At 34.0% G+C, this 67,414-nt stretch overlaps 6 protein-coding genes and 1 long non-coding RNA gene across 15 annotated transcripts; 4 read left to right on the forward strand and 3 right to left on the reverse strand.

Annotated features, from left to right (window-relative positions):
* Positions 1-19,832: 19,832 nt before the first annotated feature.
* On the reverse strand, positions 19,833-24,220 carry LOC110873375. 3 transcript variants are annotated; one of them, XM_022122291.2, is made up of 7 exons: positions 23,981-24,220; positions 22,762-23,619; positions 22,549-22,686; positions 21,833-22,448; positions 20,371-21,760; positions 20,197-20,278; positions 19,833-20,116 (listed from the first exon to the last, which is right to left on the reverse strand). In XM_022122291.2, exons 2-6 carry the CDS (start codon positions 23,549-23,551, stop codon positions 20,249-20,251), a joined length of 2,964 nt encoding a protein of 987 aa, XP_021977983.1. In that variant the 5' UTR covers positions 23,552-23,619; positions 23,981-24,220; the 3' UTR covers positions 19,833-20,116; positions 20,197-20,248. The 3 variants fall into 3 exon arrangements, with proteins under 3 accessions (XP_021977983.1, XP_021977984.1, XP_021977985.1); XM_022122292.2 differs by having other exon boundaries at positions 22,762-23,581; positions 23,981-24,189; XM_022122293.2 differs by having other exon boundaries at positions 22,762-23,555; positions 23,981-24,186.
* A 1,971-nt stretch (positions 24,221-26,191) lies between these two features.
* LOC110873374 (transcription termination factor MTERF15, mitochondrial) lies at positions 26,192-28,401 on the reverse strand. Its single transcript, XM_022122290.2, has 2 exons — positions 26,988-28,401; positions 26,192-26,908 (listed from the first exon to the last, which is right to left on the reverse strand). Exon 1 carries the CDS (start codon positions 28,289-28,291, stop codon positions 26,990-26,992), a length of 1,302 nt encoding a protein of 433 aa, XP_021977982.1. The 5' UTR covers positions 28,292-28,401; the 3' UTR covers positions 26,192-26,908; positions 26,988-26,989.
* Positions 28,402-28,784: 383 nt separating this feature from the next.
* On the forward strand, positions 28,785-31,376 carry LOC110873372. Of its 7 annotated transcripts, none has more exons than XR_002555094.2 (4): positions 28,785-29,100; positions 29,466-29,729; positions 29,815-30,551; positions 31,187-31,376. It is a non-coding gene; the product is annotated as an uncharacterized LOC110873372 (long non-coding RNA). The 7 variants fall into 7 exon arrangements; XR_004893560.1 differs by lacking the exon at positions 31,187-31,376 and having other exon boundaries at positions 29,466-29,742; positions 29,815-29,931; positions 30,023-31,171; XR_004893559.1 differs by lacking the exon at positions 31,187-31,376 and having other exon boundaries at positions 29,815-30,060; positions 30,424-31,171.
* Positions 31,377-34,031: 2,655 nt separating this feature from the next.
* Positions 34,032-37,014, forward strand: LOC110871312 (RHOMBOID-like protein 12, mitochondrial). The gene is made up of 8 exons (XM_022120141.2): positions 34,032-34,108; positions 34,391-34,517; positions 34,838-34,957; positions 35,032-35,142; positions 35,210-35,254; positions 35,365-35,469; positions 36,069-36,104; positions 36,914-37,014. Exons 1-8 carry the CDS (start codon positions 34,032-34,034, stop codon positions 37,001-37,003), a joined length of 711 nt encoding a protein of 236 aa, XP_021975833.2. The 3' UTR covers positions 37,004-37,014.
* Positions 37,015-45,075: 8,061 nt separating this feature from the next.
* On the forward strand, positions 45,076-48,927 carry LOC110871311 (RHOMBOID-like protein 12, mitochondrial). Its single transcript, XM_022120140.1, has 8 exons — positions 45,076-45,381; positions 46,670-46,796; positions 46,878-46,997; positions 47,071-47,181; positions 47,245-47,289; positions 47,368-47,472; positions 48,489-48,527; positions 48,689-48,927. Exons 1-8 carry the CDS (start codon positions 45,128-45,130, stop codon positions 48,776-48,778), a joined length of 891 nt encoding a protein of 296 aa, XP_021975832.1. The 5' UTR covers positions 45,076-45,127; the 3' UTR covers positions 48,779-48,927.
* Positions 48,928-49,783: 856 nt separating this feature from the next.
* On the reverse strand, positions 49,784-52,218 carry LOC110871310 (putative receptor protein kinase ZmPK1). The gene has a single exon (XM_022120138.2). The coding sequence runs from the start codon at positions 52,216-52,218 to the stop codon at positions 49,834-49,836; it is 2,385 nt and encodes a 794-aa protein (XP_021975830.2). The 3' UTR covers positions 49,784-49,833.
* Positions 52,219-58,861: 6,643 nt separating this feature from the next.
* Positions 58,862-60,720, forward strand: LOC110871309 (uncharacterized hydrolase YugF). The gene is made up of 4 exons (XM_022120137.2): positions 58,862-59,609; positions 60,025-60,117; positions 60,293-60,360; positions 60,459-60,720. The coding sequence occupies exons 1-4, from the start codon at positions 58,983-58,985 to the stop codon at positions 60,610-60,612; spliced, it is 942 nt and encodes a 313-aa protein (XP_021975829.1). The 5' UTR covers positions 58,862-58,982; the 3' UTR covers positions 60,613-60,720.
* Positions 60,721-67,414: the final 6,694 nt, after the last annotated feature.

The following is a 67,414-nucleotide window of genomic DNA, read 5'->3' on the forward strand; positions in this document are numbered from 1 at the left end:
GTCTTCATTCTCAAGTTCTAACACTTGTAAATGCCCTTCCTTCCATAAACTCATGATATGAGAATTGAGCATACTATGGAAGTGTCCGCGACCGCTAAAATTGATGAGTACCTAGGTCACGAACTTGTGTATCAAAGTGGGGTAGGGTTGGGCATTTTATATCAATCATCCGCTATGCAAATCTAAGTTATGTCATATGCTCTAAGTCTCCGCTATAACTAAATATGCGTATATAATATGGTAAATGCACTCCTAGAGTGCCAAAAAAGACGACTCGCCACTATGGTTGGTGTAACGCCACTTGTGTTGCAATTACATGCTTATAGTATGACATGATTGGGTAGTAAGATACTAAAAGTGTTAGGTAGCTCGGTTACCTAGCATACCACTAAAAACCATGACGATGAAATAGATAATCGAATAAACTTGTAGGAAGCGAAAAGGCGCAAAGATAGGTTCTCACGTGTAAGTGGTAACAACCTCTGTTCAAATAAGTTTACACAAATAACTAATGTCGTTCTTAGAGATAATGAGAAGCAATAATGCCAATACTAATGTAAATGGCACATCAACATAGTCAAGCATCATATATGTGTAAGATTAACACTAAAAAGATACATGGATGCTATAATTAAATTTTAATAAGTATGTTACCTACATTGATTTGAGATAAATAGAAAATTACATGTTTTATGAAACTAATATATATAATTGAAATATACTAGTTTTAGAAAACATTTATATGTGTAATATCTATTTGAAATCTACTAGTATTAAAAAACAAAATAACAAGTTTCTTGTTTGTGATGAGCATACAAATATATTAGGTTGACACTTTTGTATTATTATTTAGTATTCTTTTTAATTTTCTGTGCATTAATCATAAGGACCACAAAAGAAGGAATACTAATATTTGGGGGTAATATTACAAGCAAATACAGCTAGACTACACAATTATTCACATTCTTATATTTATCGATTAATTGCATTTCTTGGTTAAACTATTCTTCAAGACGTCAACTATTATTATTACCTATCATTATATCTTTATGAATGATTATATTGGCAATGGCAACAAGACAATTTAGCAATGATCTTGATTGCATGATAGTATGATAATATTTTGTTTTAATTGTGTAATAATATGCAATATGCCATATTACATATAATTGTGTTCTTATATGTCGGGCATGTATACAAAATCAACGTTGTTTGAACATACACGAGGCTACTATATAACGATTTCCGCCCTCCTTCCATCATACTTCTCTTGAAGTTTGTATGTTGAGATATATAGCATAATAATTCACCACATGTATCAATGATCAATGGTGATAAGGTGTATACTTTTATTTAATTTGAACCATTGATCATGTTGATCAATGGTTGATAAAAGTTCCTAAATTTTCTCATTGTTAGAGTCGTCAAAAGAATATGTTGTTATCCGTAACGAATTTAATTCAAATACGCAATAGAGAGTCGTTCAATACAAAACTAGTTTAATTAGAAAATGGATAGAGTTGCATAAAAATATGTATATGGTGCTTTAATTTTGAGTAACATACATGAAAATATTTATACGGTTCTTACGGTTTACAACTTAACTAATTAAACTGATTTTCTATAATCAAAAAATGTAATAGAGAGTCATTCAATACAAAACTAGTTTAATTAGAAAATGGATAGAGTTGCATTAACATATGTATGTGGTGCTTTAACTTTGAGTAACATTACATGAAAATATTTATACGGTTCTGCGGTTTACAAGTTAAAACTAATTAAATTGATTTTCTATAATCCAACTTGCCTTTAGCTAATGAAATTAATTAAAATCCATATTTATTATTTTGTTATTGAATCTTAAATTCCGTCTAGTATGAAATTACCAATTCAAATGGCACAAGTTGAAGGAAAATAATTATTTTTTAATACACGCACATAACCAAGGTGACCAAAAAGTGGGTGGAAGTGGGTCCAAATTTTTTTTTAAAAAAAAAAATGTTTTATTAAGAACTATCATAGGGATTCGGGAAGCCTTAATTAGTAACAATATTGCTTCGATATTTTTTTGAAAGGCATGAATTATTCGTGAATGTCGGAAGGTTTCGTATACGTTGTTTTAATCGAGTTTGTGTTAGAGAGCCCCCTCACACAATAGATCCCCAATTTAAAACACTCAATGAGAAATTCCTATCACCCAAACTCGAATTTGAGACCTGGAAAGAAAAACTCACCCGAGCCCATCATAAGTGAAACTTAAATACCCGTGACCACCACTAGAGCACTAGTAATGGTTTGCTTCGATATGTTTGGAAATAGAGGGTGAGATGGTTGGAATATCTAAAACCATTATGGGTATTGTTAATGGGTAAAAAAGTAGATGTTTGGACATGATTCGCCACCTAGGAACATGAATGGAATGCTACACCATCCCCTTGCTTGATCCACCATGTTTTGCATGGATTAAATCATGGCAACCATGGTCCTCCTTTCCATTTTTCAAGAAATCATTTCTTCTTTCTTTAGACAAAGATAAATTAAAATAAATAAGGGGCTAGTGGTTTGGGTCATAAGCACACCCTTAGGCTGCTGGGTATGGTGACCGGGGGGGATGGGGTGACGGATCCGGCGCCGAGAAAAAAGAAGGGGGCCCACATGTTTTGGTCCGTCCTGGACGTCGAGAAACAGACGGAGAGGACGGTGACGGGATGAAGACGGGGGGGGGGGGGGGGGGGGGGCAGGATGGGGTGATGCCGGCGCAGGGGCTGAGGACGGGCCATACCGTCCAGCCTTAGGGTAGTGGTTTGGATGATGGATTAGAGGTGAATGACATGATACTGACATGGAAGATCATGGGGGTCATGACCACACCCTATAGCCTAAGAGAGGAAGGGTGTTCAATGAGAGTATTTTGGATTTCACTAATTTGATATTATCACCTTAATTTTATCCTAAATTATTTTAGAACGTCTTAGAGCATTCTCATCCAAACCATCAAAATATGTGAGGGGTAGTTTTTATATTATAAAGGGTATAAAAATGGTTGTGAGTGGAGGAGAGAGAAAATGTTACTGTTCATCTGTATATTTGGGGGGACACTGTTCACCCAGTATAATTTTTTTAATATATATTGAAAGTGATTGTGAGTGAAGGAGAGAGAAAAATGTAATGATAATATTATTTAATTGAAAAGGAGAGAGAAAAAGTATTTATTTTTAGTGAAAATATATTGATATAGGAGTTGTTTTTTAGTGGAATGTATGTATAATTTGATGGATTGGATAAGAATGCTCTTAATAGGTTGTAACATTACCCTAAAATTTGGACCCTCTATGTTTCTCTCTATTTCTCTCCTACCGACATACCTACCCAAATCTAAATCGATTACTACTACTCGGATTCACTACCCAATTTTGGGTACCCAAAGGTGGTGGCGGTGCACCCGATTTGAATACACTACCCAAAACCTCACACCCGAGAACACCCCTCCCTCCCTCCCTCCTAAAAGAAATGAATATGATAGGAAAACCATAAATATTTTGGATAAATTATTAAAATAAAATTGTAGGTAACTAGGTACATAATATTACGTTAAGATGGTATTAAAAGATTCTTATAAAAATAAACAAAAAATTTGCAAGGCCACTAAAAACCTACATCAAATTTAAAACTTGACTTCAAATTCAAAATTGTTAAGACTAGTTTATATTATATTGTAGTGTTTAGGGTTTAAAAGTTTTTTGGTATTTCATCTAATACAAATCAGTGAGAGTTTTCCAAGCATAGCACCCGATCATTAGCTATTTGTCATCAAATCTTGTTTACTTAGACCATAGGGTGTGGAAAGGAGAATACATCGGGGGAGCCTATGTGACACCCCATAGCCTTAAGTTCCATAAAACTTGAATTTGTGTGAATCTTTGCGGAAGACAAAGCGCTTCAAAGACAAATCTCGATTTAATTAGTCCTAGTTTTATTCTAGTTTATTTTGTCTAGTGAACGTCTCACCTAAGATGCTTAATATATATAAGGGTATTGTTAATTAAGGCACAATAGTAACAATTGTAACACCAACATTGTTAAATAACAAACAATCATCTTACTTAGTCACCTAACTTGCAATTAAACATTAAGACAACCACCATTCAACCTTGCGAGAAAGTATACTACATCAATAGACCTATGGTGATCGCAAATCATGTTTTCCAGTGCATTGCTACAGTAGGACGACAAGGAAATAGCAAGCAACAATGTTCATACATTCCTTTTCTTTCACAAACATTCATGTATAACAACTTTATTTTATACTGTTGCTACCACATTAGTTTCACATCTTTATATTAAAAGTCATGAATCCTATGTGCCACTTTATTTGGGTTCCACCAAATTGATGGACAATCTCGTATCCCATCAAATTCATAGACAATTTGTTGACACTTTTTTTTTTCACTGAAGTTCCACCTTATTCATGAACAACTTCTTATGAGTCCCACCATATATGTAATGCATGGCCCTATGTCTCAACATATTTATGGAAACCCGTTTAGAGGGTGTTTGGGATTGAGTTTGGAAATTTAAGTCAATAAGTCATTTGGAAAAGTTGTAAATCCTGGCATTTAGAAATGATTTATTGACTCATTAACTTTCAAAAAGCTAACAAGTCAGTAAGTCATTTCTAAACTCAATCCCAAACACCTTTTAGTGATTTCAACAATTTACTAAACAATCAACTTATAATTATGCTATAATTAGCACTTTTATCACAAAACATGTTTAACGGCTAATGTTATCTTTTTACACCATCCTAATTAATTCCCCCTTAACGAGGCTTGAACTTAGAGTGTAAGGGGTGTATGCCCATTAAGATTAGACAAACTTTCCTCTCATCCAATCATGTTGTGTCATGTAATTTACCTCTCATTCTTGCCTGTTGCCCAAAAAACATAAGGGGTGCATGCCTAAAATGAGATTAGGCAAACTATTTTTTTTAAACATGGGATTGGTTGAGAAGTAGTGGGCCCCATCTTTATCCCCTCTCTCACACTTCACCGCATGCGGCATACTCTCCCCGAAAAACCCACCCTGGTCGGCAAACTTGGTGATAACGGTGGACATGCCGTGTCGAAGGGGTTTGCCGAAGGCACCCCGCACACCCTTAAGGCATCCTCTTTAAAAAAATGCGTGCCTCTACCAAGTGTGCTAGCCTACAAAACATGTTTCTATCACAACAATTCACTTTATGCTATAATTAGCAAATACCACTAAAACATGTTTTATCATCACATAATCATTACTTTTAACTTGAACCGTTTTTACAACTAATTATCATTAAGTATGATCACATGCTCTACCATATCAACACGAAGTTTCACATGGTCATATTACTTACTTCTGCTTGATTAAAAACACAATTCTGATGTATACCTCATTTTAAAAATTCGCGTAATTATCTTCCTCAAATATGCATCTTACCCTCCTCAGACCTTACCTTAGCTTTGCTATTGATGGTATTTACTGAGTATGATGACAATGATGATATTTCACGTATAATACAAGTATACTTATTAACACACAATTTCTTGCATTTTGGCCTTATAATCGATTGTCCCGTTAACATGATCAATTCATCTTTATAACTATCTTCGAATAAACATAATTCATGTTGGTCATATTCCTTCTTATTTTGGGTGAGTTCGCAAACTAAATTTGCATCAATTAATTTGCATCCTTAAGTAACTTGTTTGTTACCAAAATCATCAAAGTATGTTTTACCACTTCCATCATCAATTTTTTAGAGAAAAAAAAAAAACATTTTTAGTGTCTTTTTGACATTTCCAAACCATTGTTGGTCATTTTTGTTACCCAACTTTCTCATAATTTCATTAAAGGTATTCTTTTTTACTAAAATCGGTCATATTAACTAGAATCAAATCCAACATTTCAAAACTTGTTTTAATCTTTAAAAACATTATAGTTAGTTTTCTATGTACTGTGTACATCGATTATCAATGTTTTAAACATGGATTTGTTCAAAACACATGTCAAGTTTGACCACTTTTAGCAAGTTTCTTTCACATACATCAATAATTTATATAAAAGTCGTTGTGTTTAGTCCATATTTTTTTACAATAAATATGTTGTGCACAGTGTACATAAACAACACAAGTGTTAAACTTCGACCTCGCAAATAATATCGGTAAATTTTCTTATATACCCTACAAACTTACAAAATATCATATATACTCAGTGGCGGACCCAGGAATTTTTTCATGGAGGTGCGGAACATTTTTTAAAAATTTTAGGCCCCTACGTATATAAGTAAAAAAAATCGGTTCGTATCGGGTCGGGTCAGGTCATGTAAAACAAACGAACATCAAACTAAATTTATATAATCATCAAAAACATGTCAAACCTTGTTACAAACATAATTAAAACATCGACGCCCGACGGGTTTTCATTTTCTGAAATCTATCCAAAACATCATCTAAAACTATTTTCTTAAGCAATTCTTTCTCTATATAACATAAGTTCATCGCTCCATAACATAATGTTTCAATTTTAATTTTAATTTTCAACTATTCAAGCCCTAAAAATCATAACGTAAATTATAATCACCCTAAAAATATATAAACAACATAATAACCCTAAAAATATATAAACAACATAATCACCCTAAAAATCATCTAAACAACCATAAACAACATCAAAACATACAAAATTTCAAACCTGTTTAACATCTTTATTACCCTTTTTTCTCCTATAATATCAACCAAAATCATCAAAATAACAAAGAAACTTACCCGTGTTCGGATTCCAGTTAGATTTGGTGTCAAACGATGGTGGTATGGTGGCTGATTACGGTGGTCGTAGGCTGCTGGACTGTTGTCGCTGGGTGATGTTGTTTGTTGGCAGTGCAGGGACGCAAGAGAGAGAGAGAGAGAGAGAGCGGGAGAGAATTTCTAAAGGTTTTGGGATTTAATTATTTTATTATAGTTTGAAATATTGTTGGGTTTGGTTAATGGCTAAGACTTAGTGGGCTAGCTAGTTAGGAATTATAAGTGGGTAAAGGTATGAGTATTTGGGTTTAGTTAGTTAGGTATTAAAAGTTATATAATTTAGGTAGTATTTTTTTTAAATAAGAGTTTACTAAAAAAAATTAAAATATAAATTGATAACACTTTTTACCTAAGGGTTGCGGACGAAAAATTCCAAGGGGTGCGGACGGGATTTTCGACGGAACTTAGCACTAAATTTTTTTCCCCCGGGGGTGCGCCCGCCCACTTTACAAAGTAGTTGAAATATCATATATACCCTTATTTTTCTAAAACTTTGAATCTCATATATGACCTTTAACTTCAAATATTATATTTACTCATTTCTAGCTTAATTTATTTAACTTAAATATTATATATGAAGAATACTATACTTTATGAAAAAAAATTAAAAAATGGGGTAAATGAATTTAAAATGTGTTATATAAAAATATGAACATAAAAGATAAGCATATATGAAAACTTGAAGTTAAAGAAATAAGGGTAAAATCTATCTACTATAATAAAAGAAACCAATTTTTGGACACGTGTCATCCATTGAAAGCATCCTTAAATCTATACTTATCTTATATAACTAAAAAATAAATAATAAATTAATATTAATTTTATCATACTTTAATAAAATATTATCCTCAAATCTAAATTATTAATTTAATATATTTTTAAAACAAATACCTCTCTTTCCTACTTTTCTTATATTAAATATATAAATAATAAATTAATATTAAATATTATTCTAATTTATTAAAAATATATTTTTTATTATTTGGTGTACAAAATTATATTTATACAACTCGTGCAAAACGCGTGGTTTTTTAAAATATAAATTTTTTTATTATTTACTAAATAAAGTTACATTTATATAACCTATGTAATACACGAATTTTTTAAAGATATAATTTTTTTATCATTTGCTATGTAAAATTAGATTTAAGGATATAATTTTTTTTTATTATTTGGTAGAAAGGGGTGTGCAGAATTCGTTTCGAATTCGAAAAATTCGAAATTCGTTTAAATTCGATTCGATTATCAAGAATTCGTTTTGATTATAAGAATTCGAATTCGAATTTGACTCAATTCGAGTCAAGTAAATCGAATACGAATCGAATACGAATTTATAATTTTAAATTCGATTTGATTCGAAATTCGAATAAAAATTATACATTTTTATTTATTATTTTTATATATAATACATATATAACTTTTATTAGGCCATATTATAAACTATTTCAATTTTTTTTTTCCGAGTATTAAAATTATCCATTACCAAACCCACTACATGGCCTATAACTAAAACTAAGTAACGAATCTATTAATAGATTTCTATGCGTAAAAATATTAACTTTTAATGTGGAGTGGTTATTCCCGACTTCTCGTTTTGAATTTGAGACATGTGGTACTTTATTTGGAACTTTTTAATGTGATATCGTGCTTTATGGCTGCTTTAAAATTTATGTTTCATTTTGAAATTTTTTACAGGTTTTTAAAGAATCCGAATTAAATCGAATTTATTCGAATCCGAATCGAATTCGAATTTTTAATCGAATACGAATTGGGTTTTTTATTCGAATACGAATTCGAATCGAATTCGGTAGGTTTTAATCGAATTCGAATCGAATACGAATTCAAGGAAAAATAAAAATTATTCGAACAATTCGATTCGAATAATTCGGAAATTCGATATTCGATTCGATGAACACCGCTATGGTAGATTTTTCAACACGACTATACACGGGTTTTTTAAAGATACGACGTTTTTAGTATTTAATATATACAAAATTACATTTATTTAATCTGTAATACACATGGTTTTTAAAGATATAACTCTCTTGTAGATCTATTCAACACGTGTAATATACGAGGTTTTTAAGGATGTAATTTTTTTATTATTTGGTAGATTTATTCAACCCGATTATACACGGGTTTTTTAAAGATACGACGTTTTTAGTATTTAGTATACAAAGTTACATTTATTTAATCTGTGTAATACACATGGTTTTTAAAGCTATAACTTTTTTTATTGTTTAATATATAAAAGTACATTTATTTAACCCGTACAAAATATGAGGTTCATAAATATATAACTTTTTTTTATTATTTAACATATAAAATTACATTTATTCAACCCGTGTAATACACGAGGTTCTAACCTAGTGATTATTTATTAGATTGTTTTTGATAAATTAGGTATATTTGATATTTTAACTATCTTATAAGAACATATTTATTGTATATATATAAAAAAATTTAAATTTATAAAGATATATATGAAATTAATCCTAAATTATAAGCCTTTATCACCCTTTATTGATCTATAAAAATAAACTCAACCTCTTGTGTTTAACGTAAAAGAAAACAGATGTTCTCACATATTAACTCTACTAGTCTTAAGCTACCCGCATTGCGGGCCAGTGGGCATAAAAACGTGCTACCAACGTTGAGGAGATGGGGACGTAAAACCATGCTAAGTAACATCGAACGAAGACCAAAACCGGGTAAAGCGTAAAAAACACGAATTTCCAACACAAAGTGACTTACATGACGTAAAACGTAGAAGGAATCGAATTTATAACGATGCGTATTAGAAAGTGAACGGGTAAAACAAACTTAAAAGACCAAATGTGACCACCAAATACGAATGAAATAAAAACCCTGAGGGCCAAATGTGACTATCAAACCCTGTGATAAATAGCAACGAACGACAAACAAATCCGAGAAAAATGTAAAACAAAAACTAATACAAAAACTAAAATTATTTAATCTTTGTGACACAAATTATAAAAACTAAAGTTTTGTTACAAAATTAAAAAATGTAATGCCAAAAAAAAGAAAAAAAATCCGTATAGATTTAATAATAATAAGAATAATAATAAGGATAAGGATAACAAAATATTTTTTATAATATAGTATTAAAATTAAAATAAAAAGAGATTTATACATAATAATAATAATAATAAGGGAAGGATAATAAAATATTTTTAAATAAAAATAAAAATAGAATTGTAAAGTTGAAGGAGAAATTGCCATGTGGCATTAATTGTAGTCTTTTATTAATATTTAGATAACAATTTGGAAGTTCGATGAACAGTGTGTGTGTGTGTATATATATATCAGCCGTTAGACCAAAAGTGTGAGAAAGGTAAGAAAGAATCTCAGCCATTAGATCTAAATTAATTGAAAAGGGTGAACAAGTAATTTTATCATTAATTCAATTAATTAAAAACTTCCCATAACCGCCACCTTAATTATAGGAAGTATATAACACCATTCAGCAAGTGTATAACACCATTCAGCAAGTATATAACACCATTTAGCAAGTATATAACACCATTCAGCATTCAGCAAGTATATAACATCATTCAGCAAGTATATAACACCATTCAGTAAGTATATAACACCATTCACCAAGTATATAACACCATTCAGCATTCAGCAAGTATATAACACCATTCAGCAAGTATATAACACCATTCAGTAAGTATATAAACCATTCACCAAGTATATAACACCATTCAGCAAGTATATAACACCATTCATTGACTAAACATTTGATCGAAACATATTTTTTTCTCTATATAAGTATAGCAACATGGTACTCATATTAAAGATAAAAAACGCTCGTTATTATGGTGCAATTTTTTTTAAAAAAAGTTACGTATAAAAAGTTATTGACGTTAGACGGGGGGAAGTTACATGTGCATTACCTAATTTCTAGTGGGTTTAAAAGACTATATTGCCCCTAGATATTTCAAATCAGTCCAAATTAATGAAAATATTTTACAATTTGGTCCTTATTGATCTCAACTATTAGATCAAATGATCTCAACTATTAGATCAAAAGATCTAATGGCTGAGATTCTTTCTTACCCTTCTCACACTTTAGGCCTTTTTTACAGGATCCTCTACCTATATATATATATATATATATATATATATATATATATATATATATATAATTTTTAATATGGAAATTGTAAATATGCCATTAATTGTCAAATTGGTGTAAAACCGATTTACGATTTTGTCCCGATTTAAAATAACGATTTTGCCATCAGTTTAAAATTACAATTTTACCTACAGTTCAAAATAAAAATATGCTTTTGCCCTCAGTGAAAAATTATACTTTTGCCCTCGATTCAAAATTACGATTTTGCCCCATTTAAATTTACATTTTCGCCATTAGTTTTGTTTTCTTTCTCTCAGGTAAGTTATGATTTTGCCCTCAATTTAAATTTACATTTTTGTCATCGGTTTTGTTTGCTTTCCCAGTCAAATTACGATTTTGCCTCGCTTTAAAATTATGATTTTGTCATCAATTTAAAATTACGTTTTTACCTCCGGTTCAAAATAAAGTTATGCTTTTGCCCCTAATGAAAAATTACAATTTTGCCCTCAGTTCAAATTTACGATTTTGCCCCGATTAAAATTACAGTTTTGTCATTAGTTTTGTTTTCTTCCTCACAGATAAATTACGATTTTGCACTCAATTTAAATTTACATTTTTTCATCAGTTTTGTTTGCTTTCCCAGTCAAGTTACGATTTTGCCCCCAGTGTATAAGTACAGACACAAGATGGGGGCATACTGCGAGGCAACTGCCTGGAACTCCCCCATTGGCCCAACCAATTTATGATTTTATCCCCGCTTTAAAATTACGATTTTGCCATCATTTCAAAGTTGTGTATCTACACCCAATTCAAAATAAAATTATGCTTTTGCCCACAACTAAAATTTACAATTTTGCCCTCGGTTCAAAATTACGATTTTACCCCGTTTAAATTTAGAGTTTTGCAATTAGTTTTGTTTTTCTCCTTCGAGCCAAATTACAATTTTGCCCTCAATTTAAATTTACATTTTTGCCATCATTTTTCTTTGCTTTGCTGTTTCTTCTCTTTTTTTTGTTCTTTTCCGCTTTATGTATATATTATAGTTATTATTGCGTGAAATTATTAAGAAAAACTTTCGCAATTCAGTTAGTTGTATGAACATTCAAATATAGTGGGTGTCTCGGGTTCGAAGCCCTTCATGGGATTTTTTATTACCTGCTGCTAAATAAAAGTTTCAGTATCTATTATTCTTAATAATATTTTCCATGATTTATGCCCTCTTCTTTTTTCACTTTTACGTTGTTTTCTCTGCTTTTAAATTTGTAATTTTCATAACCAACGGGTATGGCACCGGTATTTACGGATAAAACACCAGTAAATAACGAACTGAATGGATGTAAACGAATCGATAATGTCCAAATTCCCCGCCGCGCAGCACGGGGAATTTCACTAGTTTAGAAACAAAAAGGGATCTCTCATCACATGCAAAAGGCGAAAGGTGTCACATGCATATTGGTGTGCCCTATGGATTCAACCAAAGTTACAACAAACAAAATTAAAAGAATGTTTTTTATATAATATTATCATCCACCTTATCATTTTAATATATTTTAAATAAATATATGAAAGAAATACATATATTTATTTTTTAAAGTGTTAAAACTTAAAAGAGTTATTTAATATTTATTTAAAAGTAAACGCATCAACCTAATGTTTATATACCTTTTTTTTAATTTAGTTAAAAGCAAACGCATCAACCTAATGTTTATATACCTTTTTTTTTTAATTTAGAAATGTTTTCGTAAATATAATTTTCATGTCTAATATATTCATATCGTTAAGGGAAATACTAAAGTATATGATAAAAATCAAATGAGAAGTTAGAAAAGATAAAAGGGTGATTCTTAAAGAATTATACAATAACTAATAAACGTATCATATAAAATAATGATTCTTTGAATCAATCTCATTGGCACATGATTACTCACCTCACCCTAACATTCATTTTCCAATCTTCCCACCACCCACATCAAATCATCCATAAAGTGAAACAAATCTTGTGACCACTATTATGCAAATTACTATTTTGCCCATGAAAAACTAATGCTGAGGTGGAACATAATGTCAATCACCAATAAAGTTATATTTCTATCAAAAAAATTTCTTAATTATTGCTATAATACAAGAACGTGTTTCAGAGCCGTCCCAAAAACTCTTGAAAAAATTTAGGCCTTGGGTGAAGAAAATGATTGGGTCCAAAATTATGGTTAAGGGTAAATGAATTACAAAAATAAAAACTTAGTGATGGAGCAAAAAATCAAACTTGAGACCTCTACATTATTTTAAGATGGTTTATGCCACTACACCACCAATACTTTTTTGCATAATGAACGGATAAATATACTAAATATATAATTTAATAAATATATACAAGCTTATAAAGACTTTACGGGCCCTTTGAAATTTTGGGGCTCGGGCGTCGGCACGGGTTTGCCGGGCCTAGAGCCGGCCCTACCGTGTGTAGTAAAGAGGTTAAAGCCTTCACGTCATACAAACCCAGCATCAGACATCGTCTCCTTTCGTCAAAATGGGGCGCCAAAGGCCCTTATCACCACCCGGTTGGCACGACGTTAAGAACCTGCGAATGTTAGGAAATGACATGGATCGAGGGAAGTAGCCGTTGGACTGCTTAAATAAAAAAGAGTATTTTTTTATAATTTAAACACTATATACACTTAATACCTTTATAGTGTTTATATGTTTTCATTATTTTACATAACATGATCTTGGAGGCCTTGGGGAAAACGATTTGTCAAGACTCAAGACTATGATGAAGACGACATGGAACTGCCGACATCACTATTAAATGTCGACCAAAGACTTACTATTACAATGAAATTACGCCATTGAGAAACGCATGCTAATTTTCGCATGGACTTGATAGAACATCTATAGTTAAAATGTCGTGATGAGAGTGACGATGAATAGTTGTATTTCAAACACCAAGATTTTCATAGCCACATCAACAAAATAGATATTAGAAATCTTAGTTTTATACCTAAATGTAAAATTGAGTATCATATTGTCGGGTTACTCGGATAACTAACTGGATATTAGGTATGTATTTTAGTTAGAAATTTCGATTATGCTAAGGTTTCTAAATACATTTCTTATTATTTTAGTTTTTAACCAGTTTATTACCTAAGTAAATTAGAAATAAATCACCTATTTTCATACATGTGAAAATATTTAAAACTACTATTAGTTTCATTACGTGGTTAAAATATTTTAGGTTTTGAATTGAAATTCGTTTAACACCCCCAGTCAGTGTTTTAAAAACCGGTAAATACCGGCCGGTTATACCGGTATTACCGTTTCCAGATGTAAATCCGGTACGAAACACCCCGGTAAATAAGTGAAACGGCATAAGGTTTGTACCGGCGGTAAAATCCGGTATACCGGTTTGAAACGTAATACCGGTACCGGCACAGGGTTATTTTAGTTTGAGTTGATACTTATTTTCAATATATATGTTACTTATCTTATGTAATTTTTATATATTATGATTATTCGTAACTAAAAGTTCTTATTTAATATTGTATGAAATGAAAATAGTTGATATATTCAACACTCAAATGACTTAAACATATCGTACACTTTCATTTAAAAGAGCTTGTTGAAAAATTGAATGATTTTCGATTATCTTTTGAATTATTTTTTATTATGGATTTACTTTTAGATCATCTTTTAATACGTAATCATTCATTTTTGGATTAACTTTTGAGTTGATGTTGTAATTTATGAAATTATAGAGTTACCTAGTCAACCCGGTTGAACCGCTCGGTACAACCTGGTTCAACCGGTTGAACCATTTTTTAGCCTAATCCGGTTTGATCTAAAAACCGGTTTTTAAAACATTGCCCCCAGTTCTCCACCATGAATATCAAACAATAAAACATTGTTACTTATTAATAGTTTTTAATTTTTAATATCATAATAGTTCTTATCTTACATATAAAGTAATATACCATAATTAAAAGAATAAAACAAAAAAAAAAAAGTCATAGATTAGGTACAGGGGATCAATATGGCACATGGTACAACTTGGCTTAATTATACTTAACATTGTTTATAGACAATTATGAGTGAATTATATGAGATAATCATGTAGAGAAGAAAATACATATAATTACATTACTTGTGTATTTTATATGTATTGTATTATATACATGAAATATATGTAATAGATATATCAATATGTTAAATGCTTTGACACATTATTACTTCTACCAACTTTATCAAGAAATCTTTTTACGAGATAATTTCTTTTTATTTTATAAAATAATTAAACTAAATATCATATGATGATACTCTTTAGTGCATGCTAATACTGTGTTTAAATAGAGAACCGTGTAATTACTTTTATAGGGGAAGGTTCATTTGAGAAGAAAATTTAATTGAGAAGAAAAAGAACAAAGGATAATTTTGTAAAATATTAAATAGTTTTTTCACTTATCTCATTTATTATCATTTTTGACTAATTAATTAGTCATAAAGACTAGTATCCTCCACACTAACTTTTTTTTTGCCTACACACATCAAAAGTTATCTTACATATTTCGAAATTCATCCTACACGTTAAAATTTATCCTACACAACTCGTAATTTATCCTACACAACTCGTGATTTATCCTACACTTTAAATTATTTTATTTTATTTTTTTTGAAAAAAATATATATTTTGAAGATAAGTTACAAAAAATTTAATGTAGTTAGCTATTAAAGAGAAAGACTAGAAATTAATGACCTATGTAGATTTACCAATGTACCCTTATAGTAACATTAAATACTTATATTAAATGAAGTAAAATAAAGCATTCTTATTGGTTAAAATTTCTTTTTTTTTTTGTTCTTACAAAAATTTTTCTTCTCATTTGAACTCTCCACTACTTTTATATATCTATATCTATACTATATAATAAAAGAAACCAACTTTGGGACACGTGTCACTCAATAAAGACGTCTACATTTTAATTTCCTGCATTTTCATACTTATCTTATATTAATTAATTAAATAATAAATGGGTAAAGATAGTGTAAAAAGGGCCTAAAGTGTGAGAAGTGTATTATAACACTATATATAATACTATATAACACCATATAAACACCGTATAACAATATGTAACACCATATAATACCATATAACACTATGTAACACTATATATCATTATATAACAAATATAACACTATACATCTATCATAGACATGCTATCAGACAACCTATAGTGTTATATTTGTTATATAATGATATATAGTGTTACATAGTGTTATATGGTATTATATGGTGTTACATATTGTTATACGGTGTTTATATGGTGTTATATAGTATTATATATAGTGTTATAATACACTTCTCACACTTCTCACACTTTGAGCACTTTTTACAGGATCCTCTACCAATAATAAATAATCAATTAATATTAAATCTTATCTTACTTTTAATGTCGGATACAATCATTCTATTTAATCTAATAATATATTATCTTCAAATTTAAATTATAAATTAAAGATTTTTTAAATAATAGCACAAAACAATAATCTTAAACTTAAAAAACAATAATACGCTCATATAAAAAATTTAAAGTACAAACAAAATATACAAAATAACTTATTAGACATTAGATCAAACTCTAAAAAACACTAATTAGGAAGAGAAGCTTATAATATAATTCTGTTTTAGATTTTCCAAATTGGGGTTCTAATCAATTCGAATTAAACTTAACAAAGTTTATGACTTGATTCGAATTAAACCGAACCAAATTTATGCTTTTTTAAACTAATCTAATAGCATATTATTTACTATACAAAATTACATTTATTTAACCCGTGTAATACATGGTGTTTTCAAAGATATAACTATTTTTATTATTTAGTATATATTCACCCCGCTTGCGGTATGCGCATATAATGTATATATGTGTGGACGCTCGGAGGGCAAAAGTGAAATTGCACTAATTTTAACATTATTTTACTAAGTTCGTGAAAATAACGTTATAAGCGGAGGATGGTTAATCATGCATCATCATCATGTGATGGCGTTGATAGTAGAAAGACAAAAGGGATCATGCACTAATCGGTCTTTGTCCCGATTGTTGAGTGTTATGTGCCTTATATCCAAGGCTTGATGCAAAACTACTATCGAGCCGGAGCTCTTACTGAAAGCGGCCTCTCTATTCCTGCGGGGTAGAGGTAAGGCTGTCTACATCTTACCATCCTCAGACCCTACCTTAGCTTTGCTATTGGTGGGATTTACTGAGTAGATGATGATGATAATGATAATGATTTAGTATATATAATTGGATTTATTGAACCTGTATAATACACGGGGTTTATAAAGATATAACTTTTTTATTATTTAGTTTATAAAATTACATTTATCCAACCCGTGTAATATACAAGATTACAAAATTACATTTATTTAACATGTGTAATACACAGTATTTTTAAAAATATAACTTTTTTTTATTATGTAGCATATATAATTAGATTTATTCAACCCGTACAATACACGGGTTTTTATTATTTGGTATATAAAATTACATTTATTCAGTACAATACATGGGGTTCTTAGAGATATAATTTTTTTATTATTTAATATATAAAATTACATTTGTTCAACCCGTGTAATAAACGAGATTTTTAAAGAATAATTGTTTTAATTTAGTATAAAAAATTACATTTATTCAACCCGTGTAATACACGAGGTTCTAACCTAGTATTGTATAAAAGATAATTATTTAGTAGGAGAGAAATAAAAAGACACTTAACTTTAAGTTGCAATCCATGTACGATTGTTTCAAATAATTCATTCTTTATTAAACATCCTTTACTAATTAAGGAAATAAGGTATGTATATTTTCCATAGAAAAAACTTTTCTAAGTCTTGAGTAATTAAGATTTAAGTGAACTTAATCTTTTTACTTGATAACTAGTTAAACTTTATCTTAGAAGTGGAATTTTAGCACCATCACTTAGAAACTTGATCTAAAATTTTATATAAAGCACTGAGGAACTTTTATAAGTTTTTAAATAGCTTGAATAAGATTTAAAAACAAACAAAAGCAACATTAATAGCAGAACAACACAAGGAAAAAACTTACACCAACACCATCAGTAGCACTATCACCATCAAGCACCAACAACAACAACAATAGCACCACCACCACCAGAATCGGTAGGAGCAACAAGTAGGGGTGTTCATCGAATCGAATAACGAATTTTCGAATTAATTGAATCGAACTTTTCAAATTTTTATTTTTTTCATCTGAATTCGTATTCGATTTATATTTGAAACTCAAATTCGAATGGAATTCAAATAAATTCTATTTAATTCAAACTCACCTTAAACAATAAATTATTTTACTTTCATTTTTTAAAACTACTACAAATTAATTATATATAACATAAAATATAATAATCTGCAAAATTAATTAACTGTCAATATGTAAAAACACCAAAATTTAGAAGATACATTGGTTACTGGTAGCGATTTAAGTTAGGTAAAAATTTAAAAATAAATAGTTTAGGCTATTTGTCATAAGGTCTGGTAATGTTATTAATAATAAATTTATCATTTATGGATGTGATTCATATTTTGGCCAAGGTTAGAAGTTATGTGTGTGTGTGTGTATATTAAAAAGTTATATATAAATTGAATTCGATTTTCGAATCGAATTGAAAATCATAAATTCATATTCGATTCGGATTCGATTATTGGACTCGAATACGAATCAACTTGAATTCGAACCTTGATAATCGAATTCAAATCGAGTCGAGTCGAATTTCGAATTTTTCAAATCCGGATCGAATTCTAAACACCCCTAGCAACAAGCAGCAGGAGCAACAACATCAACAACAAGAACACGAAGAACATCTACAGTTCTACACCATCGACAACAAGAACAACAATAATAATATCTACGTAACATTTTATAATGTTATAACAAAATATTGGATGGGAGTTTTTGTGGGCTCATCTAAATCCTATAAAATGGGACCAGTTAGAGCCTTAGAGCGGTAGACTTTGGTGGGCGGGCTCACATTTGGTTAGTGCCTTAGTGGTACACTGGTACCCAATATTATTCTTCTTATCTCTTGGAAATGAAGTCATCTATGCAAAACCATAAACATGTTTAGGTAGAAAACCATAAACAAAGTTAAATAAGGTCAGGGGCAGATCTACCCTTCAAGAAGGGGTAACCTCCGTTACCCCTTAATGCTCCGACCGTAGTGTAAATCTAGTGTAAATTTTGGAAAAATTTAACGTTCTTTCGATTTCGTTACCCCTTTTCTTTGAAACGTTGCCCCTATAATAATTTTCTAGATCCGCCACTGAGTAAGGTTTCACATAATAATATTACAAAGAGTTGAAAATAAGTGTGACTAACTTTATGTAATACTCTACTTGGCTTATTGTTGTGAAAAGATTTGAAAGAAACACACCATAAATAGAACTTTTAACTATTACAAAAAAAAATAATAATAAATAACTACACAGAATATATACATTAATAATACATTGTGTTATTTATGATAATAATTATAAATATAAAAGACTATAACTGAATATATAATAAATAAATATATATTTATATAGAGGCCGGTTAACGTACAAAATGCCTTGTGTACGCGATGCATTATCAACGTGCGAATTGGGTGGTTTATAACATGCGATTTTCCTATTCCTTAATCACATGTGATTTCAAAAAGCTCTTGTATATGCGATTTTAGGCTATTTTTGAACATGCGATTTCCAGGTTTCTTGAAACATGCGATTTTATTTTTTTTGTAACATAACGTGTGATTTTGCCACCGTGTACGCAATGTACGTTAAGGCATATTGTAATATAAATATAATAACTCAATAATTAATAAAAAAACAAGCCTAGCTCAAGTTTGGAAACTTTTTAACAAGCTAAGCTCGAGCTCAACTTGTTAAGCAAAACGAGCAGAGCTCCAGCCTCGCTCCCTATCAATATTGAACTTTCACAGCAATTGAAAAGACATTTTACAATTATTTGCCATGTATAAGCATATGTATAACAAAGCATAACGGCATCCGTGAAACAACACAAGCAGATACATTACTTGTTTATGGGAATTCATACTAGTATGTTGAAGACCGTACCCAACATCATCATCCATCAGATATACTCATTGTGATTCGACTCCCATAGTTCTGCAGCACAAGACACCAGTGTCGTTAAATCTCAAATACTATTCAAGTAATATCCTACCAGTACAGCAAGAGCTGCTTACCTGATCATATTCATATCCATTCCGCACTTGCAACTGCAAATCATCGTCTTTACTATACCTTCACATATTTGTCAACATAGCCCTGCAAAAATAACATAGGGAGTTTATTATCTTGACGTAGCTACGCATATAAACCGTAAAAGATTAAAGTAATAAAAAGTTGAAACGAATTACCATTACAAGCTTAGTGAGCTTTCTTTGAGAAGAATCAATGTAATGATTTATCTTGGCTTGGGACTTGGGTATCTGGTGTTTCTTCACAGCTCCCGACACTTTATCAACAGTCTTCTTAACGATAGTCTTAAACGCCTCTTTACTCATATTACCCTGTCTCCATGACGGCTTTAATACCTCCTTCACAAAATCCGCAAGCGCGATCTTGAAAAGTTTCATCGATCTCGAATCCTTACTCTTTCTATTCTTCACTTGATCAATCTCAACTTCCCCTGTGGCCATATCGGGTAAATCGATCGGTGAGCTAGGGCTAGGACTGTCATTTTCCACCGCACCCACCTCAGCATCTGCAGTCTCACCAAATCCGTCATTTTCTTCACTTGCGGCAATAGTATTACTTTTCTTCACCGAGTTTGAAGACGGATCAACGCTATCGAACAGCGGATCATATTGATCACCACCAGATGTAAGTGGATTGTGTGCAAAATTACCTGTTTGCCCCTCGCCAGGTGTGTGGTTCTGATTGGTTGAAGCGCCGTAACCTTGATTAAAAACACCAGAACTGAGCTTTGTACTTAGCGGCTGATCAAAGGTTGATGCATAAGGGTTGTAGTGACTCGAGATTCTAGACCGCGCAAAATCAGATACGCTATCAGCAACAGGGTTTTGCAAGAAAGATTGTACTGTATTTGAAGAAACTAAATTTGGTGATGAATTTCGTGCAAAGTTTTCTTGATTAATACCCGTGGGACCCACAGGTTGTTGGAGGATTGGGTAGTTCATAGGGTATGCACCAAGATGAGCGGTGGTTTCAGACCCGTAAGGTGTGACAAAGGGCTGAAAAGGATAGTTAGTTTGAAAAGGTGGCGGATTTAACTGATACGGCGGCACAGGCCTACCAAGTTGCGGACGTGATAGTGGTTGTGGCGGTGGTGGCGGTGGCGGAAAAGAGTTCCACAAGGTAGCAGGTGGCATGAGACTGTATTCATTGACCGGTTTTGGTTCGGGTTGAGACATTTGGTTTAACAAATGTCCACTAATTGGAATCTGAGTCATCGGACCTCCTATAGGCATTTCAGTTGCAGGGTGTTCAGTTTCATGACCAGTTGCCACGTCAGCAGAGTGACCTGGAGGTTCCACAAGATCTTCATTGAATCTACGGACCTCATCTTTCTCAGGCACTGATTTATCTGAGTCTTTTAATCTATCTGATACCTCGTGTTTGTTTTTACGCCACCTGGACTCGTCTTTCTTATCAGGTACATGACGGTACCGACAATTAGGCCTATAACACTTGCCCGCACGAAAATCATAACAGATTTCTTGTACATGACTTTTATTCCTACTATTATAAGGAGATCTGCTTCTGCCTCTTTTCCTCGGAGACCAGCTGCCAAACACACACATATTAACAAGAGTTTTAGTATAATAATTTCGTAACAACAATAAATTAAAGCAGTACCTGCGGGATGGACTACGTTTTTCTCTAATCCTACGTGGACTTCTTCCCCTCCTCCCATAAGGAGATCGACTTCTTTGTCTTTCATAAGATTGACTTCTACTTCTACTTCTACCTCTTTTAACACGCCTCCTGGTAGAATAATCATCAGAATCACTATCACTATCACTACCACCTTTTCTCGCTACTCTCCCAAACTCATCAGTTTCTAACTCAACATCATTATCTCCCTTCTGGGCCCCACTATTTTTAGGACCGGTAGTACCACCATCAGTTCTGTTCTCCAACTTTTCAGGCTCCATGGAAGGTTCCGAAACTTTAGATGCTATATCCAAAGAACCTTCCACCACAGGCGCAGATAGTGTAGTGCGTTCATTTTCTTGTGGGGTGACTGCTACAGGACTAACATTTTCGAAATGTGGGTCGTTATCATTTTCGGAGTTATCGTCAGAAGCATAGCCTTGTATAAGTCTAAACGGGCTTTGCTCTGATTGGTTCATCTCTTGGTATAAATTTACGTTGTTTTGTTCTGTTTTGCAATCTAAAGATGATTCAGAATCTGCAACATCAACCTTCGTCGTCTTTTCAAGCTGAGTATCATTGAGAGAGAGATCGAGCCCTATGATACAAAAAAGGTTTTATTTTTATATATATTTTTTTCAGGGAAGAAGAAATTATAATGAAACAGCTAAAACATGCAATAACTTTGTAGACTGTACCCGGTTCAATCGCTCTTGGGGATTCGCATGCAATGTTTTCTGCTTTTGTATCAACATCATTGGATATAAAAGCAGCTTCGTGTTTTTCGTTCCCAAATGATTTACCGACACCTGGCTCTTCTGGAAGTGTAATATCATCTAAAAGCAAAAAAAATGTCAAATTAGGTGAACATTTTGCAATATAATAAAACGCATAATTTGATATAAATTAACCTTCCATATCCATGTCAGAACCAGCAGGGGAATGAGATATGTCTTCATGCGATGTGCCAGCCACTAATGGTTTTGAAGACAGACCCGTATTATTCCCTCCTTCAAGCAACCCATCTGAACGACATTTCATTTTCATCCATTTAAAATACTCATGCGAAATCGCAGCTTCACTTCCTGCTGCTCCTCCAAACAAAAACTCAAACTCCGGATTACCAACCTCGTTTTTACGTGTCATTTCTTCGAATCCTTCACCATTTTTAGCAATATACTGACATAAAACTTCAATTTTACGGACAGTGTTCTCATCTCTAGGTGGAGGTGGAGGGGCATCAGACAAACTATAGCTGGAAGTCTCTTTCACACTCATTTCAGAACCATTAACATGACCAAAGCCATTAAGAACGGGTGAAGACGGTGGAAGAGGTGGAGTTCCGGGAGGAGGAGACGACGGTGGTGGTGGTGGTGGCCGTAGCGGTAGTACGAATGACCCAGAACCAGTGGGCGTAAAGTAGCTTGAAGACGGTGGAGGAGCTAGCGGTGGCGGGACCCTATAAAAATGTTGTCCTGGTGGTGGAATTCTCGGAATTTGAAGCTGGTTAGGAGGAGGAACCGGTGGTGGCATACGTTGACCTTGACTCCAGCTCATGTAAGATTGACTCGAGGTCAACGTTCCACTTCCAGCACCCGAACCAGGAACAGGCTGGACATATGGAGACGCGCCTGCTTGTTGAAACGAGAGAGGCGGTGGCAACCGCGCCCTGTACTGCTGATAGTTCCCTTGATTATTCATCACACTGGCTTAAACAGTTAAACTGTTAAACTATACACAATATCATCAGCAAAGCCGGCATTACAGCCCTGTCAGCCGTACAACAAAACCGTAAGATTACGCTACAAAACGGTTCCTATTTAATATACAACCATTGATAGTTAAAGCAACAACTAACTTAGTAACTCATCATATCAAGTAATTATTATTTAACAAAATGTATGAAAATCAAAAGAGCAACATATATGCAAACCCTAACTTAATTGTGAAAAATCAAAATTAACATTAAAACTATACATTTCACGCTATACACCAAATCATTAATGAGCAACATAGCTCGTGATTCAGAAACCTAGGGCAACATCAGCGAAATGCTTAGAAACAAGATCTGTATAAGTAATTTGGCAAAAGTTAACCTAATAGATGTGTGTTTGATGAAAATTGGAATACCTTGATCCTCTATGAGAGTTGGAGAGTGATTGAATACATGAATCTGAGCGTGTTTATGCAGAAATTTGCAGATTGAGGCGGTGAATTGTTGTTGAATCGTGTTATTATGGTGAAACCTTGAAGAAGGGGAATACGAAGAGGGATTTATCAAAGAGGATTATTTTACCTTACGCGGCTAGGGTACTACTAATATTCGGGTATAACATGTAACATGATTGTTGTTGAAATGGTTTATATGCTAGCCCAAAGGGTAAAACCTACGCGTTGCTATGACATGTTATTGGTAAAAAGCTCGTTGTTGATAACTATAAGGCCATGGGGTATGGGGCTTGGGTTGGGGCGTGGGTTGGCTGAAAACGCTCAATCACCACCCCAGGGGCTTGGGTTGGGGCGTGGCCCCATTGGCGTGGATTTGAAGTCGGGCATGGGGCGGGCTAGTAGGGCTAGTAAGGTGACATGGCGGGCTCTCAATGGCCAAACCAAACTCATGCCCCAACCCAAGCCCCACCATACCCCATGGGCGTGGGTTTGAGTGGTGGGGGGCTCCCATTCCACGTGTCAACAAATGCTCCAACCCAAGCCCCACCATACCCAATGGTCTAAAAAGTTTATCTACAATGGTTTATTATACAAAAGTTGTCTGCTATAACCCTAAAAAGTAAATCGTGTTTTACATAAATCAAAAACCAAAGTGAATACTCGATATTAGTTTTGATAATACTCGTACTAGCACCTATGTTGTCCGGTCAACATCGACTTGGTTCATCGCCTTACCGGTACCCCAAAATGTAAAGTCATGTTTTTAATCGACTGAAAACCATGAAAACAAATGGGTAAATGTGTATATTTTAGATACACATTTAATCGCCTTACTGATACCCTACTATGGGCCTGGCCCACTAAGGAATCTCAGGGTAAAGTCTAGTTAAGACTGCGGGGTATGGTGGGGCTTGGGTTGGGGCGGGTGATGACACGTGGAATGGGAGCCCCTCCACTGCCTGGTACGTGTCCGCGGGGTATGGTGGGGCGTGGGTTGGGCTTGGGTTGGGTGCACCGCGTGGCAGGGTAGTTTATAAAAAAAAATATACAAAATTTAAAAAAAATCACACAAACATTTATAAAAAAAACATACAACTTCATTATTTATAAAATTACATAAACCTAAAAATTACAAAATAAGAAACCTAAAGCGTTAAATAAATTTCAAAAAGGTCGATCTTGTCGAACGCCCTTTTTTCCTTGCCGCGAAACTCTATGTTCGCCACCGCCACCCGGTCCTCGTGGCTTAACTCGCCCCCAGGAACGGCTTCGTAGTAAGCCTTGAAACGGTCGAGCTTGGGACGTAGCTCGCGCCATTTATGTTGGCACGCGTTCATGTTGTGGCGGTCGTTACCGACGTTTAGTCGGTAGGCCGCGAAAGCTTCCGGCCAATATTTGGTTTGGCCCGGTGGCCGCCCCTTCATAGCGTCAACGACGCTTGTGACTAGGGCAAGTTCTTCGTGGTGGGTCCAGGATGCCATAGCGGGTTCGTGGGATGTTGGGTTTGTGGTGACCGGCTGGGGCAGCGGGTGGGTTTTGTCGAATTTTTGGGACCACGGTGGGGGTTGGGATGGACCACCCGGTTAGGGTTTGGGGGTATTTATATAGGATGTTGGGGTTTGGGTGACCGGTTGGGGTGACCGCTTGGCCAAGCCAACGGTTTGAATTTAAAAATTCAAAACTTTTGGGATGGCCCGCTATGACGTGGCGGGTGAGCCAATGATATTCAGCCAACTAGGATGGCCAATCCGCCCCACGCCCGGCTTGAAACCCATGCCCCAAGGGCCACGCCGAAACCCATGCCCACCCGGGGTGGTGGCTTGGGCGTTTTCCCGCTACCCACGCCCAAACTCCCGCCCCATACCCCGCAGTCTAAGATGAGGATGTTAAAGAGATAATTGTCTCTTAGTGTCCTGGTATCATCCCAACTAAGGAATCGGACCAGGTGCATTTAATGAAGAGGAAAATTGATCATTCAAGTTGCAGCTTCAACCGGAAGATAACTTTAAAGCTGTAATATACACTTAGCAAATATGAATAGGATAAAGATTACTTAAGCTGAAAAGTTCAAATGTTGAGTCTATGGATTCCATCTTTTATTGAAACTCATTGGTTTTTGATATTTGTAATAGTGACATGCCAGCCTGTTCCGAGTTGGGGTGTTACAACTGATTTTTCTGGCTCAGCCCATGCAGGCCATTTGCCCAGCGTAAGCTGCGTTTTGTTTAGAAGCACTTCGGTGGGCATGCAGAACAGTAGATTACAATGCAGCAACAACCATAAGTCTAAAAAGTTGATAAGGAAATTATTGTTCTTGGGACTTGGTTTATTGTATATGTCGATCAAGAAACAAAAGGCAAACTATTTAGCATGATCATACAAATTCTTGATCATGTACGGGATTTGACTTCATTGGTGTGTATTGATGCATACTATAACAGATATAAAATGGAATCGAGAAATCGATAGTTTTGACTATACGTGTATGGTAAATTGTTTCAACTAAAGTTCACGCTGTTCCAGGGGGTGGATCCTGTTTAGTGATGGAAGCATACTGACATGATCATCCGTTTAAATGGAAAGTCGACTTACCACTAAGATCAAATCTGCTCTATAAAATAGAAAATCATTGTCCAAATAAACATATGAAAATCAGAAAATGCTGATTTACGTGGACCTGCGACCCCTCACTGCTTAGGATTCAGGGCCTTTTGAAGTTCAAGCATGTTCGTGGTTTCACGATTTACCTCCTACACGTCAGCTACATGACCACTCGGTGGCCTCCTTAGAAGCTGAATTGTCCTTTACTTGAGCAATATTTTGAAATACAAATTTTATTGTACGAGCCACCGAACTTTTTAAGGGTAGGGTTCTTCAAACAATTCTGTCCTGTAGTAAGCAAAACAAATAATGAAATGCATTAATACATGTGGATAAGTGATAATGAGAAAACCACATTTTATTGTACCATTAATGAAGTTGTTCCATAAAGGACCTAATGTTCTTCAAATCTTCTTTAGAATCCGAATACTTTGGCGGCTTAAAAAGCTTCCACAACCCTTCCGGATGCCCGTGTCTAACCTTAACATCCACAAACCTCCCATATATCTTCTCGCATTCCGGATACGGTTTCACGTAAAGATTATAAAACCTCAACCTACTAAACTTAACCAAAGACCTCAACCCCACCTCATCACCTATCCCGCCTTTCGATCTCAAATACTCAATCACGTTATAACGAGGAACTATCTGTTTCTCAAAATGCACCCCTAAATACTCCGGAACGTCAACCAAACAATAAACGTCAAACTTCATCACGTTTATCAAAAACTCGATCTTTTTATCAATCTCATCCAAATCATACAACACCACCCGCGGTTCTCTCCACAACACGCTAAACGCATCTCTATACGACAACCCGTGTTTATGCAAGCAATCGATTCTTAACTTAACATTATACGAAGCCCTAAACGCCCCATCACTAAAAATCTTTTCTTTAACCGGAACCCTACATTTCAAACTATTTAACATTCGCAAACACTTCGACAACTCTCCCACTTCCGACCGAAGAATTTTCGGGTTTCTAACAATCTCATCTCTAATTTCCTTAGGTTCAAACCCCATTTCACTAAACTCGCCGATCAACGGCTTCAACTTATTCTCCACGCCGAATCCCAAAACCCCGGGATACATTCGGATCACCGAGTCTATCTTACTCCTATGAATCCCAATTCCTAACAAGAACTCAACTTTCCCCCAAATTTGTTCTTCACTCATAGTAATAACCATAGGAAACTCCTCTAAAACCCTAGTTATAGTAACTGAGCTAAACCTAAAACCCTTTAAACACTCAATACACTGCAAAACATCATCTGGGTATAAATCAAACTTTCTAGAAACTTCTAGGACCTTCTGGATCATGGTCATGTTGTCTAAAACCCCTAATTTTGAAATACCCAGTTCCCATTTTTTGAGAAAATTGAGGTCTAGAACCCTAGGGCAGTTGGAAACAGTGGAGGTGATGAAATTGGTGGAAGAATTGAATAAAGATAGGATTTTTAGTGATGTTTCGATGTCTGTGACGTTGGAATTGAGTAAGAATTGGTTTGATTTGAGGAAGTTGTGGAGGTTATGAATGGGGAAACCGTACTGTTGGAGAAGAGTTGAAATGGGGTGTGAATTGTTGCATGTTGTTGAAGAGAAATTAGGGTTTTGAAATGGGATTGATTTGGGGAAGAAGAGGGCTTTTGTTATGATTATTCTAAACGCCATTGATAGTGTGTGCAGAGGCACTTGGAGAATGTATTGATTCTATTTCATTGAAACAATAAAAAAATCAATTTCACCCATTATTCGGCTGTCTAGAGGTATCATAGTGAAACTAGATTTCGAATATTTCTGATCGGTTTAATTGTTTAAATCGAATATGAATGTATGATTTTCAATTCCATTCCATTCGAGTCGATTCAAATCTAAATTACACATGTATATTTTTTTATATTTATATATAGAGTAATATTAATATTAATATATATTTATACACATACACGTAAAAGAAACCTTCTAATTCGAGTCAAACTAAAAAAACTTATTTTTGCACTAGTTTAAAAAAAGTAAAATAATTTTTTGAATTCGAGATTCAACTTCAAATTGAACCAAATTTTGAATTATATATATATATATATATGGATCCCATTAAGTCTAATCACTTTTGAAATCCATCTCCACCGTTGGATCATGCTGAGATTAAATCTCAGCCACTTAAACTCCAAAAAATAACTGCTATGATTGCAGTTCATGACAGTTTCCTTACCTGGTGGTTACCTCCACCATTTTCTAGCCCATGTCTCCACAACTCAATCTCCTACAAACCTGGGTAGTGCTCTAAAGTCAGTTGAGGAGGTATTATTATATAATGTACCTTAGAAGCAATAGTTCATATCTTTAAATCTAATGTTATTCAAGGGTTCGGCTTTTGGAAGGGGAAAAATAGGAGAATCAAATACACTCTGTTTGGGCAGGAACAAATCCGATGTATCTTCAGGTATCGCTTGGGAATATGCATCAATTTAGCCAAGCAGGTTCACTCTTTCTTACCTTTTGAAGTTCAATTTTGTGTACTGTTTAGGATTAAGCCTTTATTTCATGTTCAGTTTTGTATCAATTTACGATCTCGGACGCCGATTAGGCAACGTAACTAAATGTCCGTCTATCTCACACACAAACTATATAAACATAATTCCCTCAAATGTATTACTCTGTTATTCACTAAACAAATGCCCAATTTCACCCTTATCATTGCCATTTATATCACCTTTCTAAATTGCAAAAAAAAAAAAAAACACTTCTTCCAATCCACCCTGTTTGGTTCCTTATCGTGTTTGTCCGTGATATTGGTTATTTGGCAAGCTAAAATACAGTTTTATGTCAAAAAATTTGCTTGTAGAACAGAGCAAACACTATGGCAGATAGCAATGACATTGAGGACCAGATGGATCAGAGGTTGGCAACTATGAGGAGATGGATGAATGATGATGATGTTGAAGAGTAGTTAAGAGGAAAAAGCTGATGATGATCATGGTAAAGAAAAGCATGTTGGGCTGCTTACTTTGCCACCACATGGTTCTGAGATTTTCATTGGGAGGCTTTCTAAGGATGTGGTTGAGGAAGATTGAGTGAATTTTGTGAACCTTTTGGGGATGTTGTTTAGGTCAGCTCTAACGGTAATTATTTAATGAGAAGATTGTGTTTTATTGTTATTTTTTAAATATATATTTTTCTGTGTGATTGTTCAGGTAAGTTTGGTGAGATATATGGAGACCAATGAAGGTAAGGGTTTTGCATTTGTGGCATTTAGAAGTAAAGATGATGTTCAAAAGGCCATTGAAGAACTACATAACAAAGATTTTAAAGTATAAAGCTATAAACTTTTGCTTATTTGTTAGGCATTTTCTGGATTTGGTACTCAGTTTTATGATGTTCTTTGCATGGTACGGGCTTCAGGTGTTCACTCTCTGAATACATATACAGACAATTCATAGGTAATGTGCCAAAGACTTGGACTGATGATGAGTTCAGAAAAGTAATTGAGGAAATAGGCCTAGGTTCAGAAGTGTCATTGAGAGCTTATAAAGGTGGAATCGGTGGTGTTGGTTATGGAATGCCATATATTTTTTGCTTATATTATGATCAATTTACATGGGAAACTTGGTTTCCGTGTGTTGCCCGGGTTGCTCTTGTGTCATGGGGATTTTAGATATGGGGAGCACTTTATTATATATATATATATATATATATATTGGTCTACAAAATTATGCAACCTGTACAGTGTCTTGGATCTTTACAGATGTATAATGATTCATGTTTCTAAATATTTTAGTGTATTTGGTTTTTATTTGTTGTAGGTGTGGATCATACATAGCCAATCAAGGGAAAAAAAGGCTTTGTAAGAAAAAATGTTGTTGCTTGAGGGCTCACATAATTATGCATTTTCATCCGCGTATAGTCCCCCTATTACACGATCCCTAGCCCAGTAAGTACATAGACCCTTTCTTTGCTTTTGAGTTTTGACTACACTTGAAGCAAGTGTAAGTTTATTTATAATGTAGCTTTAAAGTTACATGAACTTTTTATAATTCACATATCCTACTTTTCTAAATTTTGGTTCTTTTAATGCTAAGGATCTTAGCAACAACATTTACAATGAACTTCCATACAGGTTGCCTTTAAATCTAACACACTTGTAAGTTTCACTCCAGATAAATTTACTAGGTGTGTCAATCGTGTAGGGTTAGCGGGTTGTGGCTTGGCGAGTTGCAGGTTGACGGGTTGATGGGTTGATTGTGGAACACGAACTATATCTTTATTCATGTCAAAATCCGGATACACATAATTTGGGTCAAATCGAACACAACCCATTTTTACCAATTTGCTAAATAATTATTTGGAATTTGAGAAACATATATAAATCCTAAGATTTGGATTCCGGTTGATATAGACCAATACTGTCTCTTCCTTGCATAACTTTATATAGTATGATAGTCGGGTCGGATAATGCGTAAAAACAAGTCATGTTTCATTATGCTATTACCCATTGTAGATAACATAACCCAATTTATTTCTCTAATCGTAATAACCTATTGGTGGTCATTGTCACATTTCTTGTAGGTCGTTTTATGTTGGTGCTGCTGGTGGAAGAGTATCATAGTAATGCGGACGAGAAGTTTGCAGAGGTTGTATGCATTATATCATTTTGTGCTTCATGTTTGTTTATACTACCAAACAGGAGCAATTGTAATTTGATTTTCATTTATAGTTTTTTAATTGGGTATTTGTTAAATTAGCCCTTTTTGTTCCATGCAACTGGTTTGAAGTTTTTTCTTCTGCTTGAGCTTATAACAAGCACAAGCCTAAGTTTTTTGTTATTTTGATTTCCTCTGGAGCTGTAATTTAGTAAATTTAACCATTTGGCCCCTTCCCTACGCAACATCTGATCCTCTAAGACAATTGCGCCATCACGGCACTGCTTGTGTTGTATTAGTCAATATATGGTCACGTAAAGACTAGCTTAATGCCATCCAATTGATTGAAATTACCTCAAACCTTGCTTTTTCGGATTTTTAGGCATATTGTACGTGTAAATATTACATTTTGATGAAACATTCCATACATTTAGGATCTTTTTAAACAAATAATGTTTTATTATGTAAATAAAAAATAATTATATCATTACGACTAGGGATGACCTCGGTATCGTCTGGTATCGAACCGGTACCGATATCGAAAGAACCGGTACCGAAAATCCTCAAAAGTGGGTACCGGTACCGAATATACCCGGTTCGGTACGGTTCGGTACCGGTACGGTACCGGTATTTGAGGGTAAAAACCGGTAAATACCGGTACCGAACCGGTACCGTACCGTACTGGTACCAAACCAGTACCGAAAATGCTAAAAATCGGTACCGAATCGGTACCGAAAAAGTACCCGGTTCGGTACCGGGAACGATTTGCTCATCCCTAATTACGACGCTAAAAACCCGTTCACCGGACGGGTATTAAACTAGTTGTGCATGAAATTCGAATCGAGTAAATCAAATCTAAATTGGATTCGAATCGAATACGAATTCAAGTAAAAAATAAAAATTCAAAAAATTCGATTTGATTAGTTTGAAAATTCGCTGTTCGATTCATCGAACACCCTTACCTTTATTGCATAAATAATATAAATCTCTACCCCATTTATTTATTTGCTTGTAATTTTATTAAATTAAATGCGTGTTTAATTTTTAAGATTAAACACCCTTAATTTGTTGATTTTTTAAGAAGCAATAACTTGAATATATAAAATAACAATATTAAGTATTAATATGTTATCCGCTGCCCAATGGTTTTTGTGAGTTCAATAAAATTTAGAGTGTTTTTGTGGGTTACTAAAATGCGATATTTGTGGGTTTTATATTGTGTTTTGGATGATAAGGTTTTGATTATTAAATGACTAACATTAGTGTGTTTTAAATGCGTAGTTCTACGATAGCGTGTTTGAAGTTTTTATGAACTGTTAGAGTTTGGATATTGTGTTTTATTGATCTTCACACAGCATAGTTCTACGATAGCGTGTTTGAAGTTTTTATAGACTGTTAAAGTTTGGATATTGTGTTTCATTGATATTCACACAGTTATTTGTGGGTTTCAAGTGTGTTTTATGGTTGAAATTGTGGTATTTTATTACTTTGTAGGTAAAATTGACTTTATAGTGGAATCTTTCTATACTAATAAACAAAAATCATTTTTGGACACGTGTCATTCTCTGGTAATTTCTCACCCTTATTTTTTTATTTATCTCTTTTATTAAATAATAATAATAATAATAATAATAATAATAATAATAATAATAATAATAATAATAATAATAATAATAAACATCAATTTAAGTATTTAACTAAATCTATTTATCTCTTTGTTTTCATAATCTGAAATTGGTTTCTTTTTTAACTCTAAAGTTTCAATCTTTGACAATTTAAGTCTAAAGTTTCAATCTTTGCTATTTTAACCCCTTTGATTATTTTAATTTTTAACTTCTAATTAAAAAGTTTTCATCTTTTGCAATTTAACCCCTTTAATATTTTTTACTTTCAACCCAAAGCTTTTCATCTTTTACAATTTAATCTCAACACTTTTTTTACTTTCAATTTTAGTCTCTTATATACTTTTCATCTTTCATAAGTTCTCCGTTTAACGTGTTGTTCTAAATTTTCGAGTTAACACGCCGCAACGTGCGTGTGTGGTTCAACGTTTTTCATCTATTTTTTTCCTGTTTGACATGTCCATTGCATCGTGTCTATTTTCCCCCGTTTGATAGATCTGTCGCAACGTGCGAGTCAGAGATCGATTTAGTTATTTTTTTTCTCGGTTTTACACACATGCTCGTGGTCATGTGAGAAACACTTGTCTTTCATCTAACATGATATATAACTATTTAATCCTCCGCCGCATTGCGGCGGGTGATAATTCTAGTATAGACATATAGACGAAACATGTTTGGATTTGAAATTAACTAAATAGATATTATTTAGGAAACAAAATAATCTCCTCGTCAAAAGAAGATATCAAGAAGGTAATCTACAAGTATGTTTGAAAATTGAAATATTTGCGATGATCATCATCACATCACATTACCCTACGTACAATGCAACTTCTCTTCTCCTTAACTCGCCACCATCCGGCCACCGGCACGCCGTCGCATTACCACAACCACACCACTTTTACACAACCATCACGCCGGTTCAAACCGGAAGTTTCATGCAACTTGTTTCCTAATCACGTTGAATTAAGGTCAACAAGAGCTGAATTTACAAGACCCAATTTTCTATTCACTCAACCAATTACTTACCAAAAAACATGGTAATTAATTCCTCTTGTTTATTGCCACTTATTACATACACACACCTGTATATTTCTTTGAACTCATTCATACGAGTCAAACGGGTTGGTGGGTTGTTAACCGGTTGTAAACATGTTAAACGGGTTGATGGGTTGTAATAAATGGGTTAAACAGGTCGTAAACAAGATTAAGGGTGTTGTTGGTCCACGGTTTAAACTTGATCACGACCCATTTAATTAAATAGTTCAACCTGAGCATGCCCCATTTATTAAACGGGCAGTTCCGACCGGGGGGTCGAAAACGTGTATATACCAAAAAATTTCTATAAAACCTGGGTGTAAAAAACGTATATACCCAAAAATTTATATACAAAAACTACATACTCTCCACTACTGAGCGAAAAGTTCGGGGGGTCGGCCGCCCCCTCCCGCCCCCACTAAGCTACGCCAATGTTAAACGGGATAGATATAAATTATTTGTTATATTCATAGGCAATTACATTCTACAAGGAGACTCACACCTGAAAATGGTGCGACAAAAGGCTTGATCTTAGCAAATGTGGCTGTGTATCTGCTCTCGAAAGTTGCCGACACAAAGTTCATAAGGCAGAACTTCACGGTGAGTTCTTCATGGTTATGGTGTTTCTCTTTGAACGTCATGACTTATTCGCATATACGTGTGTTTTCCCTAACACGTCGAATAAAAACTATTTTGAAAGGAAAAGTTTTTTTCTAACGGGTTTTCTGGACTTTATTTATATATCTTTTTTATTAAAAAATATATATATTTTCTTTTGTCAAATAAAAAAAAATTAGCTTAAAGGGAAACCAAGAGAAATTTACAGTAGCCCAAGTTGGGGTTTTCTGAAAAAGGTATCAACCCGACCCGTATAAAATATACACTATTGTTCTTCTGTACAAGTTATTTCATCTATGCAGGTACTTCTGGATAACTTTAACAGCGGACGGTATCATACTATGATAACTTCTGCTTTCAGTCACAAGGACTTTTTACATATCCTCCCAAATATAATCGCGCTTTATAGCTATGGCAAAAGAGTACGTATTAAGTTCATACACGTAACATTCATTCATTCTTTCTTGTTTTCTGAATTGATAACCACATTCCACAGATGGAACAACGCTTTGGGCCTGAATTTCTGCTTAAGTTGTATCTGGCTGGGGCTTTTACTGGCTCGGTTTCATTCCTGTTGCATCGGGTTTTTCTTGCCTTGTCATCAAAGGTCAAACATCCAAAACACTATCACGATTCACGGACCATATTTCATTATCTAACTGTTATTATTGCAGGACAAGCAATCGTGTGAATCGGACCGTTCAAAACTTGCAGCTTATGTACTACATTAACATTCTTGTTTCTCCCATAATTTTTCTCATTTATATAACATTCTTGTTTGGAACATCTTTTTAAATTATTATTATTATTTTTTTTTTTTACATTTTAGGGAGCAAGTGATGCAGTGATGGCTATCTTGATGCTTGATACATTACTCACCCCAGTGAATATTTCACTTGGCAAGTTTACAATACCTGCCCATGCTCTATTAGCGGTAAATGAAATCTTCATGGTTTATTCAAACATGTAATAGTAACGTGTTCGTGTTAAAATAAGAGAAGTGTCTGTATCCCAAGGTTGAACGATGTTGTCGCCGCCCATTTTTCATGCAAGTTTATAAGTTCAAGAGATCTTAATGTGTTATACAACAACAACAACCGTACCCCAGCGAATATATGTTCAAGAGATCTTAGGGGCTGTTTGTTTACCTTTTAATGAGGCTCTTAATGGTTCAGACCTCTTACTGGTTCAGCACTTAATGGTTCAGACTGTTTTGTTTCGCGAGCAGATGTCTGAATGGTTCAGACATTTGCCTCTGAATGGCTAAGTATTATACTGAGTCTGAATGGCTAAGACCTCTAATCTGAATTGGTTAGATATTTTCCTCTGAACGGTTAAGCATTATACTGGCTCTTAATGGTTCAGACCTCTTACTAGTTCAGCACTTAATGGTTCAGATCTCTTACTGGTTCAGCAGTTAACCATTCCGAAGTTGCCAAACAGCTTCTTAATGTGTTAATTAGTTGATTAGTTGTAGTGTAGAAGTTTGTTTTCTATATCTCATGGTCATTTTGTTTCATGTAATCATTTCAGGGGAGTTATATTTGGGATGATATACAAAAACTAAAGGTATGATCCTTAATGTGTTATGATCTATCTATTCACTCTTAAAATAGTAAAAAAAGTTGTCCTAAAACCGCACACACACACACGTTGAGGTTCCTTACAGAGCAAGAGGGAACACCAAAAAAAAAAAAAAAAACTAAATACTTATCTATTTTATTAGTTTTTTGTTTTTCATTTTTAAAATTTTGTACTTCTTAAATTTTTTAAATACAAATACGTATGTTACGTACATAAACCATCAAAATAATTTGGTCATGTGTTTTTGAATTTTTTATTGTTTTACCACTCATAAACAAATTTATACATAAACAAATTTGGTCATAGGTTTTATACATAAACAAATTTGTGCATATGTTCTTTCTGAATTTCAATAGAGATGAATAAAATTGTATATCAACTATTTTCTTTTTAAAATGTTTTTTGATCGAAAAAAATGAATGATTTATTTTTTGTTTAACGTGTGCTCGCAACGTATAATGTTCTATATAGATCCCTCCCTTGCATATGTGTGTGAATATGTTGTGAACCGCGACAAGTGCATAACGCACACGTATAAAATGCATAATAAATACTACATAGTAATAGAGAAAGAGAGAGAAACAAAAGCGATTACATAACTGTCTTATGTGTCGCATTTAAAGCGATAGATGCATTATGCGGTTTTCAACATATTAGCGATTCTAAAATGTTGAAACCCTTTAAAATCATATATTATGATCTGAACACCCCCCCCCCCAACTGTACACACACACACTTCTCTTTTCTATATATACATATATATTATATGCAACTATTACTGTTTACTATTTCAGGAAGATAATAAAATTTCAGGATCTGCTCACTTGGGTGGTGCTGCGGTTGGAATCATAACTTGGGCATGGCTGAGAAAGGGGCGGTTATAAATTCTGTTTTATTAGACCCAAATCAGTTAGCCTGTTTTGACCCAAATCAAATTGAACATTTTTTTCCAATCGGCATGCTGTTTAGCTTACCTGACCCAACCTACTCGTTTTGCTGTATGTTATTTAGCATAAAAGAATGAACATGCATAACCTGAAATAGATGAGAATTTAGAAATATTGTAAAAACTTATCACCTGGAAAATTAAAATAAGAGAAAATATGTTCATTTTAAGTAGGGGTTACAATCCTTATAGATCGCGGAGTAAAGTTTATGCCTTTAAATCGACTCATACTTATTCATGTATGAAGGAATATGATCTTCGATACTTGGAAAACCAAACCGAGCCGGCTGGATATGACAATCTGATCCAAATCCAACCCATGGTATGCCTGCTAACGTGTCACGTTCTGGTAATTACCTTCTACAATGGTCGCATAAGCATCACTCGCTCCAAGATAATGAACCGTCATTCTAGTACTATATAAGTACTTGATAATCATAAGAACAGGAGGTTATACTTTCCCGCTCTACACGCTACACTTGCACTCTTGCTATCTCTATTCATTCATAAGTATATTTATGAGTTAACTGCACTTTTCGTCCCTGTGGTTTGTGGAAAATGCCACTTCAGTCCAAAAGAAGAAATTTGCGCTAGTTCCGTCCTCAACATTTTTTAAACGTGCCACTTCAGTCCAAAAAGATAACGTCTTGCGCCAGTTCCGTCCTCAGCGTTTTTAACGACGCGTTCTCTTTTTGGACTGAAGTGGCACGTTTCAAAAATGTTGATGACAGAACTGGCGTTAATTTTTTTTTGGACGGAAGTGGCATTTTCCACCAAACCACAGAGACGAAAATGACAGTTAACTCTATATTTATTCTCACGTCGGATGTTGGTCACAAGGAGAATTCGTTCTTACTATGATGAAACTAACGTGTTATGTTTTGTAGTATTTTGGCTCGCTTTAGGTGTTCGAAGCTCCATATGCATGAACCGTCTACCCGGAACCAGGTGTGACATACTTAAAATGATATAACCTAAACGTGTCGCGTTATACACACACCCCTAGCACATTCTTAATTTCTTTTGAATGGCTATGCATTTCATTAAAATGGGCAACCAACAAGAAGTTAGGAGCCACAAAACTTGCTGCTATATACAAACATCAGTACTCAAAACAAGATGGACTCCCAAAATGAAAAAGAACAACATGATGTCCATTAGTTTCGCCCTGTTTTTGACCCATAGGAACGTGTTTGACTTGATATCCTCATAACCTTTAACAGGGATGGTCGTGTGTTGTTGAAAATTTTGTCATTTTAAGCATGCCAAATTAACCAAATTTTGGAAACGAAAATCACCTGAAGCACCTTCTGTTTTTTTAAGCAAACCTGCAGATTTCCATGAGATGCCCATTAATCGTTCGACATAGTTGCAACCAGAAAAGAAGTTAAAATGCACCAAATTCCATTTTGTGTCCAAATGAGCTATGCGAAACTGCATTAGGCTGCTAGCAGTAACTTGGCCGTTTCATCAGAATTTCCACAGAACGTGCAAGTTGTGTCGTTGATGGTTATACCCCTCCTGGTTACACTAACTCACTTATCCTAACACCATCATGTTTTTTGCAAGTTTCGGAGCAAACTTTCTTCCATTTTTGGCCATGGTTATATGAGTTCAAACCTGTTACTGTTAATTTCTAGGTATGGATAAGAGCTTGAACCATGGCAATGAGAGCTGATCGCACGTCATCTTCATCATACACACTCGTTAGATAGTTATGCATCTCTATAACATCCTAAACATAAAATTTATTTCATTAATCAATGACTTTTGGATATCAAGAAAATCTTTGAATGTTGGCTTAGTAAGTATACCTGATGATCAAGCTTGGCAACTTCATTCATGACCCCTTTAAACCAATCAAAGGAACCTTGTTCTCTAGTCACCCAGTAAAAGTAAGCATTTGCAGTCCCTAAAGTTTTCTTTTTTTTTTTTTGGAGATACCCAAATTTAAAAATATAAAAATTAAAAAAATTAAAAAAAAACGAAAAAGAATGAAAATCAATGGTTTGATCGAGTATAATGAAATAGATTAACACAAATCTAAACAACAATTAACGTTGTTAAACAATTAAACAAATCAAAATTCGAGCCGAACATTGTATTAATTAACTTACCCATCCTAACCCGTTCAAGTTGGTTAACTTACCGATCCTAACCCGTACATTCTATTAATTAATACTTGAGTAAATTACTTTTTGAGTTCTTGTGTCTTAGTGGTTTAAACATTTGAGTTCAAAATCAAAATGTTTAACGCCCTCAGTCCCTAGACACTTTTTTATAACTATTTAAGTCCTTTTGAGTCCAATTTTATTAACAAAATTGGACTCGAACCGTTATAAAATGAACAAAATTGGACTCAAAACGTTATAAAATAAATGACTAGGGACTCAGGGAGTTAAATTTTTTGATTTTGAACTCAAGTTGTTAAAACTACTAAAACACAAGGACTCAAAAAGTAATTTCATCTCAATACTTTTTGATGTCCATTATGACGCCCATAAGTATAGGTGTTGGCCCAAAACGGTCCAAGACTTTCTTTTTAAAGTCAGCCCAGATTTAGACCCTTGGGCCATAATTGCCAGGTCTAATGTTGCAATATAAAAATGTGTAACCAACCGTTGCTCCAAAATCTATACCAATCACATACACCTAACAAAGTCCAGACACACATGATCAAGGTGATTTCATGTCCAATGTTAGTAGGTGAAGAAACACTAACCTGGTAGGCTCCAACGAATACTTCAACTCTTGGCGATCCGAACAGCTGACTGCAAAACAGAACACCGTTAGGACTCGTTACAGGAATGAGGTTATTCTTGTAACCACCCTCCGGCGTGAGAATAAGTCTCGGTATTTGGGAGTAAGAAAGTATATAAAGAGAGAGAGAGTTGGTACGAGCAGAATGTCCATACCTTTTGATGTTTACCTCTATTTATAGTTTACGAGTAGGGTTTCCCGTAAGTTAGGAGATAATCCGATGAGTTAGGGATTTGCATGATCTTCCCAAAATATTGGAGATTCGGTTACTTGGTTTATCCATGCAGAATGGAACATTCTAGAATAAACGTGAATATAATTGATTACTTATAATAAAATAATAGGTGATGACCGGGTCGGGTTAGTCGGTCCGGGTCATATCTCGTCAGTAGGCAGAAACAGCACGAGACAAATGTTAATTATGTCTACGCAAATAATATTATCACAATATAAAAACTAAATTTTAAACAAAACGATATAAAAGGTTTTTCGTAATAAAAACGACTTTAGAAAACTTTCAACCAGATTGATCCGTTCTAAATATCCATATTTTTTCTTCATTTGCGTCGTTTCAGATAAAACAATCGACAACGAATCTTTAGTTATTTTTAACGGCGAAACTTTTATATATAATATAGAAAACGGTCCAGCAAGAGTAACTGAAACCCCCACAATTACATCTCGAATATTGAAATCAATCCACATATCCCAATTAAGGTTGCAAAATTTTGATCTAGTAAAATTCCAAAGGAAAGAGTTCTCTTTAATTATTAGTTAGATTTTTTTTTGAACGGCGAACACACACAAGCCCCTTAAATCTACTCCTATAACCACTTTGTTGGACTCGAACACACTCCACTTTGGTAGAGATAAACACGGTATGCTCATATGCCACCGCGCCACCGCCACCTCCTAAACCACCGTTGCTGTCGTCTCTTCCCGGAGATATATTCTGGACTTTTTTTTGTTAAAGGTGAAGCAAATGTGACTGTTCAATATGTATTTTGTGATAATTCAGAAAACGCAACTTTGCTGACATCGAATTCTGAATTCTGATCAACATCATTTATTGTATACTTGTTTTCAACTAGAGGAGATAGCAGAGTTCAAGGTATATTTGTTAGTATGTCATTTGTGTGAACATAATGGGCCATATGTTTGGGTTCTGTTTAAACTTCAAAAAGTATATTTAGTCATAGTGGATAACTTCACTATAATTTCATTATTTTCCAACTTTTTTGGTTAGCTTCTAAAACGCAGACATCTTAAAACTAAATAAGCTGATTTATTGAAAATGTACCCGAATAAATGATTATTCATTTAATTGCGTTTTTGAATTGTGTTTTATAACATATCTACTTCCCTGAGTTTTTGTATTGTGTTTTATAAAACACACCAATGTGTTGCATTTTATTGTGCTTTAATTCATTACGTCTATAACATAACGAAAAAACACATTTTTTTCTTGTTTTTAGTCCATTGCGTTTTATAACACAGTGAAAAAAACCACATTTTTTGTGTTTTCTGTTCATTGTGTTTAAAAAAAACACATTTCTTTGTGTTTTATATCCCATTGCGTTTTAGAATAAGCACATTTCTTTATGTATTTTGTCCATTACGTTTTAGAAAAAAAAAACATTTCTTTGTGTTTTCTGTCTATTGCGTTTTAGAAAAAAAAAAAAAAAAGACATTTTTTGTGTTCTTTGTCCATTGCGTTTTACGTATCTGGGTTTCTAATTTTTTTTTTCAAAATTATAACAATGGTATACTTGTTTTAGAGATAAAAAACACTCGTTTTTATGGTGCAATTGTTATAAAAAAAATTATGTCGTATGAAAGAGTTATTAACGCTTAAAAAACGTGAGAAATTGGATGAAAGAGAAACTATTCTCTTAGATTGACTAGAATACTCCTAAACAAACTCACATGCCTTATTTTTTTCTTTTTTTTTGTTCAATTCACTCATTTAATCTTAACCTTGATTATTAAATAGATAAAATTACTTCCTAACCTTCTACCCAAATAAACTTCCTAGTATATATTCACTCATTTAATCTTAACCTTGAATCTCAATACTAATCAACAATATGAGCAAATACAATTTAGAACTTATCTATGAGGTATGGCCTAAAGATGTATATAACATACGTTCACTGAAACACTACCAAATCAATTAAGATGAGATGGGTGTGTGTGTGCGCGCGCTTTGATAACAAAAAGAGACGAGAGAGATGTGGGAGAGAGTGTGTTTTGATGTGTAAATGTTAAGCCCATCTTCAATGCATCCACTTTCAAATGTGTCTTTCAACGCATCATATTAGTTGTCACATCATATTTCCAACGTACCCATTTCCTCTCTAATGCATATGTCCGACATCAAATATCACGTAGGCACCATTTGTTCTTTAGAAAGTGCCCATTTGAGATGGTCTAAAGGGTGGGTGGGTTCTTTTTGTATTTCGTTTTAATATGTAAAAACGTGAAATAAGTAATATGCCTTAAAAATAACTGACTTGATAACTTTTTGAATTATTAATGAAAGCAAACTATATGGTTGGGACTATATCCGTAAGGCCATGCGTAGTCATAACGCCCCTTTGTGGGCGTTATGCGACACGTGGCACGCCACGTGTGCGGGTGAGCGTTATGGGGCGTTATGCATTTAAGCCCGTAGTCATAAAGCCCCCGCCTAATCATTACCTATTTAATAATTTTCAGTTTTATTAATTAATATAAAAAACATTGCTTAAATTTGATTGGTGGAAAGTTTGAAAGATTCCCACATAACCGCGCGATATGCATAACGCTCCTCAAATTTTTTGTCTCATAACGCCCCCCGTAATGGTGTTCGGGGCGTTATGGGGGCGTTATGAAGGAAAAGGGCGCCATATACAGCCCCATTACATATGCTCTAATAGTTAAACTATATAGACGAAATCCATCAGGACCAAACCCACGTAGTTGTGTAATTTACTCTAATAATTAAATAAATATGATATCATATTTATTAAAAAAAGGTTTAAAGAAGTTCGACGCGTTGCGGCGAATTTCTTTTGTTATTTAGTTTGTGTTTACATGTGTTTTGAAATCATTACGAGCGTGTTGCGGACGGAACTGCTGACAAGAATAAAAAAATGTAGAAAAGAACACTAAAAGATAACCGAAAGAAAATCAACCAAAAAAGCTGTATGGTAACGATGTTGTTCGTATGAAATCCGTGGTCATCAGAGATGAGCAAATTGTTATAGGTACCGATACCAAATTTGCTGAACCAAAAGATCTTAAGAACCAATTCGGCATCGACTTTTGGCGTTCCTGGTACCGATTCACTACCGTTTTTTACCTTCATATACCGGTACCGTAACTGGTATTTTCAGTATCAGTACCGATTCTGTATCGGTTGGCACCGAGCTCATCCCTACCCCTGAAACTAAAAAAAGAAAAAAATTAAAAGTTGAAGAAAATCAACAAAAAAAAAGTTGTACGATACCGTTGTTCGTACGGTAACCGTGATCAGGGATGAGCAGATGGTACCGGATAGTAGCACTGAATTTCCCGAACCAAAAGATTTCCAATATCAATTCGGCACCAACTTTTGGCGTTTTCTGTATTGGTGTCGGTTTTTACCTTCATGTACTGATACCGAACAGGACCGTCTTGGTTGTTAGGGATAGATTTTCTATACCTAAGGATCACGGATCCTCATATACTGCCAGGATCACGGATCCTCAATTCTGTTTGAATTAAGGATCCTCAGAAGGCATTGCAGGATCAGGATCCAGGATCCTCATTGTTATCCTTACACTAACGGTTGCCTTCACAATGTTTAAATTTGTTTTGCAGGAGTATACATGTTGGACTTGGTCTTGCCGATATTCTTGGAGAATATGCTCTCAATATTCTGCACGTGGTCAGCTGAAATAACCGTTATGGAAGTAGTGGGAGGCTAGCACGATTTGCGGATAGTTAGTTATTTAGATTATTTCCATTTTTAAAAGGGGATAACGAGCTTGAGTTAGAACAAGTTAGCAAACACACACACTCTCGCAAGCTCTCGGCAATACTTTGACAAATTCATACACTTCTGCACTCTAGTGATCCTTGTAACAAGCTTGTTATCATCCCGAGTTGTAACAATCATTTGTTTAATTACAGTTGGTGATTGGTAGTTTCCATCACCCGAGGTTTTTTATGCCGGAGATCAACTCTTGATCAAGGGCTTTTTCCTCGTATAAATCCTTGTGTCACTTGTTCATTTCATTTGCAAGTTGTTCATACGTTTGTTCATTGATTCAAGCATCACACTCACAACAAAGATTTGGTTGCATTATCCTAACTTGATTTTTGACCAAAACACTGGTATTTTCGATACCAGTACTGGTTCGATACAGGTTGACACAAACCTTATACCAACCCCTGATATTAAAAAAATGATTAAAGTTAAAAAAATAAAGAAAATAACTATTATTATAATATTAAAATAATAAAAGTATTAAAAAAACTACATATATCACTATTCATTTCAATTCCTTTATTAATATTCATTTCAATTCCTTTATTAATATATAGTAATATATAGTAATAATAATAATAAAGCCCTTAATATAAGTATAGATGCCAGTAATGTACAAAAGACTTTTATCATATAACAGTAGCAACTACCAATATAATGTGTGTAATTATGCAAATAACGTGCGTAATTAGAGTTTAACCCAACTCATGCGTGAGAGATGCCTTTGGGTACTAGTATCAGGTAGTTTGGTTATGTTTAGAACATTGGCGTAATTGGTTCGGGTTGTGCATTTAGGAAAGGAAATTTGGTTCATGAACCCGAAATGTTAAACGAAGAATGAGGTTGGGTATAGAGAATAATTAGGGGCAGAATCAGAGGGGGTTAAGAGGGTCCGCTGACCTTCCGATCACCATAATTTATTGAATTTTTATATAGAAAATCAGAGTTTTAAAGAAACAAACATAAAATGAACCCGTAATTTTTAAAATGTAAAGAAATAAGCTAATGATGACCCCGACTAAAATGTTCTGGTTTCGCCACTGTTATAATATTATAGTTTGGGAAGAGAGCCGTAACTAATTTTGATACTTCAGGTTTAATCCGGGCAAAAATAGATGACACTCCATCATTGCAGTTCATATTTTGGATGCTAGAAAATACAATACCACTTAATTTTATTACAAAAAAAATTTGATGCTTGAATTTGAATTGAATTAAAATATTATATAGAAAACAAAACAATTTCGGTTTATTTGCTTTGATCATCATCATCATCACACTGTCCGTACAATGCAGAATCTACTCTCCTTCAATCGCCACCATCCGACAACCGTATCGCCGCCGCGTTACCACCGCCCTGCTTGCACTCACTACACCACTTTTCCCCAGCCGTCAAGGCGGCGTGTTTCGTGTAACGTGCTTTTCAAACCCAAAGTTTCATCATGCAACTTACTTGCTCATCACGCTGTATTTAGGTCAACTAGAGCTGAATCAAGTAGACGCAACTTTCTATTCAATCAACCAAATAGTTACCTAAAAACATGGTACCTAATCGCCACTTATTACATCATTATTGATTAATCCCACTTAATGTCACTAAGTGCCAATGATCTCTAGATCAAATGGTGGAGGGCTTGCATTTCTCTTGAGAGATGCAGGTTCGACTCCCACTTGGTGCTGAGTGAGGCACTGGTGGACAATGATAGGAGACCCAGGGAAACCTGCGTAGGATCCTTGAGCCAAACGGGTTTTACCGGTAATTTCACTGTCGTGCCTACGGGCGGGTGGGTTACCGGGTTTTCCCCAGAATTGGTGGTGGACTCGGGTTACTCTCGGAGTACTCCGTTTGTCCAGTGGGTGCCCCGAGAGTGCTCGGAACTGAGTTTGTTGGCCGTTCAAAAAAAAAAAAAAATGTCACTAACTAGCCTAGGGTTTCAACGTCTTAATAGCTTAACTCGAATACAATGCATATATTTGTTCATGTAAAAAAAGTCCAACCTTAACTTGGACACACTTGGTATTTATTATCTAAACAAGTCAAACAGGCTGGCGGGTTGTAAATGGTTTGGTGATTTGCAATAAATGTGTTTGTGAGTCGACTTTGTTGGTGATTTTAGTGTCATTAGTTGATTGAGATTTACTTAAACCAAAGAAAAATTTGACAAAACATTGATACGAGTTTGGAGGTGTGGAGTGCAAGCTCGCAAGAAATATTATGATTTCTGGCACTGACAAACCTTGGGGGTTCAAGGGGCCTTGCTGCCTAGTCAGCAAGTGGCACCCTCAGCACATGAAAATTGGATTAAATTTGTTGAGAGTCTTTGAAAATTGCTTGTGATGATGTGGCTGGTTACTTGATTATCAATAGGAACTGCTCTACAATAGGACATTATCATTAGTAGGAGCTAGTTCATTAGCAGCAACTACGGTCATTCCAAACTACAAAACCGAGACTGTTTAGTTAAACGAGTTGCTGGTTGACGGTTTGAACATGTTAACTCGAACACAGCCTAATTACAAGTCAACAAACACGGCCCGTTTAACTAACCTGGTCAACTCAAACACCGTATGTTTGTTGAACGGGTTAGATATGACAACCCAAAACCTGGTTATTTCCTGTCCTGTCCTTACCTGCCTGCCCTATAACTTAAGCACGTTGTTAGTAAAACTTTGATAAATGAATAACCACACCAAATGTCCCGAATTGTTATTATAATTGTAATCATTGTCAACAAATAACCTCATTTATCGAGGTTTAACTGTAATCAAGCAAGTCAACACCACAAATTATTCCATGATTTATGATTAATACATTCTTCGTTGTATTTACAGGCAGATACATTCTACAGGGAGGCTCACATCTGTAGATGGTGTGGTAAAAGGCTTGATCTTAACAAATGTGGTTGTGTATCTGCTCTGGAAAGTTGCTGACATAAACTTCATGATTCAGAACTTCACGGTGAGTTCTTCATCGTTATGGCGTTTCTCATATAATGTGCACATTACTTTTACTTTTGTATGAGTTATTTCATCTATGCAGATACAGTGGGACAACATTAAAGGCGGACGGTATCATACCATGATCACTTCTGCTTTCAGTCATAAGAACCTTAAACATATCGTCTCAAACATGATCACACTCTATTCCTTCGGCAAGAGTGTACGTAATAAGCTGTTAACATGCGTTACCATTCATTCTTTCCTGTTTCATGAACTTGTAACTGCTTCCACAGATTGGTCAACGGGTCGGGCCTGAATTTCTGCTTGCGTTGTATCTGGTTGGGGCTTTTGGTGGCTCGGTTTCATATCTGGTGCATAGGGCTTCTCTCGCCACATCATCAAGTGTATAACATCCAAACACTGTGTCATGAACTCTACATTTCATTCTCTAACTATTATTATTGCAGGACAACCAATTGTCTGAATCGGACCGTTCAAATGCTGCAGCCTTGGTATCTTGCTCATTTATGTATGTGATTCTTGTTTGGAAAAATATTTTCAAATATTTTTTTTGCTAATTTTTATTTTAGGGAGCAAGTGGTGCAGTGAATGCTATCTTGATGCTTTATATATTACTCTACCCAATGAAGACTTTACTTGTCGACTTCATGATACCTGTCCCTGCTCTATTAGCGGTAAATGAAATCTTCACGGTTTTTGAAAATATGTAAACATAATAAGCATGCCTGTATATTACAAGCCTACATGATGTTAAGGGTGGAGGGTATAATGTTCGGTGAGTGGGTGATTGAGTGGGAGTCACCGATCGGTGACCACCCCCACTTGTTTGAGTCACCGAAATTTTGAATGTTTTCGGTGTATATTCACCGATGCGGGAAGAGGAGGGAAGGATGAGGGAGGGAGGTTTAATGGTGGGTCCCCACCCCTTTCAACCAATCACATTTTTTTTTATTTTTTAACCTACTCAAACACCCTAGAGTGATTAACCATACCCCTTGATTGAGCGCAAAATGAGGAGTGGAATGAGGAGTTGACATGGCATAATATTATTGGGTAGGATTTCACTCAATCACCCTAGAGTGATTAACCATACCCTCCACCCTAAGTGTAAACAAGTGGGTCATTGTCTGGAGAGTAAAATGCCATTTTTGTCCCTGAGGTTTGGCCAGTTTTACGACTTTCGTCCAAAGGGTTGTTTCTCCGCATCTAGATCCAAAAGGTTAGAAATCTTGCCATTTTCATCCGGCTCGTTAAGTCCATCCATTTTTCTGCGTTAAGTCAAGGGTATTTTCGTCTTTTTTGTTAACTTAGAGGGCATTTTCGTCTTTTTTGTTAACTTAAAGTGAAAAAGACTGAATTATCCTTGAAGTTAACAAGAAAGACGGAAATACCCTTGACTTAACGGAGAAAAATGGACGGAGTTAACAAGCGGATGAAAATGTCAAGATTTCAAGCTTTTTGAATCCAGTTGTGGAAAAACAAACATTTGGATGAAAGTCGCGAAACTGGCCAAATCTCAGGGACGAAAATGTCATTTTACTCTTGCCTAGATATAAAGAAATTACGGCTAGAAATGAAATTATTTGTCTTTGCCTAAACATCACCTGTATTAAGCGATTATAATTAGTTGTGATAATAGAAGGTTTGTTTTCTATATCTAATGATCATTTTGTTTCATTGATCATTCCAGGGGATATATGTAATTTTCAAAGATATACAGAGAGTAAAGGTATGATTCTCAATATAATATGATCAATCTATTTACTTTTGAACTACTAAAAAACTTGTCCTACTACCACTTTTCTTGTCAGTTTTTGCAATCTAGCAATTTAAATCAACCTTCATTTGACATACAAATATATATATATATATATTTGCAACTGTTATCAGGAAGATAGTCAAATTTCGGGATCTGGTCACTTGGGTGGTGCTGCGGTTGGACTCTTAGCTTGGGCATGGCTGAGAAAGAGGCGGTTGTAAATTCTGCTAGTTAGAGTCGCTTTTATTTGAGATGAAGTATAGTTTCGTATGATGATTCTTCGTAAAGGGGCTTCGTTTCTTTTCTAGTTTTTACGCCATCTACTTTTATATCATTCAACAACAAGTAAATAGCAAGTGTTTTTGTTTTATTGTTGCCTCACCATCACTATATTGAATAACTTAGTGGCTCCAACAAGTTTTTCATGATATTTACTAACAAATTTATAGTTTACACACTAACTAAACTACAAAAACCATGCGATATATAGTATGTTGTTTAGCATGGAGAGGCCACCACGTTACAAACCCACGCCCACTCCTTGTGATCTAATTACTATGTGTTATTGAGCGAAAGCGAAATGCATCTAAGCTAGATTATTGTTATTATTTGTATTCGTAATTTATAGTTTACTTCTATTAATGGCTGCAAAAGTCGTTAGGCGCTCCCTAGTCGGACGATCGGGGAGTTGAGAGTACTCGGCCTAGGCGGAGAGTATTCGGGGAGTACTCGGACATGTTAAATTATAAAGACATTAGTTTTCAGAATTTAAATATATGTCAAATAACATAAATTTACTAATATTTATAAAAAAATACATGAAAATTATATTAATTCTTTAATTTAATAGGCATAAAAGTTATGTTTTATTATTTGTTAAATCAAACGCATCCCGAGTTGACCTACTAGATCCGATTTGGTTGAGATTGATCGCGTTTGATCGATTCCGAGTAATTAGGCGGAGTTGAAGAAAGTCGCCTCGGCAGCTTACCTTGTAGCGACTACTCGGAGAGTACTCGGCCTTGGAAACCTTGTTTTACAACCATGCTTCTATTATAATTATGTAAGGCGGTGTCACACTTGATAATAACCGTCTATATATGTAAACCCTCATTGTAATATTCGACACACATTCAATTCATACGAATAACACATACATCTTTCTCTTGAAAAATTCCAACATAAGAAGCTACATACAAGTTTGTTTGTTTTAATTCACTTGTTTTTTTTTATTGAAATAAGAAAGCAGTACGTACGTGTGTGTGTGTACAAATATCTACTCGGATTCACAATCAATTAGAACTTGAACTACTGAATCCATTGTAGGCCTTTTATTTCTGTCTTCCTCCACACAACTTAGACCGATCTCAATAAGTTTTGCAGCCTGCTTCCTACTAAACAACTCCCCCAACCTTGGATCGATTACCTCTTCAATCCATGACTCATCTTCTTTTGTAATAATTTTTTTTGTTACCTTCACAAACCTCATAAGCTCTGATTCTTCTTCTTCTTCTTCTTCTTCGGGTCCTTGAGTACTTGCATTAGAAAGACGAACTCCCTTTACTATTTCTAAAACCACAACCCCATAGCTGTAGACGTCGACTTTTGCTGTGATAGGCAGGTTGTGAGCCCATTCTGGAGCCATATAACCTCTAGTCCCCCTCATCCTAGTAACCTTGGAGTTTTGTCCACTTAACTTCGCCAGACCAAAATCCGCAATCTTTGGTTGGAACACACCATCTAAAAGAATGTTTTCCGGCTTTACATCACAGTGGATCACCCATTCAAGCCACTCATGGTGTAGATAAGCCAAACCTTTCGCTATGCCGATTGCCACTTGGAACCTTTCTTTCCACTGAAGAAAGTTTGAGGAGAACAATCTCTTGTCAAGTGACAGATTTTCTACATACTCGTAAACTAGAAGCTTGCTTTGTTTCTGCGAGCAGAATCCCCACATTCGCACTACATGCATGTGATTCATGTTACCAATTGTGCTCACTTCCGTCCATAACTCCCCTCCTTCACTCACATCTCCCAGTCTTTTCACCGCAACCACCCTTTCGTCTTCCAGGACCCCTTTATAAACAACTCCTGACCCTCCTCTCCCTATCTCTACCTTAAAGTTCTGTGTCGCCTTCACCGGTTCTTCATAGCTAAAGCCCCTAAACTGACCAGACATCACACGGTACCCGTCTTCTAAGTTGGCTAGCAACTGGTTCTTTCCAAAGAATAGCCAGCACCCTAATAAGATAACTAGAGCTTCAACTACACCAATAGCTATCGCGAACGAGTAAGCGTACACCCAATGCAACTTTGTGCCAGTTGATCTATACATAGATGGAGAACCCAGAATCGATGTAACGTTTGTACATGTGGTGTTAGAGCCAGTCAGGATTCTGGCTGATTCGGATGGTTTAATGCTTGCGGGTACTTTAAAGTAGATGGTCCCAAGGATTTGAGGATAATGGTATCCGTTGAAAAGGGCACTTTTCGCAAAGCAAACCCCTTCGCCTGATAGCCGGTAACTAAACGCTTGACAGCTACAATCTGCCAAGCAGATGTCTCTACATGCGTCAAACGAAATGGGGGCCTTGAAGTGCAGATCAAAGCCATAGTAATCAGTATATGACAATGGAAAGAATTCAAACCTTGTTGAGTTTCCACTACATGTCATGTTGAAAGTAGGCTTACAACCCTGGGTTAAGTCAGCAGGGTCACTCAACTCGTAACCAGGGGGGCATGAGCACTCGGGTTTGTCTCCATGGATACAAATGCCATTTCGCCCACATATTCCATGAATATTGCATGGTTGCGAAATAGCTTGCCATGAGATTGACCACAATCCGCTTGACTCGTTCAAGCTATAGAGTCTGAGGTTACCGTCAGAGTCGAGGGTTAGCTTCCTTCTGATCCCCAAACCCATGTCTATAGCAGTAAAATTCAACCCATCGCTGGAATTAAAGACGCCCAGATCGTTGAAGGCTGCAATTCTGCTACTGTTGTAAGAGGTTCTTCCAAAAGCAAAAACGTTAAAACCGGGATCAGGACTAGGCCAGTATACACTCGAGATTTCTGGGCCATCGTAAATCAGCGTTAAAACGTTAATACTGTTGAAGCCCAAACCAAAATACCCAGATTCGAGACTTCCTTTTCTCAAAACAGATATCAAGCTTTTGGTTTTTGTTAGTGTTTGAGAAGGCAAAAGAGTATCAGTCGGATGATCAAAGCTTTGCCAAATAATCTCATCTTTTTGGTTCTTCAATACCAGATTACCTGTGTTAAGCAGCACTGCTCTATCCGCATCCGTCGGTGTTGTGTTGGTCTCCCAAACGATCGTGCCACCCACGTCGGTCAAAACCATGGCTCCTTTTCTCGAAAACATTAGCTTTGAGCCACGTCCGTTGACAGGTGTGTTGCGGTTAGCAGCCCAAACAATGGTGCGGTCTTTGGAGTTGGTGAGCCAGATTGCAAACCAGTAAGCGTTGGTTTGGAAGCCATAGAAGCCACACGTGAAAGAGTTGTCCGCAGAAACTATGACGCGTGAATCGTGAGCTTCCACGGATAGAGCGGAACCTCTTGGAAGATGATCGCGAGTTGCATTTTTTGAAGTTGAAGATCTCGTTAAGGAACACAAGAAGAGAAGGAGAAGGAACATTTTCATAGTTCTTAGACCTTAATTCCTTACTGGAATGTCTGTACGTGAATATTGATACAATCATAGATGTTGAAATGAATATATATTATGATCCAATATTCAATAATACTCTATTTGGTAGCTGTTAGCGAGTATAATATAGTTATGTCAACGCAGTTCCTTTTCGTTGCTGTTAGACAGTTCCTTTTTTACATTTATTAATTATTATTATCTGTTGTGACCCTTTTGTCAAACTTAATGTTAAACGTTGCCAAGTTTGAATGATGTTTTATGTTAAACTACTGAAGTTGAACAACAAGATTGAAGGCAACAGTCAGTCAGGTAAGATATGGATTATTGTATGTGACGTTAGAAAGAATTTGTATATGGTTTCCTAAAAAGAGAATAGAAAGACCATATATTATAGAGATCATATTTGTCCATATTATCTATAGTTTAAATCAACAGTAATCAACATTTTTGGTCTATATATAATAGAGTTGTATTCTCATATACTTGTATATCCGATCATGAAAACCTTATTTTTCCTTTTCTTTAACCTTTTTATCACAACAAATCCATCTCCAGAAATAGCATCTACGATATCTATGGTTACAGTGATGGTGGTGGTTGTGGCGGGGATGGTTGTGACAGTGGTGGTTACAGTGAGGGGGGGGGGGGGGGTGTTAGATGGTGGTGGTGGTTTAAGGTGGAGATGGTGGTGGTGGTATGGAGTGGGGAATATGAAGTGGGTAGGGTGGGTGGTGGGTCTCACATAAATTGTAAAATATTAATTATATTTCTTTTTAGTTATTAATTTGATAGTAAGGGTATTTTTGTCATTTCACATGCACGTAACACCAAAAACTAACCCCCATCCACGCCAGGGACTATCCGGGAACGAAATTCAAAAACTTGGGGACTATAGGTGTAATTTTAGAAAATTAGGGACTAAAGATGAAAAATTGGCGAACCACAGGGACTATCCGAGCATTTTTCTCTTTTTTTATTTCATATATATTGAGAGTTCCCTCAATTGGAATGATAATACCCTTCTAGCTACAATTTTTTTTTTAAACGGCGTGTTAGGCCACCACACTCCCTAAATTGGAGAGAGCTCCGTTGCCCCACTTCGGCTAGACTGTGTTGTCTTAATCGGGCTCATGCTGGTTTTAAAGTTTGGCTTGGACACGTTCCCCTGGAAAAACCATATCGCCGACTGCTACTTGACAGACGTTGTGTCACCACAAGAGCTAAACACTCTCTGGCGTAACTCACGGTGGAACGAAAACCCAGTTGGGCTTAAGATAAAACCTGACACCTTTGCAAGGAGGCTATACTCTATCCATCATTGCCTAAGGGGAGTGGGGGTGGTCACTAGTGATAGAATTTTCCATCACTCACGAGCACCCAATCAAGTTCCGCCATGTCATCAAGACATCAACCATTTTTCCATCACTCACAACCTTTTTTTGGTGGCAATGGTCATCACTCACAACACCCATCACTCATATCCATTTATCACTCACACCCCATAACGCGTTGATTTTATCACGGATAGGAACCTATCACGCGTTGAAGTTTTGGTGGCGGTGGTCAAATGTTTTCTCCACGCGTTGAAGATCCTTTATCACGGAACATTAACGTTCCACCCCCACCGCCCTAATCCATTAAGAAGAAAAAAAAAGGTAAAAAGGATCATAGCTAAATGTATACTTTAATGTAATAATTAAAGACCCCTACTACGATTTAAAAAAGGGTGTGCCTATTGGCACACTAAAGTGCCTATTGGCACACCAAACCCTAGCAAATTTAGGGTTTATCTACGCAGCGTATTGGTCAATACACAGCGTATAGGGTTAACCCTCTACGCTGCGTATTGACCAATACTCAGCGTATATAAACCATGGATTTCAGTGCCTGACAACCAATCATTGCACAGAAAACAAGGGTTATATACGCTGCGTATTGGTCAATACGCAGCGTATATAAACCATTAGATTTTTTGGGTCATTTTGGTAAGTTTGAGGGATATTTTTTCACAAAGTTTAAATACGCTGCGTATTGACCTCTAAGTAGCGTATATAAAGGTCTGAAAATGTCTTTTATACCCTTGTTTTGAGGCTATACGAAGCCAAATACAAGGGTAGTTGTGTCATTTTGGTCTCATACGCTGCGTAGGGACCTCTAAGGAGCGTATATAAAGCTCCATTTTTGTATTTTTTTTATTATGTATTCCTTTGTTTATTTATAAAAAAAGAAAATTATTTATAAAAAACAATATTATTGGTAAATAATACAAATATAAATTATAAAAATAAAAAATAATATAAATATTATGAATTATAAAAATTAAAAAAGAAAATTATTTATAAAAAAACAATATTATTGGTAAATAATACTAATATATTGTTTTGTTATCGTTTAAATTAAATTATCGTATTCCTTTGTTTGTTTATTAAAAAAAGAAATTATTTATAAAAAAAGAATATTATTCGTAAATAATACAAATATATTATATTGTTATCGTTTAAATTAAATTATCTTATCGTATTGCATCGTATCGTATCGTATTGCATCATATCGTATCGTATAGTGTATAGTATATAAGTCTCGTATAGAGGCCTATACGGGTGTTATTGTTTAGTATCGTATCGTATCGTATCGTATAGTGTAGTATAAGTCTCGTATAGGTTTCCTATAGGTCTTGTATATGCATATAGGATTAGACGGGACTTAAACCACACCTATACGATACTACGATATCACACTTATAGGCTTATACGAGGTTAATACGTGACCTAAACCACACCTATACGATACGATATCACACTTATAGGCTTATACGAGGTCAATACGTGACCTATACGACGCTATACGATACGATATCACACTTATAGGCTTATACGAAGTCAATACATGACATATACTACGTTATACGATACAATATCACACTTATAGGCTTATACGAGGTCAATACGGGACATATACTATGCTATACGATACGATATCACACTTATAGGCTTATACGAGGTCAATACGGGACATATACTATGCTATACGATACGATATCACACTTATAGTCTTATACGAGGTCAATACGTGACCTAAACCACACCTATATGATACGATATCACACTTATAGGCTTATACGAGGTCAATACGGGAACTAAATCACACCTATATGCCTATACGGGTGTTATATCGTATCGTATAGTATCGTATCGGGTGTTATTTTCCTTTTTTTTATAAATAAACAAAGGAATACACAAAAAAAAACAAAAATAGAGCTTTATATACGCTCCTTAGAGATCACTACGCAGCATATAAGACAAAAATGACACAACTACCCTTGTATTTGGTTTCGTATAGCCTTAATACAAGGGCATAAATGACATTTTCAGACCTTTACATACGCTGAGTATTGGTCAATACGCAGCATATATAAACTATAAGGGTTAAAAAGTTAATTTTACCACAGGTTTGGGGTTAAAAATAATTTTACCACCCTTTAAATACGCTGCGTATTGACCTATACGCAGCGTATATAAAGGTCTGAAAATGTCTTTTATACCCTTGTGTTCAGGCTATACGAAGCCAAATACAAGGGTAGTTGTGTCATTTTGGTCTCATACGCTGCGTAGGGACCTCTAAGGAGCGTATATAAAGCTCCATTTTTGTATTTTTTTTATTGTGTATTCCTTTGTTTATTTATACAAAAAAGAAAATTATTTATAAAAAAACAATATTATTGGTAAATAATACAAATATAAATTATAAAAATAAAAAATAATATAAATATTATGAATTATAAAAATTAAAAAAGAAAATTATTTATAAAAAACAATATTATTGGTAAATAATACAAATATATTGTTTTGTTATCGTTTAAATTAAATTATCGTATTCCTTTGTTTATTTATAAAAAAAGAAAATTATTTATAAAAAAAGAATATTATTCGTAAATAATACAAATATATTATATTGTTATCGTTTAAATTAAATTATCTTATCGTATTGCATCGTATCGTATCGTATTGCATCATATCGTATCGTATAGTGTATAGTATATAAGTCTCGTATAGAGGCCTATACGGGTGTTATTGTTTAGTATCGTATCGTATCGTATCGTATAGTGTAGTATAAGTCTCGTATAGGTTTCCTATAGGTCTTGTATATGCATATAGGATTAGACGGGACTTAAACCACACCTATACGATACTACGATATCACACTTATAGGCTTATACGAGGTTAATACGTGACCTAAACCACACCTATACGATACGATATCACACTTATAGGCTTATACGAGGTCAATACGTGACCTATACGACGCTATACGATACGATATCACACTTATAGGCTTATACGAGGTCAATACGTGACCTATACTACGTTATATGATACGATATCACACTTATAGGCTTATACGAGGTTAATACGTGACCTAAACCACACCTATACGATACGATATCACACTTATAGGCTTATACGAGGTCAATACGTGACCTATACGACGCTATACGGTACGATATCACACTTATAGGCTTATACGAAGTCAATACATGACATATACTACGTTATACGATACAATATCACACTTATAGGCTTATACGAGGTCAATGCGGGACATATACTATGCTATACGATATGATATCACACTTATAGGCTTATACGAGGTCAATACGGGACATATACTATGCTATACGATACGATATCACACTTATAGTCTTATACGAGGTCAATACGTGACCTAAACCACACCTATACGATACGATATCACACTTATAGGCTTATACGAGGTCAATACGGGAACTAAATCACACCTATATGCCTATACGGGTGTTATATCGTATCGTATAGTATCGTATCGGGTGTTATTTTCCTTTTTTTTTATAAATAAACAAAGGAATACACAAAAAAAAAACAAAAATAGAGCTTTATATACGCTCCTTAGAGATCACTACGCAGCATATAAGACAAAAATGACACAACTACCCTTGTATTTGGCTTCGTATAGCCTTAATACAAGGGCATAAATGACATTTTCTGACCTTTACATACGCTGAGTATTGGTCAATACGCAGCATATATAAACTATAAGGGTTAAAAAGTTAATTTTACCACAGGTTTGGGGTTAAAAATAATTTTACCACCCTTTAAATACGCTGCGTATTGACCTATACGCAGCGTATATAAAGGTCTGAAAATGTCTTTTATACCATTGTGTTCAGGCTATACGAAGCCAAATACAAGGGTAGTTGTGTCATTTTGGTCTCATACGCTGCGTAGGGACCTCTAAGGAGCGTATATAAAGCTCTATTTTTGTATTTTTTTTATTGTGTATTCCTTTGTTTATTTATAAAAAAAAAGAAAATTATTTATAAAAAAACAATATTATTGGTAAATAATACAAATATAAATTATAAAAATAAAAAATAATATAAATATTATGAATTATAAAAATTAAAAAAGAAAATTATTTATAAAAAAACAATATTATTGGTAAATAATACTAATATATTGTTTTGTTATCGTTTAAATTAAATTATCGTATTCCTTTGTTTGTTTATTAAAAAAAGAAAATTATTTATAAAAAAAGAATATTATTCGTAAATAATACAAATATATTATATTGTTATCGTTTAAATTAAATTATCTTATCGTATTGCATCGTATCGTATCGTATTGCATCATATCGTATCGTATAGTGTATAGTATATAAGTCTCGTATAGAGGCCTATACGGGTGTTATTGTATAGTATAGTATAGTATAGTATAGTATAGTATAGTATAGTATAGTATCGTATCGTATCGTATCGTATAATGTAGTATAAGTCTCGTATAGGTTTCCTATAGGTCTTGTATATGCATATAGGATTAGACGGGACCTAAACCACACATATACGATACGATATCACACTTATAGGCTTATACGAGGTTAATATGTGACATAAACCACACCTATACGATATGATATCACACTTATAGGCTTATACGAGGTCAATACGGGACCTAAATCACACCTATAGGCCTATACGGGTGTTATATCGTATCGTATATTATCGTATCGGGTGTTATTTTCCTTTTTTTTATAAATAAACAAAGGAATACACAAAAAAAATACAAAAATGGAGCTTTATATACGCTCCTTATAGATCACTACGCAGCATATAAGACAAAAATGACACTACTACCCTTGTATTTGGCTTCGTATAGCCTCAATACAAGGGTATAAATGACATTTTCAGACCTTTATATACGCTGAGTATTGGTCAATACGCAGCGTATATAAACTTTGTGAAAAAATGATCCCTCAAACCTACCAAAATGACCCAAAAAAGTCTAATGGTTTATATACGCTGCGTAGAGAGCTATACGCAGCGTATATAAACCTTGTTTTCTGTGCAATGATTGGTAATTAGGCACTGAGATCCATGGTTTATATACGCTGAGTATTGGTCAATACGCAGCGTATAGGGTTAACCCTATACGCTACGTATTGACCAATACGCTGCGTAGGTAAACCCTAAGTATGCAGATAGGCAAACTGGGTGTGCAGATAGTTAGGGCCTTAAAAAAAAAAAACCCAACAATCAAAATCCTTTCTAAATTAGGACATAAAACCATGACCACTTTTATTCTTTCTTTCCAAAGGGAAATCATGTCTATTTTCCATCATTCACACATGTCCCCTAGCTTTAAGCGTTTCCAATATGATCTATCTACTCTACCCATGAAATTTTCCTTAATGCTTTGTGTACGTGATGAAGTTTTTTTTCTTAGAACATGGCGAAATTATTTAGTTTTACAAGCATGAGGGATAGGTGGTACCGTTATTTCTTCTCATTCTCCGGCCTCCAATCTGTATCAAAGGATCTAGGCGATGGTACAATCATGCATTGTTGGATCCCAAGATCATACAAGCCATACAAGCCTAATCTCCTCCTCCTGCATGGGTTTGGAGCCAATGCAATGTGGCAATACGCTGATCTCCTCTCTCACTTCACCTCTAAATTCAACGTCTTCGTCCCCGATTTACTCTTCTTCGGTGGCTCCTTCACTAAGCGCCCTGAGCGGTCCGAATCATTTCAAGCACGATGTGTGATGAAGATGTTGGAACATGGGTTCGGGGTAAGGCGGATGAGCCTTGTGGGAATAAGTTATGGCGGGTTCGTTGGGTACAACATGTGTGTGCAGTTTCCAGAGGCGGTGGAGAGGGTGGTGGTGTGTTGTGCAGGTGTGTGTTTGGAGGAGAAGGATTTAAGGGATGGGTTGTTTAGGGTTTCTAATGTGGAAGAGGCTGAGAGGATTTTGTTGGCTCAGACTCCTGAGAAGTTGAGGGAGTTGATGAAATTTTCATTTGTAAAGCCTTTGAAGGGAATCCCAGATTACTTTCTTTCTGATTTTGTCAATGTGAGTTTGAATTTTTTTAATTTTTTTTTTTTTTTTGCCTGAAAAGGCTATAAGGAAGATTTTTAAAAACTGAATATCCGGCTCAAACGAATTTATCGAACTCCATATTCTAGCGATGTTGAAACAGCTCATCGAATTCTAAAACCTAAAGCCTAAAGCCAAAACTCAAAAAACCAAACCCTAAGAGCTAAACTTTAAACCGTAAAGCTAAACACTAAAGCTAAAGCCGAAAATAAAACCTTAAAAGTTAAGATGGTAGAGTTTGATGAGACAGTTCAAGTGCCGTTGGAATGAGTTGAATATTTTAGAGCCTGTTTATGATGAAATAAAAATCCTTCTTATCATTCTTAGGCAAAACAAACTTCTTATATGAGTTAAAGCAATAGATACATGTGTTTGGTGTTTGGCCATGTAGGTGATGTGTTCAGAATTTGTAATAGAAAAGAGGGAACTTATTCGATCAATACTCAAGGACAGATCACAATCAAGATTCCCCAAGATTGACCAGGTTTGATCTTTTCTTTTAGTGTCTTAAATTCTCATTTTCTAAGCATTATGCATTTACTTAGTGGTAATTATGCAAGATTTATTAGAATGCTAGCTCTAGGAAGGTTTTATACACTTTATGTACATATATACTAAGTTCATAATCGCGTGTTTTGTTCTTTAACCATATCAAACAGCCCACATTGATACTATGGGGAGATAAAGATCAAATTTTTCCCTTGATCCTTGGTGAAAGATTAGAGAGGTCAGGATGTGATTTCCTTGATCATATGATCCACTAAATTAAAGTTATTTGGAGCAAAATGGTCTTTCAATTCGTTACACATTTGTTTTTTTTAACAGACATTTAGGGGAGAATGCTAGATTGGTAGTCATTGCAAATGCTGGCCATGCAGTTAACTTTGAGAAACCCAAAGAGTTTGCCAAACACCTAAAAGACTTCCTATGTAACGATTCTTTTTCTTCATTATCTTATTCTTCTTCCTTTAGTATCTAGAGATCTTGTTGTTGTAAAGTGCACGTTTTCTTTTACTTATTTAGTTACCTAAGAATATATAATATAAGTGTGCAGCAATCTTGCATGTACATTATTCATTAATCTGAATTTTTAATCTCATTCAAACTCTTATTATTTCTTGTGTGTATGTGTATGTTTTTAAATCATGAAAATCTACTCAATAAAAGGAGAATATTAAAACGTATATATGATTTGAAATTAGAGTTATAATTTTAAAACATAAAATGGTAAATGACTGCACAAAATCTTGAATGCAATAACTCATGACTCACATGTTTTTCTGTGTGACGTGGATATATATATGGGGGATTTGGAACAATGGTTGCAAGGTGTTATATGTAATTGTTAATTATATAGTAGGAAACCGTGTGATGAGACGGCAGCAATTTACGATATGATACTCGTTATCTGTTAGTTTATCAATCCTCTAGTGGTTTCATCCATGCCCTACGGCGAGCAGGTCGATTTCAAACAAAATTTTAATAGAAACGTAAACGTAATGATACCTACAACTAAAATATTAAAAATGATACTTCAAACTAAAATATTATACATGGTTGACGAAGACAAAGTGTCAGTACGAGAATTTACAGAACGAGCTCATTTAACCAAAATACCCAAACACTCAGGATTCGAACTGAGGTATATTGTCAATCGTCCGTAAAGGAAATGAATCCGACACGTTCGAAGTAGATGCAACATAAGGTCATTTCCTGTTGCGTTTAATTGGAAGTTAGCTTGCGAGCTAACATTCTGGCCCAGCAAAGCCATAGACAAATGAAAATACCATGTCATGCCTTGTTTATACTATTATGTAACAAAAAAGGCATATAATTATATTATACTAGGTTATCACCCGTGAATACTCACGGGTTGTTAATCTATCTTTAAAAACAAATAAAGTATATATATATATATATATGTTGAGTAACTACAATTTGTGTGATGAATAAGGTGTATAAATAAATTCGATGTGTATACTTCTGATATAAATGATTCATGTTAGTTAAGAGAAAGGGACTGTATGAATCAAATTATAATGGCAATATGAATTGACAATACTAAAAAAACAAAAGCATTGTACCACAAACATAAATAAAGGGGGATCGAAAAGTAAATGTAAGATATAAGTTTTTTCGTTTTTTAAATAAACAATGAAAGTCTATTACTGTAGCACTTATGATTGCTGGAGTTTCGTAACCAATAACTTGGAATTCGTTTTAGACCAGTTGAAAAAACAATCGTCACCTAAGGAAATATGTTCAGCTTCAAGTATATCAGGCCATCCAACAACACCGTACCTATGGTTGATAAAATATGCAAAGAATTGTTAGTAATACAAATAAAAATAGTGTAAAAGATGCATTATAAATTTGATAATAAATTGATTGACAAACCTTATTTGACCATCAATATTGAGTGTATGAAGATTCTTAACCCAAGTATTTCCTTTAATAATTTTGATCTTTACTTCAGACAACTCATTTAAACCACTTAAGTCAGTAATCAATTTCGGAAGAATCTACATTTTGTAAAAACATTTAAAATATGAAAATATTATTAAATGAAAAACACTAAAAATTAATAAAAAACAAACTGAAAAAAATCATCGTATCATACCAATTCATTAGTTACTTTGATGACAAAAAAAGGATAGTTATGATCGTCACTAACTTGTCGATAACCTTCCACATTGCTAATATGTTCATATTCTGGCTCAATCAAAGGAGTGTTGTTTAACAAAACTTGACGACCGTGTTTATTGAATATGGTAATATTAAAATGTTTCACGTCGTTTATTTTAAAACACAAAATATCACCAGGATTTAACCTAAGATCTTCAATAAATTGAAACCAACCATCAGTAAAACAGTAATTTAGACCTATCTTTCTAATACGGACTTCCCATTTATGATTCTCCGATACGTTAAGTATAACCTTGTCATCCGGTAAAGGATAATCATAATGTTTAGAAAGAAAAGTATCTGGTAGAACCTGTAAAATTGAATTATTACAAATTGATGAGTATTATGTTTTCTATAAGTCGAGAAAAAAAAGTATAATAACATATAATAAATTTACGTACCATTGGACTTTTTAAAGGATTTTGAATAATTTTACAAAACGGTTTCCCCCACTCTTGATTTGGATCATGACAGAAGAGCTTGAACTTAAAAGTATGATTACCAAGATAGTTAAAAATAATAAAGAAATATCCATGGCCAAAGTAGTTTAAAACCTCAGACCATCCATCGGTAAAGTAGAATACATCTTCTATTAATTTGATAATAACACTCCATGAATGCGTTTCATCAAATTTAAGAGTAACTGTTGAGGATTGTAACTTATTCATCCATATAAATCGACTCATACTTATAGGTATTGCCTGAAAACCAAAAGAAGTAACGGAAATTTTATTTCAAATAAAAGATAAAACAATACGAATGATTAGTTTAAAAACAAAAAATAATGAAAGTTATGCACCTGTTGAATTGAAAGCGGATCAAATATAGTTATGATAAAATACGGACCATGCCGATACATTTTAACGCAAATACGAAAATTCAGAGAGATCACTAACAATCAAATAGCACAAGAGCACATACAATGAAAGAAAAAAACAATGAGTATCTATTTATAAGAGAAAATTTCAACATTATAATTAAAAATACAATAGATTCAGAAGTTGTTGAAACTATTTATGTAAATTATTATTCTGCTTAATCTTCCCAAAAAAATAGACGAAATTAATTTAAATGGGTAATAAAAATCTAAATTATTTTAATAATGTTGGTATTAATAAAAAAATTAACAGATTTATAAAATCTGGTTACTAAATAGTAAATATCTATTTATGTATAATATTTAATTAAAAAATGACTGAGAAAAACCTTAAAGTAATATAATATAAGAAACCGATATATAGAAAATTAAAATATCAATGTTTAAATATTAAAAGTAAAAAACCTAATGCAATTATCATATATCAACTGACAACTGCTTGTATAGACTTACCATCTTCAATCAAAAGTCACAAGGATCAAGAAAGTTGCAAACGGCGGTGGAAGAAGAAAAATTGGTAAAGTTACTTTCCGACCAATTTTCCGATCATCTTTCCGGTAATCTTCGCTTTGATTTACAAAGTAATTATCCAATCAGTTGAACACCAAATTTCAGTTTCAGTTATTTGACAGACTTTTTTCCGGCGATTATTTTAAAATTACACGTGAAATCAGTTCTTAGGTTTTGTCTGAAAATAAATGTTCTGTATGTTATATGTATACAAATAATATTAGATTGCATTGCATGTCTTTCAAAGTTTAGAATTTTCGGTTAATTAGATTATTTGGCTGATATTATGTAGATCTTTATTTTAAAATGAAAAAATCCTTCATGAACATTCTTATTTTGATGTTTGAATAGGTTATAACAAAAAAATTAGGCTTAAAATTGTTTTTTCTTGAATTATAATGTCTTTGTATGCGGCTACTCAATTTTTATAACTGATATATGATATAGGTTTTTATAAAATTGATTGTTGTTAATGTTATGTGTATCTAATAAAGATTACATTGTATTGTATGTATTTCAAATTATACAGTTTTGGTTAATAAAGTTATGTAGTTAATATATTTTGTGTAACTTTTTTTGAAGAAAAATATGTTTCTTTGAGATAATATTGTTATTTGGATGATTGAATACTTTATCATGATCACTAAAAATAAGAGTTATCTTCTTATAAATTGAAGAACAAAATATATGTTTTTTTTTAGTTGTAATCCAATACATTGATACGATAACAGTTAATTTGTTATTTTCATATGTATATTGTATATTGTATTATTCAAGTTCAATAGTAAATGTTTGTAACAGTTATTCTTATGATACAGGTAGATAAAAATGAGTTTATCATGTGTAGCTGTGTTAGATGATGATTCGTCGTTAAAAGTGGTATGCAACAAATGTTATAAATAAGTATATATAAATTTAGTTACATATGATTTTTTGACATAAATTTATACACAGGTCCTGCCAACTGATTTTGTTAAAACTGTGTATGGTGATTATTGGCAACGAAGAAAATTAGTGATACATCATGAAACTCAAAAAACTTGGCCAGTTTCTTTAAGAAGTGTGAGCGGGGAATCGGTTATCACTGACGGATGGAGTGAAGTGGTAAGGGATCTTCAGTTGAGAAAGCAAACGTTATTGCGCTTTAGGATAATCGAAGACAAAAATATGCAAATGGATTGTTTCGTCGATAACATTTGTGGTCAGTCCTTCATAACAGTAAACCGTTACGGCGTTTTAAAGATAATAGTAAGTTTAGTAATATGTATGAATCACTTTTTTTATAGTTGAAAAAATAATGGTATACATATATAGTTAACAATAAAATACTACTTAACTTTTCAGGTGATTCCAGAACCGTATGTCACAAAAAATTACTCTTATACGCCAGTCAACGATTCTTACAACATAACAGCAGCAGGTCAGATTTGGAAAGTTGAGACGCACAAAATCAATGATATCTATGTTTTTACAAAAGGTTGTCCAAAGTTATTTGATGATCTTCTTATACAAGATGATGATATACTACTTTTGATGAAAACGGACATGAACACATTTGAGTTAACAATTTATCGTCGAGGAGTTGAGGTTGTTTTGTCAAACAAAGAAGAAAGTGAAGATGATTCATTGCTGGAAGTACCTAAAGACACATACTACAAAAACGTCCAGTTTGTAAGTATTTTGAACTAAACTATAACGGGTTACTAATAAATATGAATTATTTATGTATCTTATTATATAACAGACATTTTGTGATGATGATGACTGCATGGATGATACGCTTTCTGAGGTAATAAGTTTACGTTTATGTAGAATAAAATATATTACAATCAGATTTTGTAATATTATTAATTATGATTATGATACACAGAATGATGAAGGTAGTAACAAAGAGGATGTGAATACAAAAAACATTGCTGGAAAAGAAAAGTGGAAGGAAGAAAGTTCTACTTCAATGAGAGAAGAGATAAAGCAATCAACAAAAGATGATGTAATTATGTCAAACATAATAATAGATGATCAGTTTCATTAATATATGTAGACATATTTACTTAATACTCATTCCTTATTGTTATTTATAATTAGTGTTTCTCTTAACAGGTTAAGAAGAAAGGAAAACAGGTTGAGGAATATGGTAATGCGGACGACATTAATGAGCTTATATGTGGGACAGAACTTGAAATGCCAAAAGTCTCAACAATTGGACAGAGAACTCGAAACCGGTTGGTAAGTATATGATATGATAACAACATTGATTTTTCAGTATTTATTATAAATTATGATGTTAGTCGGAATATAATGTATTTGTTATAAAATAAGGTAAACGAAAAGAGAAAGAGAAATGATAAGACTTTGAAGAAACCGGATGATGAACGAAAAGTTGTTAGAAGGCTGAACATTGTTGAGGGAACTGGTAAATGTGATTTCACAACAAAAGGAGCAAACCGCATGGTATGTTATCTTTAACTTAGTCAATAGCAAACGGAAATAATGTAACATGCATTAACAAAATTTACTTTTGACTTATGTTATTTATGCAGAGAATGCCTGTAAATGTTGTAAGATTTGCCGGGTTCAAAAATAAGGTGCATGAGTTACAAGTAATAAACTTGAATGGACAAACAATCACTATGAATCTTAGGCGACAGAAGAATGGAGATGATGTAAGGTTTGCAATTGAAGGTTGGCCGAAGTTCATGAAGGATAATGGACTTCGTTTGGGTGACAAATTGCATTTCACATTCCAAAGTGCAGGAAATGTGATGGTCTTAACACATGTGGAAGGTGTTAATGCAGAATAACAAATACTCTAATGATGAAGGTGTTAATGTCGGACAAATCATGACTCTTTTATGCTACTTATTTTATGTTAACTTTGTTTTGAACACGTAAACAGTGGTTATGATGTTTTATTTTGTTACTTGGTATTTTAAGTTTAAATAGAACTACTGTTATATCATCAGGCTTTCTATCTTATTTTAGTATGTAAGTAACGTTGGTATTTTCTTAAAACGTTTGGTCATTATGATTGTTTAAGTAGATACATTTACATAATAAGTTGCTGATGTTTATATGTGATACTCTATTTGGAAATGTATGTAAAGATAGTCTCTTTGTCAAATGGTTGTGCATCTCTATCTATATATATATATATATATATATATGTTGAAATATATATTTACATTTTAACTTGTAATTACTTATACCTTACGCCTGTTATTGCAATCGTTTGTAAAATTGCTGGATATAAAGTTGTATTACAATTACAAACCAAAGATTAAAAGAATGTGTTAAGTACATAAACAGATATTATACACTTTTAATATACATAAGCGAAAATAGTAAAATTTAAATAATTACAAATTAGCAGTGGGTGTCTAAAAAAATTGTAAAATTTGTATACTTTATATAATTAAAAATTAGATAGTTTGAATATATTTTCGTATTGTTAACTACATAAACAGATATTATAATTTTATATATATAGAAACTTTCTATTATTTTCAAGTTATATATTAGTAAAATAGTATATCACCAAATATATGTGATTTATTAAGTTAATTTAGTTTATATTAAATAATCAAAAATGAAAAATTGATAATACATGGTAAGATCCAATGCAAAAGTAATCGTAAATTCATTTTAAAAAAGAAAAATGTGAAATGCAAAATAACCGAATTTAATAATACATAAAGTTATCTCATTTATA

Source organism: Helianthus annuus, chromosome 5 (genome assembly GCF_002127325.2).
Source record: "Helianthus annuus cultivar XRQ/B chromosome 5, HanXRQr2.0-SUNRISE, whole genome shotgun sequence".
Lineage (NCBI taxonomy): Eukaryota > Viridiplantae > Streptophyta > Magnoliopsida > Asterales > Asteraceae > Helianthus > Helianthus annuus.

Bases quoted from the DNA above. Each gene is read 5' to 3' on its own strand.
- LOC110873375 (XM_022122291.2), bottom strand. From the start codon at position 23,551: ATGAATAATCAAGGGAACTATCAGCAGTACAGGGCGCGGTTGCCACCG. The intron at 22,449-22,548 runs GTACAGTCTACA...TTTGTATCATAG, and splicing joins CCCAAGAGCGATTGAACCGG to GGCTCGATCTCTCTCTCAAT. The intron at 20,279-20,370 runs GTAATTCGTTTC...TTATTTTTGCAG, and splicing joins AGCTCACTAAGCTTGTAATG to GGCTATGTTGACAAATATGT.
- LOC110873374 (XM_022122290.2), bottom strand. From the start codon at position 28,291: ATGGCGTTTAGAATAATCATAACAAAAGCCCTCTTCTTCCCCAAATCA.
- LOC110871312 (XM_022120141.2), top strand. From the start codon at position 34,032: ATGTTAAACGGGTTGATGGGTTGTAATAAATGGGTTAAACAGGTCGTA. The intron at 35,143-35,209 runs GTCAAACATCCA...TTATTATTGCAG, and splicing joins TTCTTGCCTTGTCATCAAAG to GACAAGCAATCGTGTGAATC. The intron at 35,470-36,068 runs GTAAATGAAATC...TAATCATTTCAG, and splicing joins CTGCCCATGCTCTATTAGCG to GGGAGTTATATTTGGGATGA.
- LOC110871311 (XM_022120140.1), top strand. From the start codon at position 45,128: ATGCAGAATCTACTCTCCTTCAATCGCCACCATCCGACAACCGTATCG. The intron at 45,382-46,669 runs GTACCTAATCGC...TTGTATTTACAG, and splicing joins AATAGTTACCTAAAAACATG to GCAGATACATTCTACAGGGA. The intron at 46,797-46,877 runs GTGAGTTCTTCA...TCATCTATGCAG, and splicing joins TCATGATTCAGAACTTCACG to ATACAGTGGGACAACATTAA.
- LOC110871310 (XM_022120138.2), bottom strand. From the start codon at position 52,218: ATGAAAATGTTCCTTCTCCTTCTCTTCTTGTGTTCCTTAACGAGATCT.
- LOC110871309 (XM_022120137.2), top strand. From the start codon at position 58,983: ATGGCGAAATTATTTAGTTTTACAAGCATGAGGGATAGGTGGTACCGT. The intron at 60,118-60,292 runs GTTTGATCTTTT...CATATCAAACAG, and splicing joins GATTCCCCAAGATTGACCAG to CCCACATTGATACTATGGGG. The intron at 60,361-60,458 runs GTCAGGATGTGA...TTTTTTTAACAG, and splicing joins CTTGGTGAAAGATTAGAGAG to ACATTTAGGGGAGAATGCTA.